Source organism: Mercenaria mercenaria, unplaced genomic scaffold, assembly GCF_021730395.1.
Source record: "Mercenaria mercenaria strain notata unplaced genomic scaffold, MADL_Memer_1 contig_2113, whole genome shotgun sequence".
Taxonomy (NCBI): Eukaryota; Metazoa; Mollusca; class Bivalvia; order Venerida; family Veneridae; genus Mercenaria; species Mercenaria mercenaria.
The window spans coordinates 1-65,269 of NW_026460151.1; the positions used below are offsets into that span (position 1 = coordinate 1).

The following is a 65,269-nucleotide window of genomic DNA, read 5'->3' on the forward strand; positions in this document are numbered from 1 at the left end:
CGTATCCACTCCACTGAAATAACTATTATTACTTGCTTCAATCACCCGTGTTATAATAACTAAAATGTAATCATTCATGAAAAATTTATAGTCCTATAAATTAGTACTGGTACTGATGATAAACCCGAGCAGAAAATGAGGTTTTTTACCTGTAACTTTTTTATTTCTGCAAATTGAAATCAATGGTCGGTATCAAAATAAAGCTTAACCTTTGCTGAAAACTTTACATAATTCAAATTTATATTTAGTAAGCAAACTAGCACGAAGTGAGGGCCTGAAAGGGGTATGTAAAAAGGGGACTTTATGAACGTTGACTGATGATAAATTCGAACCCTTTGTCATTTACAAAATTTTCTTGGTATTATTATATTGAAACTTTCCCCAAAAAGCTGCAACAGTCATTCCTGATCAAATAATGAAAAGTTAACAAATGTCAGGCCTTCATGTTTCGACAGTGAACATGCGCAAAAAAACACCCTCTTCCCCAGTAATTTTGGATAAATATTTTTTATACAAATTTATGCAAGTCATTTATTTATACAGAATATTTACCAATTTTGTTTTTGTTTACACCAGTTGGTGTTGTAAGTGGAAACTATTAGATGGTGTGTTCAATTTTATAAATAACTGATTGCAATCGAATATTTCCAAGGTGTTCGGCTTTATCATCTGTCCGGGTTTATCATCAGTACCAGTATATGCCTCTTTTTCGTAATGCCGAGCCTTCTCATTGATTTGAGCCTTTGGAAAATTTGCACTTGCAGCTATTTCCTGTTTCTAAATGTGGCAATTCATACGACAGTTAAACAAAAATAAAAAGAAAGGATTTGTTTCAATAATACCATATATAGCAAGTATTTTTAAAATGTACATGTATATAATAAATGACTGCAAGGCAGTAAAAAGGTTGAATAAAAAAAAACAAATTCACTTTTTGGACATACTTCCCAAGCTTTTTTGACCCTCAAGAGGGGTTTGCATGATTTCTAAGTGGGATACATGTACAGTACAATCGCGATCCTACAAAAAGCCAAGGGACCGGCCTTTTCTTTCGTAATATCGCATTTTCGTTCAAGCGTAGTATAGGAAATTTCATTAAACAGCACCTTAATATCTACAAGTCGTAACCGGAAGTATTTAAACATATGATTTTCGTATCGGAGTACATTTATACCAATGAACATCTGGGTTTACTACAAATCTTATTCGAATCTGGTATCTAGAATATTAAACGTACTTTTCTTTACTTTTTATTCACTGTACATAAAACATATAAAGAGTACACTGTTGTACGAGAACAAAAATCTCAATTGTATATTCTGATACCCTCAGCTACCCTTTACTGAATAGTTCTGAATAATAAAACGACAATATACAAACGATCAGGACTTATATAAATATTCTTTATGCAGTGATTGTTTGAGACGTATAGATATTGAAGCAAGTGTGACTGGTATGCCATCCGATCTAATAGTTATAGGAGAAAAAATTAACCACTAACTTGTGTCATAGTGTACAGTTATGTGTTTCGAAATTAATACTACGTTTTCACACATTAATTACTGTTTACGCCCAGCTAAATGATAGTGACACTTCCCACTCTAAAGTTTTTTTTTCACGCCGTTATGGAAGGTGTGAAAACTTAGACAATACAGGTATTCGTAAAATCGCAACTAAAACATGTTGAAAACAGTCTTTAAGGGCATAACAATACATTTGTAGGAGCGCATTTTTCGTTAAATTGCATTTTCGTAAAACCGCGACTTTGTAACATAGAAATAAGAAGAAAAGCAGCCGGGACCACAACAACTTTTCGTAGTATACCAGTATTTCGTTAAATTGCGATTCGTAGCATCGCAAATGCACTGTATTTGTAGTCTCAAGTGGGAGGTTTTTCACAGCAGAATGTTTTGCAGCTCATACTATAAAATTGATGTTTTTTTTACCTTACTTTGATTGTTTTTGACCTTAGTTTACCAGATAAATAGGATTTATAACCAAACACAACAGTTTTCAGGGTAAATAGCTACAATATGATTGACTATTTTATAAGTAATTGATTGCAAAATCATGTCAGTTCTTAATCAGGGTCGTTCACGGTTGATGCACCCATGTGTCGGCCTGTTGATCTAAGCTGCTATAATCGACGGTTCAATACATGGAACATGTCCCGCGGACATTGGCTAACCTGGCTGGTTTTGAAAGGGCAATCTATCACAACCATAACATCATAACAATGCCCCAAAGCTATTTTCATTACACATAACATTGGAAAGTATTCAAGTAGGGTTTTTTGAATGCTGATTGGGGTGATATGGTTTTGGCTTCCTAATTGGGATAATCCCGATTGAATCGGGAGGGTTGGGAAGCATGCTTGGGTTCCTTAACATTACTGACCAATCAGAATGGACTTATCAAATTACCTTAATCACAGGCATGCTGTTACCTAAATATTTTCAGTAATATCTCTGTACTTTTTGGCATTGATGTCTCTGAGCTGTGCTGACTAGTTCTAGCAGTCAACATGGCTTGTCCATGATGACATCACCTGTTTTTGTCTTAATTATTATCATGTAAGTTATGTACATAGTATTAAAACAACTTGTTTCAGAGTCCATGAATAAAAATTATTTACAGGGTGTGGAATATGTATTTGGTATTGTTGGAATCCCAGTCATTGAGGTGGCCATGGCCTGCCAGAAGGAGGGGATCAAATTTATTGCCATGAGGAATGAACAGGCTGTAAGTTTTAGAGAGTGTAATAACTAGTTTTCATATACTGTTATTGGACTTGTCTTGATATTTAACATTCAATTTGGTTTAAAGTAAGTTTTGGAGCGTTCACAGAATTGTTTTAGTTTGTGCATAATAGAGCTATTAAATTTTGAGATGGTTTTAGCAATAGTTAGATGATGTTATAACACAATAATGTGATTATTTGGGAAGGCATGGTCACTACACTCATAACCATACTTCTTTTTCTTTATGACATGTACATAATTATAACAAGTAAAAACAAGAAAATTTTCTCTGTGAAGACAATATTGCTCACATGTAGAAATTTAATCCTATATTACTCAAGTTGATCTTTTAAATATTGAGTGTTTTCTTTATAATTATAGGCATCTTATGCTGCATCTGCCATTGGTTACATGACAGGAAAGTAAGTATACTTCTTCTATATATATTCCTTCTTTATAAGCTGGCGAAGTAGAATTAGTATTTTATATTCCTGGGTGACTCATTTTCATGGATTATTTTAACGTGAATTCATGAAATTAAATTACAACAAACAAATAAAATTTTCATTCATTTTATCATGGGATGTTTAACCTGTAGCCTACTGGTGGTAAGTGATTCTACCTTTGTGACCAGTGCAGGCTGATCATGGTCTGCACTGTTTGCTATTCAGTCAGTAAATTTTCAGTGACACCCTTTTGAATAATAAATGGTACTGCCCAAATTGAATGACAGACCAGTCCATTTTAGAAATTTAGCTGGCTAAAGTTTAAATCCATAACTTTATTCCCCTGCAAAAGAGCTGTTTTAACTAAAGCAACAAAATTTCATGCTTGCAAAACTTAATGACTTCATAATATTCTTTTAAGGTGATAACAATAGAACAAAGGTATTTTGTAACAATTATTATTACGGAAGGTCGGTGGTTCTACTCAGGTGCCCGCTCGTGATGAAATAATGCACGAAGGGGCACCTGGGGTCTTCCTCCACCATCAAAGCTGGAAAGTCGCCATATCACCTATAATTGTGTCGGTGCGACGTTAAACCCAACAAAATAAATAAAATAAAAATAAAAAACAATTATTATTATTTTTTTTTTTTGCAGTATTATGGAAATGGATGAATTTGTTGCATATACACTATATTTAATTGCAGAGATGTTTCATGATGCTGCCTTAGTCTTGGGTTTTATCTGTGTTTATTTATAGTTCCAAATACTCATTTATGACCCTTGACTTCTAAGTCATACAATGAATGTAGACAAGATTAAGATGAGTCCATTGATCCTACATGAAATACTTAGTCTTACTACTTGCATGTTGTAAACATTACTCAGTAAACATACTGCTACAGCTGAATAAATACCTTTTTTTAATAGAATTACATGTATATTCTGGGAATTTATGTGTTTTTACTTTTGACACTTATCTTTTAATAGCAACCCCAGATAATCCAATAATCTTGTAGTCAATCAAGTAAAACCAGGTAAAATCGATAGGGTCATTAGATTTAACATATTATATTTCTTATTATTTCCCAAAATACCATAATAAAACTTACATATAATTATTCAGAAATGAATTATCTTTCAAATGGTATAATTCTTAATAAAATCTGAAAAAAATAAAGATGATCGATAATTAGTTAAAAATCAATTATTGGTAATTATCGATCAATCTTTAAAGTTTTAATGCTATTTCCATTTTTATCAGTTACAGCTTACTGTATCTAGTCTTACACAGTTGACGTTCAGAACTTTAAACTCACTTTTCTCAAAATTACAGTTGTCCTGAAAAATTTTCAAGTGTCAACAAAATTCAGTCATAATCTTTAAATTTTCACTCCGTTTCAGTCAGAGTCAACATAATATGACTGGTTGTGTTGATGTTGATTTGAAGTCCCATTAGTGAAACTTCTATGTTTTTACATCAATTTGTTAAGTAGGAAATATAGCTTACATAAATGCATGATCATGCATTCATAACAAACACAAAGCAAATAAAAGCTATGAAAAACTGAGTTTCAAATTACATTGTGCTCACAAAATATAGATAAGACGTATATGTCCTGTTTACATGTACATGTATATAAGGTTATATCAATACAAAAAGCAAAGAACACCTGCACCAAATATAACATTTAAGACAATTGGCCTCTTGGAATTTGCAATACCAAATTTCAGTTGTATTTTCATATTATGAAAATAAAGGACAAATAAGCCGCACCATGAGAAAACCAACATAGTGCATTTGCGACCAGCATGGATCCAGATCAGCCTATGCATCCGTGCAGTCTGGTCAGGATCCATACTGTTCACTTTCAAAGCCTGTTGCAATTAATAAAACCGTTAGCGAACTGCATGGATCCTGACCAGACTGCGTGGATGCGCAGGCTGGTCTGGATCCATGCAGGTCGCAAAAGCACTACATGTATGTTAGTTTTTTCATGGTGCGGCTCAGATTTACTCCGAGGGTTCTGTAAAAATTGTAGTATCTACTTGTACTACTGATTATATTAGTATGCCACTTAATTTTTTTGACATAGTTGGCAGCAAGTCAAGCCAGACTTAACCTTAACTTGCCAGCAAAGGCTTCAGATTGTCCAGTTTTAAAGTATCGTTCATTGCCATGTATAATGTCAACATTTCCATTTACATTGATGCTTAAAGTAGTTGTTGGCACCTAAAAGTTGAAGTTACCATACTACATAGCAGTTTGAGACTTAGATGTTTGACATGAAGGGCAAGTTGGGATACCTTTATTTCTAACATTGTGTTAACTGTACATTTCAGACCAGCAGGATGTCTGGTTGTGTCAGGTCCGGGCTTGGTTCATGCCCTGGCGGGAATGTCAAATGCCATGGAAAATTGCTGGTAAGTTAATAATATAAAACTGTAATGTCTTATTGAATATTCAGTTACACAAAACACAAATGCTGGTCCATATTTTAATGTCAATGCTGTGTTGATTGTAATTTAAAGTAGACAAATATATACCCAAGTCTGTACAGAACTTACAACTTATTTCAGGTAAAATGGTATGTAAGAAAGCATTTAATTTGATATACACAATGCTGAATGTTTTTCAAGTTTTAACCTATATGTCTACTCATAAAATGATTATTTACTTTTCTGGTTTCATTTGTCATTCTAATTTACCATTCTATGTACTTTTCATCCTGACATATTTGGGCCATGCCATGAGAAAACCAAGATAGTGGCTTTCTGACTAGTATGAATCCAGACCAGCCTGTGCATCAACACAGTCTAGTCAGGATCCATGCTGTTCACTTTCAAAGCCTATTGCAATTAGAGAAACCATTAGTGAACAGAAAGATTCCTGACCAGACTGTGTGGATGCGCAGGCTTGTCTGGATCCATGCTGGTCCCAAAGCTACTATGTTGGTTTTCTCATGGCGCGATTCACACATTTGCTCTCTTCCCAGGCCAATGATAGTGATAGGTGGGTCGTCAGAGCGTGATCAGGACAAAATGGGAGCGTTCCAGGAATATCCACAAGTAGAATGTTCTAGATTATACACAAAATTCACATGTCAGCCCAGTAGGATAGAGAGAATCCCATACTATGTTGAAAAGGTGATAATATATTTCTAAAACATACCTATTATCTGAACTTGCATTTTGAAATATCTTGAAACTAAAGTTGCAAAGACCATGATTGCAATTTGTCCAAAAAAAAAAACACCCAAGAAAACGAGACAATCTAGATTTTGACCAGTAAAAAGGTTTGTTTGGGTACTATTTTGAAAAAAAAAATGTGTTCATTTGAACCTTTCAGATGCTAAATTATGACCCATGAAGTTAAATAGGTCACGAAAGTAAGAAGTAGAAGAATTTGAATATACTGAATTATCTTTATTATATAATTGTACATGTGTTGCCTCATTCATGTATGATTTTATGTGTTTCAAATTTAATTTTCCGTCTTAGTTTTGAATTTTGTTTGATAAGAAAAAAAATTGGCAGTTTGTATAACACTCAAAAACATTGCCACCAAAATTTGGCAGTTTTTTTTTTTATATATATTAATGGAACACCATCATATTAAATCTTCTTGATTTCTTCTCATAAATAAAGTATGATTAAGTTCATGCAGCTAGGTATGTCAATTTGTAAGATTTTTTTGTCTGTAGGCATATAGAAGCAGTATATATGGCCGTCCAGGTCCAGTTTATATTGATATCCCAGGGAGCTTTGTCATGACCACAGTTCCTGAGAAAGATGTACGTTACGTTCCAAGATGTCCGCCACCACCAAAGGTCTGTGCTGCGACAGCCGATATCAAGAGAGCCATTGATCTCTTATCCTCGGCAAAGAGCCCACTAGTCATTGTTGGAAAAGGTAAACACCTTATTGAGGCAATCTATAGGAAGAAATGAGTGAAAAAATAAGTCCTGAGTAAAATTGAAAGAAGCAAATTGTATGTAATGATAATTATAACAATATTAAGAATGAATGAAAGTTAAAATGGCATAGTTTGCTATAACATGCGAGCAGTGAGATAATATGAGCATAATCAATGATAATGTCATCTAGGATCCATTTATCCAAAACAGAAGTTCTGTAATCAGAGAGACATTTTTTCTGTTCTTTATAATCTTCACATTGAAGAGAATAAATGCTACAGAGCTTTAAAATCATAATCATGCACAGACTGATTCAGTAATTTCTTGAGTTGGTAAAATTATTGATTATCAACTAAGAAACCAGACATGAAATGAAGTTAATCTAATATTGTGTCTTTTGTCTTTTTAAAGTGAATACATTTGCACCAGTGATTCTTTTGTATAAAATTCTGTCTTAATTTTGAAATGCTTTTAAATATTAAAGGTGCTGCTTATTCCCAATGTGAGAATGAATTGAGAACGTTGGTGGAGAACTGCAAACTGCCCTTCCTTCCCACACCAATGGGTAAAGGCACATTACCCGATGAACATCCACTTTGTGTAGCACCTGCTAGATCTAAGTAATTTTTTCTTGACATAAACTGGCATATACCCTCACGTGCCTGTGGACTAACTCTGTTGTACTCATGGGTAAAGGTTTTTTACCCAAGAATCATCCACTTTGTGTGGCACCAGCTAGATTGAAGTATGTTTCCATTGACAAGTGTTGTGTACCCTTTCAAGCCAGCAGACTAACCCTAAAGAACCTGTGGGTAAAGGTACTTTACTAAATGATAAAAATCAGTTGCATCAACCTGATGAAATTGAGTGATTCTGTGTGATTACTTAATATTAACCTTCCAGTAGGTTAGGATACATTACGCAGTGCACATCCATTATACATGTATATGGTACAAGTCAGATAAAAAAATGTGCTTCTGTGTCATGTATATGTAGAGAAAATTCATCATGCAGTAGCATGGTGGAAATACTCATAAGCAGTAAAATTTGATCACTATCTTTCATGACATCCTTACATGGTTGGAACCATGTCTGATGCACAATAAGCAGACATTTGAAAAGGATGACCAAAAGTGTTGGATAGTGAATGGATAGTAAATTGATAAACGTGAGACTTGAAATGTTTTTTACATAGAAACTTTAGGAGTTTAAATTTCTAACACACAAAGAGTTCACATTTATAATTTAGGGACTTCTGTCATGTTTAATTTAGTTGTAACAGTGACAGGTATTTATCATCATTTTGATGTCATAGTTAAAATCTGTTTACATTCCTTCATTTATCTTAATCCCTTTAATGCTGTTATCAACTGCCATGTTTATACATCCTCGTATTTGACTAGGTCGAATTCTAAATTTTGACACGGGGAAGCCCAGTCTTTAACTGTTCTAAATTTAGATATTGTAAGTCAGACAATCTAGATTTTGAACTGTTAAGAGGTTTGTTTGGGAACTTAAACAAATCTGTGTTAATTTGTATTGTCAGATTCTAAATTATGACCCATGAAGTTAGATAAGTCATGAAAGTAAGAAGTACATGAATTTGAATGTACTGAATTACCTTTATTAAGTATTTGTACATTTATTGCTTCATTCATGTATGATTTAATGCTTTTCTAATAATTTTACATTTTAGTTCTGAACATTTTGTCTGTGTAGTCCTTTGGCATTTCGTAAAGTAGTATGTGCTGAGCAGAAAAAGGTCAAAGTGAAGAATTATTTGAAACTACAAATGTATTAAAATAGTTTGTTGAAATGAATAAAATGTACTGAAAATAATTATACATTTTAATGACTGCTACAGTTGTGTATTTCTCATTTGTTTGACAAGTTGTATACTGCACTTTAATGTCTTTGAGGGAAAAAAATTATAATGTCTTAAGATATGATATCTTCAAAATCAAATAAGCCATTTTGGTATTCACTGTGTTCTTTAAAATTTGCAGTTCATAAAACCTTACATTTTCACACACGGCTGAGTATGTCACCCATGAAAATATTGCATCTGGTGTTCACTTGTGAAAGATATTTCAATCTTACACTGAAACAAACATATTTTTGTTCAATTTAATATCCTGTTTAAAATACTTTACTCTTCAGAGCATTGAAGGATGCTGATGTTATTTTATTGCTTGGAGCAAGACTCAACTGGATCCTTCATTTTGGAGCACCACCTAGATTTAGACCTGATGTGAAAATAATACAGGTAAGGTTGGCATATGAATTGAGAAGTAGCTTTATACTTACTCTCTCCTTGAGTATTAGTATGGTTAATACTTTAAACTATTTCCTGAGTCACACTTGATGATATCTAAGGAAATATATGTTAAGATTTTTGTATATATATATTTATAAAAAAAACAAATGGGTAATAAATGTTTGTTGTCCTTTGTTCCTTATAGTGTATTTAAAATGTTAGTTTTCAGAAAATGGATATTGTTAAGCATCTGATAGTTAAACTAAAGCGGAACTGAAAATTGTTTTGCAGCTTTGAAATGTCATGACATGTGCATTACTTTCTATAACTTCATTTAAGCACACCACTTTAAGACTGTAAGAAATAGTTCTTGAAAAAAGTCATGCATTTGAAGATGTGGATTGGGATATCAAGCTCTTGGATAACTGCTCTTGCAGATACTCAGCAGAGCCAAGTAACCATCTAAATAATAACCTTCAAGCTGGATATTCCCACCTGCAGTTACAACCATGCAGTGACAGATTATTAAGTGATTGTATAATTACTTTCTAATGTTGGCAATGTAAATTTTACATTATTGAGCAATATTTTTGACATCATAAAATGAGCCGTGCTATGGGAAAACCAACATAGTGGCTTTGCGACCAGCATGGATCCAGACCAGCCTGCGCATCCATACAGTCTGGTCAGGATCCATGCTGTTCGCTTTCAAAGCCTATTGCAATTAGAGAAACCGTTTGCGAACAGCATGGATCCTGACCAGACTGGGCGAATGCGCAGGCTGGTCTGGATCCATGCTGGTCGCAAACCCACTGTGTTGGTTTTCCCATGGTACGGCTCATTAATGTCTTAAAGTCTGTTGTTACATAATTTTGGGTGTGAGAGGGTGTTGTTGGAAGTCGGTGCTCTTATGATGAGTGGCTTATGAAACGGATCTTAAATTCAGTCTTCCTGAAAGTTCATTTTTAAGCCCTTCTTTCTTCAGAAAAAGTTGTCCATCTGGCTGGTGGAAAGACCAGGAACCTGTAATTACAGGGGAGGCAACTGACAGCTGGAAAATTTGCCCTATAACTTTATTTTATAAGGTGACTCACTGTAAAACCTAACTATGAGAATTCTATATATTGCAGGTTGACATATGTCCAGAGGAGATAGGTAACAATGTTCAGCCTGCTGTTGGTCTTGTAGGAGATTTAACATCAGTCCTTGCACAGGTAACTCTCGAGAGACACTTCATTTCATAACCTTGATTTGAATGTTAATCATTCTTGTCAGTTCTAGAATTTAGTTTTAAACTGACTTTTAACTGCATCAAAATAGTATTTATTAGAGCTAAGTATTTAGAAATTACTTGATGTAATTTTAGATGAATGAAGAGCTTGCTCGAAGACCTACAAAGTTTGTGTTCGACCCTGCTGCCCCTTGGTGGAAAGATCTGAATGAGAAACTGGAGAAGAACAGAATCAGTGTGCAGAAACAGTCTCAGGATAAAACTGTACCACTTAATTATTATGCTGCATTTGATGAGGTTTGTATAAATGAGCCTCGCCGGGTGAAAACCAACATAGTGACTTTGTGACCAGCATGGATACAGACCAGCCTGCGAATCCTCGCAGTCTGGGCAGGATCCATGCTGTTCAGTTTCAAAGCCTATTGCAATCAGAGAAACTGTTAACGAACAGCATGGATCCATGTGGGCCGCAAAGCCACTATCATAATGTTGGTTTTCTCATGGCACGGCTCAAATAAGTCTTTATACAGCAGTCTGAATTCTTTTATTTCTCACTATGCAGATATAAGTGCATCTTATATTTTTAGTTCATAACTATATAAGCTAAATAATAATATATGATTAATACCAGGAATAACCTACCAATCCCAGTCTTTTATGCCCCATAGTACTGATGCAACTGTCTGTTCATATGTCAGTTTGTTCATCTGTACAAACCAGATTTTACTATTTTGCAAACTATGAGAAAATTAACTCTTCTGCAGATATTAAACAAACTAATTCTGCTCAGTTTTGAACAGAAAAACTAATTCTGCTCAGTTTTGAACAGAAAAACTAATTCTGCTCATTTTTAAAAGAAAAGCAAACAAATTCTATACAGTTTTGAACAGATAAACAAATTAATTATGTTTAATTTTCAACAGGTTAACAAATTAATTCCTAAAGATGCAATAGTTATCAGTGAAGGAGCAAACACAATGGACATCAGCAGATCTTGTATACCAAATGCACTGCCAAGACACAGGTAATCTGTACATACTTAACAGAGTTTGAAAAACTGATTTTCTTGTCATTTAAATGAGCATTGCCTTTTTATTTGTGGATAGATAATGCAGTTTTGTTAGTTAGAAATGATATGGAAATCAAAGTATAAAGTTCAGATATTAAGAACAATCATTTAGAAAGTGACTACTGTCTTGGTTGTATTCAAATATAAGAACAATCATATATTATGTAAATATGCTGAAAATCTGTACAGCCAATACCAAATACACCATGGCACTAGCAGAACTAAACACAGTACTGCTGGAGTAGTGGAGCTGAGGACCATATGCCATTTTCACCCAAATGCCAAGAAATAAACTAACATGAACTGACTTGGCACTTACTGTTCCTTTCATTGTATTAAAACAAAATACCACAGTAGCATTTTGGGTAAAATAAATCTAAATCATATTGATAAATTATCTGTATAAAAATTGTATTGCAAAAGTATTTACTGAAATATGTCTTAAAAACAAAAACAGACTCATGAAATCTAATTCCACACAGTATCAGAAACTTTCCTTATGAGTAAGAGGCTTTGCACTGAAAAATGGAGGCATATATGCAATTTAGGTATAACAATATGGGGAAAATGATAATAATTTTTCTTTGTTAACTTCAGACTTGATGCTGGTACTTTTGGCACTATGGGTGTTGGTGTAGGATTTGCCATCGCAGCTGCAGTATACTGTAGAGACTATGCTCCAGACAAACGTGTTATCTGTATCCAAGGTGACAGTGCATTTGGGTTCTCTGGGTTCGAGGTAGAGACTGTCTGCAGGTATTTGTTTAGTATTTCAAATTTTTGCCCATATTGATTTTGAGGGTCACTAGGTCAATGTTCAAGGTCACATTAGCCAGGAACAGTTAAACATTTTTTTGATGATAACTTAAAAACGCTTGGGCCAACGGTCATGAAAGATGATAGAGAGTTTCATCATGACAAGCACATGACCCTTATTGATTTTAAGGTCAATAGGTCAAAGGTCAATGTTACAGTGACCCCGAATTTTTTAACCATTTCCAGACAATTTCTTGAGAAAGCTTGGGCCTAGGATCATGAAAGGGAGGTTGGTCATGACCAGTAGATAACCTTAACAAGATTTTGCGGTCAGTAGGCCAAAGGTCAAGGTCACATTGACCCAAAACATTTAAACCCTTTCTGGACGATACCTTCAGAATGCTTGGGTCTAGGATCTCGAAACTTTATAGGGAGACTATCAGATGACCCCTGTTGATTTTGAGGTCAATAGGTCAAAGTTCAAGTTCACATTGAGAACACTAGAATTTTTTTTTGCAGTTAGCATATAATTTCAGTTCCTTGTGCAATTTCTGAATGCATCAAGGGAGTGGGGGAGGAGGTGCATTTCGTGTTCAACAAGCTCTTGTTTCCTATGAAGCTGCTCATCAGAATTACACCAAACTTTGTCTGTAGCATCGTGGAATGGACCTTTTGTCGATTAATAATAATTTTATCCAACTCCTCGCTCTATTGTTATTCTGTTCATACCAAGGTCAAGTACTCACAAGCGGTATTACAAACAAAAAGCATGTGGTCTATTTTGTAAACTAGTTCAATTGTATTTGACAGCCCTGACTGGACAGTCTGTTTTCTGTAAACATTAATGATTGACAAATTTGAATCTATCCATGGTTCAGCTTGGCTGCTAAAAATAGAAGAAAAATCTGTCAAACAACTTCTTCTCATTTCAGGAACTACTAAAAGTTGATCGATAGATCTTCAGCAAATATGTATCATCCTTGTTTGAAATGCTCTGATATTTATGCTAATGATCCCATTTGGCCACTTTAAGGACAACAAGAGCTGAAAATATAAATAAAACTCAAAATAACTACTTATGAACCAAGAGATGTATCTTCACCTGTAGCTTCCTTGTATGGACCTCTCTCAATTTTATGCAGAAAGTTCCATTTTGCTCCCTTCTAAGCCTGTTAAAGTTAAATATAGAAAAAGTTCAAGCAAGTTCTCATGAAACATATGATTGATCTTCAGCAAACTTGGTCTGTAGCATCAATCAGGCCTCCTAGTGAAACCTTTAAAACCTTTAAAAACCTTTAATTTCAGAGCAAACCTTTAAAACCTTTAAATCTTCTGAAAAAACCTTTAAAACGACCAAATAGCCTGTAATTTTCACTCAAAAGCTATATTTTTGTTCAGACTGCTTGCCGTGCCAGTTTAAGCAAGTAATGGTTATGCAACTGTATTTCTTCCCCCTTTTAATATCAGACATGCCTATTTCTGATATCTGTGGTTTTAGAGTGTGGGTTTCCATATATAAATTAACTTTTTTTTAGTAAATACCTATATATATTATGTGTTTTCAACGAGAATTCCGACAAAAATAGCCTTTATTTACTCTTTATTTTTTAATATTTTACACTAAAAGGCCTTTATTTCAATAGATTGGAGCCTTTATAAAAACCTTTATTTTTGTTCAGGCCTGCTACGAGGCCTATCAATGGATCTCTCCAAAAGTTCAAATGGTTATGTTTGACCCCATTTGAGAATTGCTAGAGTGAAAAATGGAAGAAAAACTAAACGACTTCTTCTCATGAACATGTAAATGTATCTTTACCAAACTTGGTGTGTAGCATCTTTGTATGATCCTTAAGCAGTCTGTCAAATTTATATTAAGGATTTTGAAAGACCTTTAAACAACTTGTTTTAATGAATTAGATTATGGATTTTCACCAAACTTAGTATGTAGCTTTCTTGGATTAAGCTCTCTCATATTTGTTTAAATGGTTCTACATGGTCTCGTTTAGAGACTGCCAGAACTAAAAATAGAAAATACTAGATCTGTAGCATCCCAATATGAACTTCCTGAAAGTTTGTTCAAATGTTTGGGTTTATCCTATTTCAAGGGCTCAAAAAGCAAGAAATAGAAAAAAATCTTTAAATTATTTATTCCCATGAAGCAGATCTTCAAAAACAAAGTTGTTGCATCCAATGGGTCATGACATATATTTGAGGTCAAATGATCAAGTCCAGGTGAGTGATTTAGAGCCCCCTATAGCCGTCTTATTTTCTAATGTTTGTGGATGTTTGTTGTAGCTTCTGTAGAATTAGTAATGAACTGGGGCGTCAACCAATCCCTGAGAGGTCTGCAAATATTATGACAAAAAAAACAACAAAAAACAAAAAAAAATATGTAAAAAGGTTCAAGGAACCTCATGGCTCAGTATTTAAGTTGCTGACTTCAAATTACTAGTCCCTCATCAATGTGGGTTCAAGCCGCACTTGTTGAATTCTCTATGTGAGGAAGTGATGCAGTTGACTTATAGAAGGTTACTTGTTTTACCCAGGTTGGTTACGATGAAATAATGCAGGAAGGGGCATCTGGGATCTTCCTCTACTATCAATTTGTTCGTTTGTTTTGGGTTTAACACCGTTTTTCAACAGTATTTCAGTCATGTAACGGCGAGCAGTCAACCTAACCAGTGTTCCTGGATTCTGTACTAGTACAAAGCTGTTCTCTGCAAGTAACTGCCAACTTCCCCTACATGAATCAGAGTTGGAGGACTAATGATTTCAGACACAATGTCGTTAATCAAATAGTCCTGGAGAACATACACTCGCACGAGGATTTAGCTTGAAAACAGTACTGTAATAACATATATCTTTTTCAAAATACAATATGGCAAATGATTTTTACTTTCAGATATAGACTGCCCATTGTGTTTGTTGTTATAAACAATAATGGAATAACAAAGAGTTTCAATGAAGAGGTATTCAACAGTTTAGAAGAAACAGACAGACTTTTAAGGTATACATGTGTGAATACATTTTGAAATGTCCAAATAGATCATGTGTCCACATGATTACTGAGATAGTTATATCTGTATCCACAAGATCATCATATAGTTATGTCATTGTTCAGATTAGTTATGTTGGCATCCACATGAACATTTAAATAGTCCTCAAAACAGCAGATTTATGGTAGAATTTTCATCTTAAAAAGTTTGCTTAATGCTGCAAAGTAATCAGTTTTGACTGGCTGTTTGGCTGGAAATCTGCTAAACATATTGTTAGGTTGACTAATTGCCAGTATATAACTGAAATGATGTTGAACAAAAACTGACAAAAAAAAGAACAACAAATAAACAGAATTCCCAGATGTGAAAAAAAATAGTTATACAAATGTATACATTTAAACACATTAGAATATGGTTTGTTATTTAACATCTAAAACAGAAGTTGTAAGACAGAAAGTGTGAAATAATGTATGTGTGTAGTCACCCACAAACAAGATGGTATAGGGTTAAATTTGGATAAAATCATTTCAGCCATCCACCAACAGTTCTATCACCAAATGCAAGGTATGACAAAGTGCTGGCAGCATTTGGAGGCAATGGTTACTTCGTAGAGAAGCCGGAGGATATACAAAAAGCTCTGAGAGAATCCCTGGCTAACAAGAAGCAAGCTTCCATGTTGAATATCATGATCAATACAATGGCAGACAGACGTGTTCAGGTAATGGGAAATTTCCCTATCTGAAAATATGAGAATACAGAGTAATCTGAAAAAAAACTGTGTGACCCTTAATTGAAATGTTCCAGGCAATAAATTTAGAGGTCTCTGATGTAAAATCTAATTAGAAGTCAAAAGTTCAAGGCTGACTTGGACACAACTGTGTCCGGTTATAATACAACAGTTATGTTTGTCCACAAAATGCAATTTTCATTATGTTTCAAGATTTTTTTTTCACATGGAAGCTAAAATTTTCTTCATCATATATTTTAAGTGATATTCTCAACCTACATAATGAGCAAGCTTTATACATTCATATACTGATTTACTAGAAACATATAAATACTTCAAAGAGAAAATACTTTCCCTACAGAGTGATAGGATATGTTTTTAACTTTCAGGAGTTTTCATGGCTCGGATCCATTCAGCCTAGCAAAATGTGAGACCAGCATAATGTAAAACTTGCAAGATGTGAGAACAACATGTTGTGGGATCTGGCACTGTTCATACAGAGTTTATAGTTTATTTGAGTTCAAAATAATGTATTCAGACAAAAGTATCAAATCATGTTGAAAATGTGATAAAATGTATAGAATTGTCAGTTTAATAATGCATGTGGATGGCCTAAGTGCATTGTAAAAACTCTGGGCCCTTAAAAGGGCAAATATTTTTATCTCAACTATTAAAGAATAGGGAAGCTATCCTACTCGCCCCAGCGTCAGCGTTAGCTTTAGCATGAGCATCACACAAATGTTAAAGTTTGCGTACCACCCCAAATATTTTCAAAGTTCATTGAGATATTGCTTTCATATTTTGCATACATGTTTACCATCATGACCCCAGTCTGTAAAAAGGAGGAGGCTACTCTATCAAGCATTTTGACTGAATTATGGCCCCTTTTTGAATAGAATATGCTTATTGTAATGTTAAAGTTTGCGTACCACCCCAAATATTTTCAAAGTCCATTGAGGTATTGCTTTCATATTTTGCATACTTTTTTTACCATCATGACCCCAGTCTGTAAAAAGGAGGAGGTAACTATATCAGGCATTTTGACTGAATTATGGCCCCTTTTCGACTTAGAATATGCTTATTGTAATGTTATTTCAATGTTAAAGTTTACTCATAGCTTTTACTATCAAGCACTGAGAATAGTCGAGTGCGCTGTCAACTGACAGCTATTGTTTTCGTTATAAACTGGCTTTTAGTTGATTTAATGAATTAATGTTTACAGTGCTGCACAAAACGAATAACGTTTGCCAGCATTGTGGTGTTTAGTGTAGAGAGATGTATTTGAGAAAAATTGGATGAACTGTTTATTTTTTTGTAATGTATGATACTTATTTCATATTGCTGTACGATGTTGGCAATGACAGCAATGCAGATGTCTGCAAAAATGTGTGCATGAAATATTACTGTAAAGGCATATATTTTCACTAGGACAAAATTTCTTAAATTCAAAATCTTTAGTACATTTGTATGTTTGCAAGGTTTAATATTGGTGAAATTGTAAAAATGGTATCATAGTTGAATTTGAATTATACTAATGGTGAATGTTTATGTGAGGATGAATTTTTGCGAGATGTAGGGCCTTGCGAATAAAGTAAAAATTAAACCCTCACGAAAATTTCTGCTTTTACAGTATTTTATGTCGAATATCAATTACCATGAAGTAAAAGGTTTGATCACTTAGAATTTGAGATAATGAGTTTTAACTGTTATACATTTCATATTGTTTTACTTTTCAAGTACTTTTATAATTATATACAGAAAACATTCTGTATAATCTAGTAGATTTATGTTTTGGTAGCATGTTCTGTGCACTGGTATAACTGACAGTTTTTATACTTCAAGTGAGTACAATGACACAGAGCAACATTGTTCCAGGACGATCTGCAACACTGGGTACCTGCATCACTGGATATGTGTAGTTGTGTAGTTTGCTAGCTGTGATAATTATCGTGATAATTTTACATGATTATGTACATAATTATTTATACATGATTATTAAAATCTGACTATTAAATGATACATTTGTATGTACTCTTGTTTTAATTGGATGCTTTTTTCTCACACAGCTTTTGTACAGTCAGCCATGTTTAAACGAATCAAGGGGAGCAGTGGTCTAGTGGTTAAAGTGCCAGCCACTCAACCTGGGGGTTGTTGGTTCAAGACCTTCTGGGGTCATGACCATGCCTTCTCATATGACACCAGTTCTGGATTTTCCAGGAAGCGGACTTGAGAGTGGTTCATACAAGCTTGAAGCTTTCATTACAACCAAGCTAAAAATAAAAGTATACTGAAGGAATCAGTGGCACAGGAGTAACTTGACAGGTTCCTGGTTTAGAGGTCAGAGGTTAAGTTTCTATCAGAGATGGAATTTGACCTGCAAGTTCATTCTTTTTATTCTCTATCTAATAAGGGCAGTGATTAGAAATCTTACCATGCAGCTGAAATCATATTAATGTCAAAGGCACACATAAATGTTAAACAAGACAATTGTATGATTCCCTCCCTTAGTCTGACCTTGGATATTTGAAGACAAATTCTGTTCTCCTTACACCCTAATGTCATGAATATTTTCATTATTTTGCCAAGTTTACACGGGAATCATAGTATAAAATGAAGCCATAGCCAACATAAAAATCCACACCATACAAGACCCGTTTGACCTGTCCTTCCATGCATGGTGTATATGAATTTGTTCAGTTAAAATAGAAACCTTATAAATATTTAAAATAAAATATCTATTGACTTTGTTGATGTTAGACAGGTGAATACAAAAGGTTACCTTGAATATACTGAGGCCTAAAAAATGTTTGTTTCCGGTATCCCGACTTACCCTAAATTTTAGACCCGACCCCAAATGTTTTTATGGCTTTGGATAATTTTTTTTATACTTTTTAACAAAAAGTTGCAAAACTTCACTTTTTATGCTTTAAACATGGCCAGTGATGTTAGAAATCAACTTACTGATGCTCTAAAGGCATAAGCCCCTTATCTGTATTAATTTTTTGACACAAAAATAATTTCCGAAAAGTCCAGCTTAATAAAAAAATGCTGACATATCTACCCAATTGTTTAGCATGTTACCGGAAACAAACAATCTTTTTATTCAGGCCTTATCTGCCTCCCAGGCAGGAGGTGTTGCCTCCTCGCAGTGTTGCGATAAATAGGGACAAAGTTATGGCTTTGCCAAGAAAATACACTTTCTATGACTTTAATGATTCCCCATGCCCTTGGCACTGAAGACACGAGGAATCTGCTCAACACACTGCTAATGTTGCAACAAAAATGTAGCAAGGTGAGATAAAAATGGGGTAAGTTTGAAAAAAGTGATATGAAATATTCATTATACACATTTTTTATTCATCCTGAACTTGACCTTGGCCTCTGGATGAAAGATTTGGTGCACTCCATACCATAACAGTACTGACGTAGGCGGGCACCTTTGTAGAACCACCCGCCTTCCACAAGCCAGCTGGACGGCTTCCTCAGGTGTAAGTATTCTACATCACAAACTAGAGTTTGAACTCGCAGTGGTGATGGGCAAGTGATTCAAAGTCTGCGAATTTAATTTTACTCCTCATAACCTTGAAGTTATACACTGACGGATTCGGTGCAATACACCCCACAATGTTGTGACAGATTTAAACATTGCAGTTTGATCAATCTTTTTCGTAGAAGAGTTTTTTTTCGCTGATGTCTCTTTGAATATTAAAAAGATCATTGATCTCCAAAAGAAATAGGAACTTTTTGAATTTTCAAAATATCTTCGTATTTATCGTATAACAAAAAAAAAACAACTAAATTGAATATAGATAAAACAATAAAGAAAACGATTTTGATGATTTCGGCCATTTTTGACACCAGAGTTTTAACAAAGTCAGTTTTTGACTATTTCTGTGAATGGGTTTTTTTCATAACGCTTTCAGGATATTAGATAGCATAAGAGCTACATTCCAATGCTAAAATACTGTAAAATTTCATGTTTTTTTTTAAATACAAAAATGCTCTACTTTTACAACTGGATCTTGCAAACGAAAAACACTGTATTGGATCAAACAGTAGAAGTGGTATACTGGCTTATGTTAAGATAAAGATAACAAAGTTACGACCCGGACAAAAGGCAATGGATTTTATTTAGCTCGCTCGCTTTAGTTACTTTAACCACTTACGTACATACGTACAGTTCTTGCAAAGAAGGAATTTGTGTATGATGGAGTTTTACATATGGTTTCAAATTAATGTTAGATAAACCTAAATGGCGGAATTTTGCTTGGATTGGAATTTTAAAAAATGCAAATCAAGACAGAAATTTCAGACATAAATTTAAAATATATAAAATGTATATAGAAGGTGAGAAAGAAGCTATTGAAGAAGAAGAAGAAGAAGAAGAAGAAGAAGAAGAAGAGAGAGAGAGAGAGAGTTATATTGCATGTACATGTCAATGAGACTGGTCTATAATTTGAAGCTTGAAACTTTTCACCTTTTTTAAAGATTGGTGTTACGTAAGCCTCAGACCAATCCGAGGGAACAATACCACTATCAAGAGATTTATTAAACAATATTGTAAAGATAGGAGCTATTTCCGTTGCACATTCTTTTATAATTCTAAGTTTTATTTGGTCTGGACCTGCTGCTTTGTACGGGTTTAAATTTTCAAGTAATTTCTTAACACCATTTTCAGTTACTTTTATTCTGGGCATGCTAGCAAATGGGCTAGGACCAAGACTTGGTAAGCTTGGGCTGGGGTAATTTGTAAGTACTGAAGAAAACTGTTTATTAAAAATTTCTGACTTATCCTCGGCACTAGATTTTAAGACACCATTTTCTCTCAGAGGAGCAACACCACATGAGTCATTTTTGATAAAACCCCAGAAACGTTTAGTTGTGCCATGTTTATTTTCTTCTGGGCTACAAACAATATTATTCATGTAGTCCCAGTATGAATTACGTGTTTTCTTTTGGATAAGAGTTTTTTAAGCTTTTTAAGTTTAGAAAACAATGAGACATTTTTCTTTTACCTTGATACTAGCTCATCTAATTTTTGTTTAAAGCTATGCTACAATTCTCGAACACCCAAGTTTTGAGCGTGGTTTAGGGAAATAAAGTTAACTAAACCTTTTTTTTTTTTAAATTTCTGACCAATTTACTTTATCAAATAGTAAAATGTTGTGCTTAATTTTTAGATTATTTTTTGCTGATGATAAAAGGTCAACAAATAGTATGCAATGGTCACTAAAACCAGGAATGACCTTCACAGTTTCTGCCAAAGTGGGATTGGACAATAGTATGATATCAAGGTAATTACTAGAAGTGTCTGCAATTCTAGTTGGTTCATTTACTAATTGTGTGAAACTACAAAAATCCAGAAGTTTATACATTCTTCTGGATGATGGGCACCTGTATTTACAGTTTTGGACTCCCAATTAATATCACCTTGATTGAGGTCCTCATCAATAACAGTTGTGCTATTTATTTGGTCAGTAAGGCAAAGTGTACGTTCAAGTTCATCTATGCACTTGAAATCTTTGTCTTGCCTGTATGCACTACAAACAAGCAAGTCCTTTTTGCCTTTCAGTTTGATATTTGCCCATATAATTTCAGAATCAGACTTCAATTCTATTGGAGAGAACTTTTTAGAAACCAAAATAAAAACACCACCTCCTGTTCTATATTTTCTATCATTTCTATAAACATCATAATCAGGAGGGAAAACTTCTTACACTCTCCCATTTGCGTGTCATTGCAGGAGCACTCGCGTACTTTACTTTGTATACACGGTACAGTACGACCCTAGACAGAGTTTATTATTACTACATAGTTGCTTCCCTTGATCTCCCGCCATTTTTGATTTAGTAAACAAATAAAAATTACGAAAAATGAGTAAATCTAAAGATGCTCAAGGTAAATTCATTAAGACAGTCATAAGAAAAAGATATGATAATATTTATTTCAACTTATTTTAAAGTATAAATACAGTCGAGATGCGGGTTGCACACGCTGAGGCAATTTTTTTTTAACTTTTAACTTAGGCAGTGAACGGGAAGAAAATGCCACTGATATTATATCCTACCCTTAGGTATCAGGTCTAGGAAAGTGGAGTATTTACAGATTATCTGTAAATTTACAGATAATCTATAAATTTACAGATTTTTCAATCTGTAAATTTACAGATCAAGTGTTTGAAAACTGCTAAAACTATATTTAAACACAAAATCGCAGCTTGAAATTAATTGATTTACTTATGGTATGTATAAATAAAGGCCAATTGTAACTTTCAGTCATTTCTGTTGACTTTGATTTTTCTTAAAATGCCAAAAACTCAAAGTCAACAAAAATGGCTGAAACCCACAATTGACCTTAATTTATGCATGCTGTAAATAAACCAATTAATTCCAAGCTGCGGTTTTGAGGATAAATGTAATTTCATCAGTTTTCATGACTGAAAAATCTGTAAATTTATTGATTATCTGTAAATTTACAGATAATCTGTAAATACTCCACTTTCCTAGACCTGGGTATACTAAATATGAAATTAGGTGAAACCTAAAAGGCAGAGCTCCCTTGAAAAATCTCCAGTAAAGTAAAGGAGTGGTGTTATTGCAGTGGCTGCAAATAAAATGAAATATCTGCTGCTCCAGCTAGCTATAATAATAAATTTTATAGCAGGGCACATCGCCTGTTCCGTAATTCGTTCCGCCTGTTGCCCAGGCACCCTGCCAGTTTTACAAGCATTCATGAATGTCCTTTTTAGCTAGGGGTGTAACGATACATCGAACTATCGATGCATTGCGATACTAAGCGTCCCGATAGCATGCATCGATAGAAAAGTAACGATCCAATAACAGTCGCCGATAGTTCCTTCAACAATCGATTGTTTCGATAGTTTTGAAATTTTTGTAAATACAGAATTTATAATTTATAAACCAAGAAACAGAGCCAGCTTTCATTTGTGCCTCGGAAAATGTTTACGTCTCCATTACAATAATTACCCTCACGGAATTAAACTACCATAAAGGACTGAGAAGTCAGTCTGGGAGATAATTAATAAATTTAGTTTCTTAGAAACTTTGATTAAATATATTTAAATAACCTGTTAATTTTAGATGAGAAAATATACTATGGACATGAAGAAAGAAGGCTATATACTTGTATTATACAGCAAACTGTTCGGTAGGGCCCTTCATTTAGTGCTGGTACACATTAATCCAATCCGTTAATTTTCTTCTTTTTTGATGCTTTGGGTTACTAAACATATTGACATTTGCAACACAATGGCCGATTCGTTTGAGTATACCTTGCATAGGTTTATTGTTTTACTTATTTTTCCGAAGCCAAGGAAGGCAATAAATATTTAATGTTAGAATTATTTCTGTCCGTTTCAGTTATACAAACATCTCAATGTGTGTTAACAGCAATTATAAACAGTGCCGTCTCTTACACTGTGTAACAATGCCAGTTGGTAGCTTTACTGTATAAAATATGATGGCCGATAACTATTGCAATAGTATCGCAATAGTAACCTGCAATAGAATAGTATCGCAATAGTTTTTAAGCAATATCAATAGTATTGCAATAGTCAAAATTGGCCTCAATAGTCACCCCTATTTTTAGCCGACCTTCACTTTTTTGCCTCAGTGGCAGGGTTCTCCCCAGGAAAAAATTAAGGGATAGCTGGAAGCGCGTGGTAGCCAAACTGGTGTTTTGTGAGGGGCTTAAGAGGGTTGACTTTCTTATCAAGTTTCACATATACTTATAAGTGAAACATTTGTATCTTTATCTTTTAATTATAAGCAGTAATACAATACACAAGTGTTATAATCAAACTTTTTTATTAAAAACAAATTTGTCCTTATGCTGATCATATTACTACAGTAACTGTGTGTAGTAGTCACATACATTATATAATAAATTACTTTCATTACATCACTTTCATCTCATTGTCACAGTTCACAGTTATTTGCAAGGCACTAAAGTTTATATCGCACATCTTCTTGGCTTCTCCTTATGCCACAACTCTACAGAATGTTCAAATTAAAAGTCTTCCAATTTAGGTTCTTGAATGGCAATTATTAACAGACAGTTCAGTGTTGTGTTGATCAGTATTGACCTATGTGTTGTTTTTATTCTCTTCAGTGAAGAAAACCCTCTTACAGTCTAAAAGTAGAAAATGACCATGGCATTACTAGTAACAGAATGAAACAAACATCAACAGCAAAACCAGCAACATTTTGTTGTAGAGCTAATACAAGAATTAATCTATCTCTGACTGAAAGATACCATTCATTTTTTTTAATACTGTATTTTAAAAAAAAAAAAAAAAAAAAGTGTTGTGTTGTACCTGCGGTGGATGCAGGAACATTAAAAATATTATCTGCTTCATTTTAAATCTTGATACAACAATGCAATTACTTAATTATTTACTCAAAAACAAAATTGCTTCTTTGACTATAACAATTTAATTACTTTAATCATTTACTCACCTGAAAGTTCAAAGACATCTTCTTTAATAATCCTTTCCCGAGATTAACAGTTTGACAAAGTTAAACACCAACATTTCCAATTGTTTTCATCATATATTCCCTAAAACTCCTTAATCAATTCACAAAAATTGTTTCAAAGAAGTTTCAAACAAGACGCCGACAACTGTGTCCATAATCCAATCAATCAGTGATTTTTTTTTTACTTTTTTTGGCAACAGCCCATGCCTTTTCAATTGGGAATTTTTAGCGCGATAAACTTCAAAATTGGGAAAAATTAACAAACCTTAATAAAGAAATCATTTTGAAAAGTTTTATTTTAAGGTAAATTTATTTCATTCAAATATGCACTGAGGTTGAACAGACAGGACAGACAGGCTATTTTCTGATGTCACAGGATCTGATGGCTCAGATAGCTTAGGGTCACCATGAGCTTCTGTTGATTTCTGGGGGTCATTCTGTGGGGGACTCGGATTTCTTGGACAGATCACTTTGCTTTCCAGATGTTTGATTTGAATTTTTAACTCTTTAACTTTACCAAAAGATGTTCGAATGTCCGGAGTACCGTTGGCGTGTTTAAGTTTTATTTTCTTATTATAATATTTGGAATTATGCGACATTTTTCGATAATTTAGGTAAGTTTCTAACAATTTTCTTTCCGACTCATTTTGACGCATGAAAATGCGTTTAGCGACCGTGATGAAAGTCATACTAAATGCCGTACTATGCCGTGACCCGTTTTATGTAAACAACGCGCTTCGAGTTGGCAACAAAATTCTGCGAATAAACCATATTTAGAGTCAGAATTTTTATGATTATTTGCATCGTTTTAGTTCAACTTTCACAAGAAATCAATCTAATTGGGAAAATTCATCTTGATTTGGGGAATTTTTAAGTATTTTTTGGGAATTTTGACCATTTTTGTCACCTGGGAAGACGCCGAATTTCGGAGTCAAATCGGCGCAAAAAAAATCACTGTCAGTGTACAGTTATTACGTCATTTCTCACTTCTGTGGGTGCTGAGTGACACAGTATCGATATTTCTCCTAAAAATACCTGTCAGCTGTAGCTTCAGGCTAATTTTAGACATGCTTTATCAGTTATGTGTATTACATTATTGGTAAACTTTTAAAGGTAGCGGTCTGTGTTAAAGGGATAGCGGGGGGATCAAAGAGTAGCAGATTGTATGGTTCTGTCATTAAAGGAGAGCGGGTGCGCTATGCTTAATTGGCCTGGGGAGAACCCTGAGTGGTTATGATAAACTGCTTTATTGCTCCCTTTTTATGGAGTGATACACGCCGGCAGCATTGACACAATTAGCAAACAATTACGTGCTGTAATCGTGCACGAGGCAGACCGTGACATTTTGGACTGCTCCACTAGCATTAAAATCGCTGAAGCTAACAATATGCAAACCAGTCTGAAAATGATCTTCATTTTTGCGCCACCTGTTAAAGTGTACTTTCGTTTTCGGTCTCATAGACGTAAATGTCCGATTATACACAACTGAAATTCAAGTCCAGACAACAGACATTTAAATCTAATTAATAAAAATCGATCACAAACAAAGTTAGATAGGAAAATATTTTAAAATTTACTTTATCATTTTAAAAGTTTTTGAAATCGAAAGTAGATTGTCGTCTGCTGTGTAATATTGTTAATTTTTCATGGTAGCAATCCCAGCTTATCACTGATGAGCCTCCAGATTAACTGGAAAAATGCAGAAATCTGATACCAGTCATGGACATTTCTTTGAAATTATCCTCTGGTGCCCAAGAACCGTCCCTTTAATCATGCAGGGTTTTTTCTAGCTAAATTGGGAACATAGCCTATACCCCCAAAATTGGGAATTTTGACACGTAAATGTTCCAAATTGGGAAATATTTAGTCCCATAGGATATAGTAAAGATGTGTTTAAGCATTTTCTCATATACTTGTTTCACATTGTACAACCACTTTAATATACTTCCATTACAAAATTGTCCATAATTTCGTCAATATTTGTGCAATTTTGATGAAATTTTTTTCAGAATGTAGATTGGGAATTTTTGCACTCATTTTGGGAAAAATACATACTTTTTGGCATTGGGAATATAGCCGAATAACGGCTATAAAAACGGCCAAAAAAAACCCTGTATAAATGATTTCCAGCAAAAATGCATTTAAAATCTATAACACTTAAGGGGTAAAAATTCACAATTTTGAGAAAAACGACACAAATTTTCACAATTTGTCTGGTACTAGACCCATTCGCAATTAAAAAAAAAATCACTACCTTGGGGTAGGAAATAGCATGTACAGTGGCTTTTCCTCTTTGGTTTGGTGCCAGTGGGTTGATCATCAGACCTATAGATTATAGACCAAGAGTTCTGTAGCCAAACGGTATACTGGGCTGTTTAGAGGTCCGGTAATCAATAAATGAATACTGAAAATAGTATTTGCTAAATGTGTTTGTTAAACATTATTGTTACAGTCAGTTTTCTCATTTCTTTTATTCAGCTGGTGTTGCAGTACTTGATTATTTGAACAAGCAGAATCGACCATACAGTGCTATAGATATCTGCAATAACCTACATAAGGAGTTTGGTAAAACAGTTGAGTATATTCTGAAATATCACAGGTTGAGTTCTTACTCTGATGTATGTACAGGTAAGATGCAAGTTGTACTAAAAGGACAATTTTTGAATTAATTTTATAACAAGGATATTAACATCTTTAAAAAATAAATAAGGAATTAGTTGCTATAGAATCATTACAAACTTTATTCTTTATTTGCCCTTGTAGTTCTAAATTTAGAAATTAAGCCATCTGTTGTTGAAGTGGTTTTGCCTTTGCAGTCCATGCAGGCTGATCTTGGTCTGCACTGTTTGCTATTCAGTCTGTAAATTTTCAGTTAACACACCTTCAAGTAATAAATGGTATTGCCCAAATTAAATGATTAAAGTAAAGGCTGATACAGGTGGGCTGCTAAGAAAGGCTCATCTGTAACAAGGATTGAATTAGTACTGATGCAATATCATGATTACTAAATACCATTTCAGGCAATAGTGAAGGCATGTGAGAGTCTGGCAGAATCTGGCAAGATCAAGGAGAAGGTGTATGGAAAACAGAAAGTCTATGTGGCTGACCAGTCACAGTTTCCAGAGGTGTGTTTAGGCATGTCTAGTTTATTCTGTAGGAATGGCTTATCAGTTAAAAGGCATAGTATTGGACCAGTAACTTTGTACTTTATTGTTTGAACCTTTAGCCTGCTGGTGGCAGGAGGTTTTGCCTTTGCAACCAGTGCAGACCATGATCAGCCTGCACATCCATGCAGGCTGATCATGGTCTGCACTGTTTGCTAATCAGTCAGTAAATTTTCTGTGAAACATCCCTTTGAATAATAAGTGATGCTGCCCAAAGTGAACCATAGAAATTAAGCAGGATAAGGTATTGGTAGTAGACCCATATTGACAATTAGCATTTTATGTATGCTTACACATTCTCTGTTTAGAGTTTTGGCAGTCTGTGGTTTGTTGTGGAAAATCAGTTTTCAGTTTATGGCTGAAGCATGCCAAAATAGCATCCAAGAGAATATGTTATAATGCTGAAATGTTGATTGTCATAACAAGTAGGTTACTTTGCAGGATATATGTCAATATCCAGGTATTGGTTTTCAGGGCCTGATATTGATAGAACTTGATTTATGAAGAGTAAAAACACAAAAAAAATAATTAGAACTTACGTACTTGCCGAGAAATTGTCTGATACTTGTATATACAGGAAAATAAATAAAAAATATAAACACTGGAAATAGGTGGTGATCATGATAGCTGTAAACATTGAAATTTGTAACTTTAATGCGCTTGTAAGAAAGTATTTTCTCATATACCTGTGTCTAAGAAATAAAACAATGATAGCAGTAGTAAGCAGTACATGCACTACTATACTGCCTTTCAGGTAGATGATTCAGAGATCCGATCCATGGACAGTACTATAACAGAACTGACACAAAAGTTGCAGACAAATCTAGAGGAAGTTAGAAGACTGGAGTCGGGTACGCAGGGTGTTAAAAAGCTAGTGTGTTAAAAAGCTGACAGTTTGTTTGTTTTGGGTTCAATGCCATTTTTCAACAGTATTTCAGTTATGTAATGGCGGGCAGTTAACATAACCAACTTGTTCCTGGATTCTGTACCAGTACAAACCTGTTCTCCGCAAGTAACTGCCAACTTCCCCACATGAATCAGAGGTGGAGGACTAATGATTTCAGACACAATGTCATTTATCAAATAGTCATGGAGAACAAACGCCCCGCCCGAGGATCAAAAAGCTGACAGTCTTTTAAGGAAGTGCGGTAGAACCAGTCATTATGCATAGGGAAGAACTTATTGTCTTCACTGTTTCCCATCAGTCAGTAAATTTATAGTGAAAATCCCTTTGAATAGTAAATGGTACTGTCCAGATTGAATGATGGACCAGTCCATTTTAGAAATTTAGCAATCTTAAGGTTAAGTGTATTTTTGATGAAAAGCAGTAGAAATATTTTATTAGTGACTTACCACAACTGGTCTGTACTATCTGTTCCTTGGTATCGTTGATGAATAAAGATTCTTCCATTGAGGAATTAATTTAAGTTGTCATGAATCTGAATGTAGAACACTTGCAGGAATGCTTCTTTTTGACGGTTGAACCAGTAAGCACAGAAGCTCTGGTTCCCGGCTGATTTAGGATGAACACCACCAAAAACAACTACAGGATGATATTTGCCAAAAAAAATCAGAAATTCACACTAAGAAAAAACAACTTGCTATTTCTTATTCGTACTTTTATAGAAGTTAAATATTGATAACTTCACTTGTTAAGACTTGCTGTTACAAAGAAAAACAGCATGATTTTATAGGTATGTGTAAAGGATATCAAAATAAAATACTTCAAATTGCTTACTTGAAGGTTCTTATTTTCTTGCCTGTCTAGAGTTAAAGATGCTGAACAGTTGCTTGTCAACAGAAGAAGCACAGAGACAGTTAACTGAAGCTACCTCACAGGTAACCTGACAACATGGTTTTAATGTACATTGATATTTAATACAACACTGATATGATATACTTGCACTTTTGTTGCATGGATCCATGTATCCTAGGCTGTTATCAATGAAATCATGGACAATGTTGCAAGTTAAAAGCCATTTTGGTGAAACAATGATATATTATGCTAGCAATATTACAGGTATCCTTTTGCTTCAACATAATGGAGATTACAAATTATGTCCTTTTTTTAAAACCTGAGTTATTAGATTGGGGTAGATGTCGGTCAGGCGGGCGGGCGGCGGCGGCGGCGTCAAACTGGTGTTTCCGGTCAATAACTTTTGTTTCGGTAAAGATATTTGAATAAAACTTGGTATGTATGTAGCTTATATCAAGACAAAGGCTGGGATTGATTTTGGGGTTTCTTGGGTCAAGGTCAAGGTCACTGTTACTTTAAATAGAAAAAGGGTTTCCGGTCAATAACTTTTGTTTTGGTAAAGATATTTGAATAAAACTTGGTATGTATGTAGCTTATATCAAGACAAAGGCTGGGATTGATTTTGGGGTTTCTTGGGTCAAGGTCAAGGTCACTGTTACTTAAAATAGAAAAAGGGTTTCCGGTCAATAACTTAACTTAGGAATGAGCTATCATGACGAAACTTGGTGTATAGAAAACTTGTATAAAGTTGTAGCTTGGGATTGATTTTGGGGTTTCTGGGATCAAGGTCAAGGTCATTGTTACTAAAAATAGGGTTAGGGATTGATTTTGGGGTTTCTGGGGTCAAGGTCATTGTTACTAAAAATAGGGTTAGGGTTAGGTTAGGGTTAGGGTTAGCATATCTTCTACATGCATGGAGGGATTTTGATGAAAGTTGGCACAATTGTTCACCATCATGAGACGGAGTGTCATGCGCAAGAACCAGGTCCCTAGGTCTAAGGTCAAGGTCACAGAGGTCAAAGGATACAAGAATGAAAACTTTGTCCGGAGCATATCTTCTTCATGCATAGAGGGATTTTGATGTAACTTGGCACAATTATACACCATCATGAGACGAAGTGTCTTGCGCAGTTCCCTTCTTTAGAATTACTTCCCTTTGTTGTTACTATAAATAGCTTATATTGTAACTTTTTCATTACTAGACGTAGGGAAAAATCGAGACCACTTTTCTGTAGTACAACATGCATGTTACATCCAATTTTGAGGTGTATTTTGACCAATCTCTACCTGGTAAGGATTTCTGTGTGGACTTGAAAAAATTTTTTGTATTTTTTTTTTTTTTTTTTTTTTAAGATTAACTTCCCTTAGTTGTTACTATAAATAACTTATATTGTAACTTTTTTTATAATTGACCGTAGGGAAAAACCAAGACCACTTTTCTGTGGTACAACATAGTGGTTACTTTCTAATTTTAGGTGTATTTTAAGGTATCTCTACCTGGTAAGGAGTTTTTTTGTGGACTTAGAAAAACAAAAGAATTACAATGATTACTAAACAACCACAAAATTAAAATTACATCTGCAAATACAGGTGCTAGAGTAAAGAAATTTGCTGTGACGGGCGTATATTGTGACATTCTGGCACTCTTGTTTATTCTTATGAAAAGTGTTGAAAACCTGGTTTCGTGGCATTGCCGCGTTTCTTGTTTTCTCTTTCTTTCTTTTTTATGTCCTGGTTTTTAGTTTCAAACAGACCTTTTGTTGTCTGCCTTTCGTCAGCGTCTGCATCACAAAAGTTTTGCAGGAAAGCAGATTTCTCTAAAGCTCTTTAGACAAACTCTTTCAGACTCCACACATCTACAGATTTAAAGATAATCTCACTGGACAAGTTATATTACTCTGTCTAGCTTTTATCAACAGTATGCCCCTTTCAACTTGGAAATTTTGGTTTAAAGTTCTGCATGGAAGCAGGTTTCTTTGAAAGTCAGGGCTGTCACGAGTGGTCGACTTGAGTGAAATAGGTGCTTTGGAACTTCAAACTTTGCTCAAATCTAACCTCAAAGCGAAATACAAGTCGCCCGATTCTCCTTGACTCCCGCACTCGGCTAATTACTGCTACCCGGGCTGTTTACAATTGGCACAGTATCATAATGAGTGTTGAAATACACAAACACACGCCAATAGCATAATTTAAGATCCGCCTACTTCAGGTATTTGCGAGATTTTCACGAGAAGTGTGAAAGCAAATCAAATTATCCGATACATCGGAGTCGGTTGTGTTCAGCCAATTAGCGCTGCAGTTACAAATAGAATAGAATAGAATATTTATTTCCAATTATGGACCATCTCTGGTATAATAATCACAAATGTATGATGTAAACATAAGTCATAAAAGTGAAACATATGATTAATTTTGATTATACAAAACAAACTGTAAATACTAAATCTTTGACACTTCGCATTTAATTGTCAACATGTTCGAGTGCAAAAAACAATGTTTTATAATGAAACTGCTGATTAACCATGCAATTAATTGGAATATTGTACACAGGTATTTGTTATCTATGATAAATAACGACATGTAATATATTAACTACGTTAAATTGACTTCCATCGATGAATTGATTTGAATTATGTATTTCTAGTTTGTTACACAGTTTACTTTCAGTTTTATTCTAGTGAGATACTGTTCTCCAGTGTGGTGACTCGGTGTTAGTAATAAACACTTTCATCCTGCATTCATACAAAACAGTTATAACCAAATATCAGCGGGTTACATTTACAGCATCGGCTTGAAATTTGAAAACGACTTTTTTCAGAATTTTGTAATGAAACAGTAACCACTGGTTTAACTAAGAAAATTGTCAATCATTGTTATTTATCTAGAAACAAGAAAATTACAGCCACCTTTCGAATCACGCAACAGCCTTGCGGTAGGAAAAGTCTTCCCACTTCTCCCTAAGTCTCCCCACTTCTCCCTAAATCAGCTGGAGGGAGAAGTGACTGCTCCCAAAAAACTGGACCTAGCTAGACCCCTGAAAGTACTGGGTCTGATGCTTTCAAACATCACAAATATCTTTTGCTTCATGAGATGACCTCACAGGGCATGTTAATTAACTCTTGTTTTCTTTTGCCAAAATTAAGCTCCTGTGTATCTGGACTACTTGAAATTTTTCAAATGATAGAACTTTTGTTGTCACCGTTTCATTTGTGTCCACATCCGTGTCCATGTCACAAAAGCTTTGCATGTATGTAGGTTTCTCTAAAACTACCAGGCTAAATGCTTACAAACTTCAAACATGTCATCATAAGATAACCTCACAGAAGCAGTTGCTTAACTAGCTTATATTTTGATAAAATTATGCCCCCGTGTGGTTTATCAGATTTTGGTCAAAATTTCACTGGAAGTAACATTTGATTTTCCTATTCTGGTTGCCCAACCAAGTTAGTGTTCTGTTAGCATAATGTATAAATTAAATTAACATATTCTGCCCAAGGAATAATATGAATATAAACACTGTATTAAAAGTTTTCAAAGATTTTAATTGGCAGTGACATATCTTGCCAAACTTCATTAGAAATGCAAGCCTATTGAATTATTATTACCTTCCTTTGTCTATCTCAGTTGGGCAACCAAGATAGAATTCCAAAGCTTCACACTGTTTTAAAACATGGCTTTTGTTTCAGTTTGTTGAAATATCCCGATGTTTATCAAATGCATATATAATTATATTGAAATTAAAAGAAATTGTCTACCTTAGAGTTTTAAATATTCTATATAAAGGGAAGTAATTAAGAATTTTAATGAAAAGTAGTATAATTCACATTTCCAATTGGGATCCAATTCTATGTAGTTGGTTGTTTTGATCCTTAAATGGATCTTTAACAGAATGCATTAACACTGAAAAATGTCATAATATGTTGCTCAAATGTGACCCACCAATTTTAACATAGAAATCTTGTGAAAGTTTTGTATGTTAGTATGTTTCTCAATAACTACCTGACCAAATATTTTCAGATTCTCTATACATTATTGGCACCATGAAATGACATTATGTGGCAAATTTTGTAAATCTGGCTATTATTTTGATAAAATTATGCCACTTTTTCAGCTTAGAAGATTCTTTTGTTGTAAGGTAGTGTTAGGTTGAAGACCTTCAAATATTTGGAGGCACTTTCATTAGATAGTTGTTGTTAACTTTTAAAAGTTTTGACTTGGCTAGAACATTGACCTTTGAACTGCATATCTGAATTTCAAACGGCAATCTATGCAGATCTGTATATAACCTTACTTGGTGTTATTTGAAGTGTTTCATTAATGGTATATATTGCAGTGTGCCCACTATAAGAGTAAGCTGAAACAGCTGAAAGAAGGTGGAAATGTTGTGTCTCCTGAGGAGAAAGAAAAGGTAATTCACTTAAAAATGTTACTTTAGAATTAATGTTTACTTGATATGTACTGACCCTTTATAACTGTTTATATTTTTTCAAGTGATATGTTAGTTTGAGATTTATTCCTTTAATATATATGCAGTTTCTTTAAGTCTGGTTGTTACATTCTCACAAAATCTGCAAAGTGATGATACAACCTTTGTTCTGTTTGTTTATATGTCCCAAATATCTTGTGTTTCAAACTGCATTAAAAGTTTTAGTATAAACTTTCAATTGGTTCAAAATATCACTGACGGATACTGATGATATGTGGATGTGCATCAGGAAAGTATTTTTTAAGGACGACAAAATACCCTGATCACTTTTCACAGATACTATTCTGTGGTTCAATGGTTCCATTTGGAGGTGAAAAGGTTTAATGTCCCCAGTCTTATACTACTGACCTTTGACATGCATTTAGCTAAAATATATGTTTGAGTTCTTGAAACATTGTAAGACCCTATAAACTATTTAAACATTATTGAATTTAATTTTACTATTTTCCAAGTCTCTACAACAGATGATTTGTTTTTCCTGAGACCATCTTTTCTTCTATATGTTGCAGGTTTATGGAGATAGAAAAAAGTTTGTTCAGGCTTGGAGGAAAAGGAAGAGAATGGTATTTTTTTATCATTTTTTGGAAGTAAACTTATTGACTCATTTGCATTTGTCTATAGTCAGGGCTCATACTTTGATATGAAAATATGTTTTAGGGTGTATTTAAATCATGTACTAAATTATCAAAGCTGTTTTTCCTTGTTTGAAGTATTTGCTAAATATCTTGTCTGCTTATCTCAAATTTGCATTTAATGGGGGGACCTCAGGGAAATAATATGCAATGCATCATGCTGATTCCAACTTCCCCCAACATTTAAACATGCTTCGTGAGTGCAGACGAAATGAAATGTAGCATTTCTTGTAAAATACTTAAATTTAACTGTTGTAACTTGGCTGGGTTGTTGAAAATCAAGCGTCCATTTCATCGTTAACAGATAAGCAAGGTTAAAGACCGAAATAAAGCGTTTACGGGACTGTCCAGTTTGGTGGTCATCTGGATTTGGTGGTCACCAGCCAGTATGACCCTACCTTCCTGTAACTTGGTCTGTAGGCCTGATCAAAGGAGTTTTGTTAACACCCTAGAGACAACATTTTTAGTTTGAATCTCATGAAAATGGTCAGAATGTTTGAAACTCATGAAAATAGTCAGAATGTTTGTCTTGATGACGTCTAAGTCAACTTAGAATCTGGGTCATATGGGGTAAAAAACTAGGTCACCCAATCAAATCAAAGGAACTAGATGTTGACACATGCCTAAAATCAATGCTACTTGTGACACCAGAATGACTGTTTCAGAGACGAGTTAAGAAGAAAAATAGCCATATGCAGTTTGAAACAAAATTGTATTTGTAAATGGTTTATATTAAAATGTCACTAATTCTTCATTCTTTAAATTTTATGACATTTATTATTTGCTTTTCACATGTTTTTTCCAGACAAATGATGTATTGAATGCCATACTAGAAGGATATCCAAAACCAAAGAAACAGCTTTATGTAAGTCTACAGTTGAATTCTATTTAAACAGAATTTATTAAAATCATTATCAGTGTTTGATGTGTTGTTCCTCTTCCTGGTCTTTATTATTGATTAAATAGAATTTAGTCCACTTGTTCAGCCAAATTTCGCTAGCTATTCAGTAGATAGTTACTGTTTGAAGCTGGGTGGTTTTCAAGCTATGAGAAACATAGATGAGAGAAGTCTTGTCTTTTTCAAAAGCTAAAAAAACTAGACCCATTTCTTACTGGAACTGTAAGCTGTTGCACAATTTTACTTGTTTTCATTGTGAAGTCTTAATTTTGTGGACATCACCCGCCCGCTTAGCTCAGTAGGTAGAGCGTTGGTCTACGGATCGCGGGGTCGTGAGTTCAATCCTTGGGCGGGGCGTATGTTCTCCGTGACTATTTGATAAACGACATTGCGTCTGAAATCATTAGTCCCCCACCTCTGATTCATGTGGGGAAGTTGGCAGTTACTTGCAGAGAACAGGTTTGTATTGGTACAGAATACAGGAACACTGGTTAGGTTAACTGCCTGCCGTTACATGACTGAAATACTGTTGAAAAATGGCGTTTAACCCAAAACAAACAAACAAATTGTGGACATGGAATTCCATTGTTTTTTGTACAAAATGACTATTTCATGAGAATCTGAATTTTTAGCCTGAAGCCTTCTCCAGCAATTGATACTGCTTTTGCTATCCTTGAAGGCTCATCTTGGTCTGCATTGTTAGCTTTTCAGTTTGTAAATTTTCTTTGAACTCCCCTTCGAATAATAATGATCCTGTCCAAATTGAATGACAGACCAGTTCATTTTAGAAATTTAGCAGGGTAAAGGTTAAAGATTGAAAGAACATGACTTCTTTTGTATGTTCAAATTTAATTTTATGTATTGAAACAACTGCGAAATCTGTGGTAATTTGTTCTCTTCCCTTTTTAAAAACAATTAAAATCAGTTATATGTTACACCCAGTAATTTAATAGTACCTCTTTACAGCTGAGGCAGTTGTGATAAAAGTGAACATTAATCGACCTGGGGGTCTATCACTCTTGACCTGTATGTCCACTTAAACATGACATTCAAAAGTATGTACATGCATTGTTTTCTATTTTAACAGGAAGACATAGGGATAGAAACAGATGAAGATTATGATGTCAAGCCACCAGATTTATGAAGGGATTGTTAATTTCTTGTGACTGTTGAATTTTATTTGTTTAAAGCTTGTTTTATCAGGGACATTGTGAATATGATTAAATATTTAAACAAAATTTGTTTTCCATTAATGATTTCGTTGTATTTTATTGTATGCCAAAAAATGTACAGTCATGTCTTACTGTAATTGAAGCTAAACAGTGACTTCAGATAAGTTTGTTGTTTTGGCCAAAACGTTGCAAAGATAAAAATGTGGAAATGGAAATTTTACTGACTAATTATGTCTCCCCCGCCCCCCCCCCCCCACCCCGGGGGAGACATTGTTTTTGCCCTGTCCGTCCGTACGTCACACTTCATTTCCGAGCAATAACTTGAGAACCATTTGACCTAGAACCTTCAAACTTAAAAGGGTTGTAGGCCTGCTGGAGTAGACGACCCCTATTGTTTTTGGGGTCACTCCGTCAAAGGTCAAGGTCACAGGGGCCTGAACATTGAAAACCATTTCCGATCAATAACTAGTGAACCACTTGACCCAGAATGTTGAAACTTCATAGGATGATTGGTTATGAATAGTAGATGACCCCTATTGATTTTGGGGTCATTCTGTCAAAGGTCAAGGTAACAGGGGCCTGAACATTGAAAACCATTTCCGATCAATAACTAGTGAACCACTTGACCCAGAATGTTGAAACTTCATAGGATGATTGGTCATGAAGAGTAGATGACCCCTATTGATTTTGGGGTCACTCCGTCAAAAGTCAAGGTCACAGGGGCCTGAACATTGAAAACCATTTCCGATCAATAACTAGTGAACCACTTGACCCAGAATGTTGAAACATTATAGGATGATTGGCCATGAAGAGTAGATGACCCCTATTGATTTTGAGGTCACTCCATCAAGGGTCAAGGTCACAGGGGCCTGAACATGGAAAACCGTTTTTCCAGTCAATAACTTGAGAACCTCTCAACCCAGAATGTTGAAACTTCATAGGATGATTGGTCATGAAGAGTAGATGACCCCTATTGATTTTGGGGTCACTCCGTCAAAGGTCAAGGTCAAGGTCACAGGGGCCTGAACATTGAAAACCATTTCCGATCAATAACTAGAGAACCACTTGACCCAGAATGTTGAAACTTCATAGGATGATTGGTCATGAAGAGTAGATGACCCCTATCGATTTTGGGGTCATTCCATCGAAGGTCAAGGTCACAGGGGCCTGAACATTGAAAACCATTTCCGATCAATAACTAGAGAACCACTTGACCCAGAATGTTGAAACTTCATAGGATGATTGTACATGCAAAGTAGATGATTCCTGTCGATTTTGGGGGTCATTCCTTAAAGGTTAAGGTCACGGTCTTGAACATTGAAAACCATTTCCGGTCAGTAACTCGAGTACCACTTGACCCAGAATGTTGAAACTTTATAGTTTCTTTATACTTTATAGTACATGCAAAGTAGATGACTCCTATCGATTTTGGGGTCACTCTGTTAAATGTCAAGGTCACAGGGGCCTGAACATTGAAAACCATTTCTGGTCAGTAACTTGAGGACCACTTGACCCAGAATGTTGAAATTTAATAGAATGATTGGTCATGCAAAGTAGATGACCCCTAACAATTTTGGGGTCTCTCAGTTAAAGGTCAAGGTCACAGGGGTCTGAACATGGAAAACCGTTTCCAGTCAATAACTTGAGAAACTCTCGACCCAGAATGTTGAAACTTCATAGGAACCCTACCTCTCTTGTAAGAAAAAGATACTGCATATATTAATATTTATAAACAAAGCGCCTCCCAGTTATAATCAGTATTGATTGTTGGGCAGTAAAATGTAGATGTAGATGTTTATTTGTTCATCAGTCATATTACACACAGTACGCACGTGTGCGTAATGTAAAAAAATCCAGGTATGTTTGTTGCCAAAACAAGAGTTATCAAATTACAGCACCTTTAATGCAAGCAGGCGAGTATGATACCCCATTTAGTGTTCCCACACCCCCGACAGTGACTAATTTCACTGAATTAGGGGTTCATTCCGCATCACATATATGCTTAAACATAGTACTTACAAGTGCAAGTAATGTAAAGCACCTTTCGTTAGCAGAAAATGTTATTTAAAAAGAAAAAAAAAACAAGACAAAAATATATATAAACTGTCGCTGGGAAAGCTATGAGCCACCGCCTGGAGAGGTCGAAACAGTTTATGTCAATGTTAATATTTCTCATAATCTAACTCAAACCGGTACTTTCAGCGGTTCAAATTTTCGAAATACTGACCTATTAATGTCCGAAGTCCCCTAGGGTTATATGCAACAAAATGCGCCAGAATGCACCATTTTTATCTAAGTCTCAAAAAGTTCGCTGTGGAGGCCCCGAACCCCCACCAGCGGGAGGGGAAAATCCCCTCACCCACCCTTCCCCCATTCAGCTCGTTGTGCTTGTCATTTTTGAAGCTCTGGCTACGCCTATGATATATATTTTCATAACTGAAATTGTAGTGTTTCTTTTAGGGGGTTAGGTGACACGTGAGCGTCTATACTACTGAATACATCGGATACCTGCGAAATATTAGGATCCTCGATATACTTAACTATTAGCAAATAAAATTTGGAGTGTGCTATTCATATCTGAATCACATAATAAGAAGTAGAAGTATCAGTTTTAAGTATTACAAGATTAAAAAAGCCCACCTGCTTAGCTCAGTAGGGAGAACGTTGGTCTACGGATCGAGGGGTCGCGAGTTCGATCCCCGGGAGGGGCGTATGTTCTCCGTGACGATTTGATAAAATACATTGTGTCTGAAATCATTCGTCCTCCACCTCTGACAATTCATGTGGGGAAGTTCAAACTCTGATATTTCATGCGGGGAAGTTGGCAGTTAATTGCAGAGAACAGGTTTGTACTGGTATAGAATCCAGGAACACTGGTTATAATGTTAACTGCTAGCCGTTACATGACAGAAATACTGTTGAAAAACGGCAATAAAACCCAAAACAAACAAACAAAACAAGATTTAACAAAAAGTCGACAACTTAACGATTTTCTTCTTTTTTCCACATTTCCTTTGTAGGGATAACATGTGTTATAACATCTGCAGAATTCTGAGCGATTGGTTAGTGCCCGAGCCCGGTAGGGCGAGGGTACGGCAACTACCAACTTATCCCGATTCTGAAGATGTTATGACACGAAATGAACATGCGCTAACGCTATTTTAGCATACAACGCGTAAAATCTAATAAATGATAACATTGTCCTTTGAACAACGTCATTAAATTTCCATGAAATGCATGGTAGTTCAACTGTTGTTTTTTCACGTTGACGTAATTTGCATTTGAATTATCCATTTTGGGCCATACAGAACGCGCATATATAAAAAGGTATTTTAACAGCACATGAGCGCGAGAATCTCTGTTAACACATGTTTTCTCTATTGTTAAATCACCCCTAAAAAGTGACAAGAACGGCAGTTTTATGCTAGAATGTAGAACATGGGCTGCGCCCTCGTGATTTAATTCCTTCGCATCTCGGAACTCCAAACAATGATTTATTTATTATGGATGAGATATATTATTTCTTAATTATCACCTCTCAAATATCGACATTACATTGAAATTTGCAATAGTCTTAACATACTGAAGTATTGCTCAAGCATTATGGCAAATCAGCTGATAAAAATAAAAATTTATCTTTAAAGCAGCCCATCTTCTCATGACAGCTGGACAGTGGAAGGGTTGACGGTACTAGGTGGAAGTATTGATGTTGTTACGTATATTTTATAGTCTATGTACAACGAAATCAATGAATTTGTTCCAAGCGATATGCTGAGAGATTGCAGAAATAAGTTTAATATAAAAAGAATTATGAGTATACATCACAGCCAAGTCATAATATTTACATTTGCCCTATTCTTTTCCATTGAAAATTATGACGGTCATTTCGTATGAACAGCAAAAGGAAAGGTGCAAAAGTTACGTCTTCGCTGCTTAGTGATAACCGACCACTGTTTTGACGACGTCCGCATAAAGTCCTGGAGAACATTCCTTATATAAGCCGCGCCATGAGAAAACCAACATATTGCGTTTGCGACCAAAGCCTAATGCAATTAGAAACTGTTAGTGAACAGCATGGATCCTGACCAGACTGCGCGGATGCGCAGGCTGGTCTGGATCCATGCTGGTCGCAAATGCACTATGTTGGTTTTCTCATGGCGCGGCTCAATTATGACGTCGCAGTTGTTCTGTCTGGTGAACGCAATGGCCGGGAGCTAATTTTTATGTTAAATGCCTCAAAATACCTGCAATTTATAATATTTTCTTGTTTACAAATGGAAAAAACATATTATAATGTAAATTTATATAAGAAATGAAACTATTTTTTTTGGTGTTCATGCGAAATGAATGACAGAATAGAATCAGCAAACCCATGAATCACGTTGATCATTTCATTTCTTAATCAAAATCCTTCAAGGGGTTTAGGAGATACAGAGCGGACACAAAATGGAAGTCTCAAACTTTAAAGCTCGACTTGTGACTTTGACCTTGAGCCTACATGGCTGACTCATTGAGTTCTGGGGTGCGTTTCATAAAGAATCCTGAGTCTTATTCATAAGTGTAGGGTTAACGCACGTTTTTTTGTGTAACAACATCTGCAGAATCCCAAGGGATTGGTTGGTGCACGAGCCCGTAGGGCGAGTGCACCAACATAGCCCGAGGGATTCTGCAGATGTTGTTTCACGAAACAAACGTGCGTTATCGCTATTCTTGCATAAAACACAACTTAAGTGCTGGAAATATCGAAAAAACAAGACTACCCAGCTGACATTAGCCGATCGAAGTCGGCCGTTTCAGGTTGTTATGGACACATGTTTTATTTATGCATTTCCAGGGCATACAGAAACAGTGCGTATTTTATACATGTCGAACGGACATTCTTGTTGTGGTCATTTCTTTTATATTAAATATATGTAAAATAAGCATGACTTCCCCTTTTGCCGATATATCGGTAGGAACTTTAGCTTTAGAGGCTCGGAATTATGAGAAAAGGGCATAACCCTACACGGCATCGTGTCTTTACACAATTTGCAGGTGAGGTGCCGACAGAACACAATTCTGCTTGGTTTAAATTAATAGTCTGCCCCTTACGCTTTTTAAATGTAAATATTATCGTTTAATAGAAACTGGTATCAATACCTATATTCTTCATGTCGTTAAGAATGAAATCTCTAGGCCTATAACTAGAAAATTTTGCTTTGCACCCCACCCCATCGCGATCAAAGTTTGATAAACACAAAAATTTGAATTTTTCCAACATCGATATAATCAACTTAGATTGGATTTATAAACTCAAACATGGTTGGTGAGATCTACAAATAAATTGAAAAATATATAATAAATACCTTCTGTTCATCAAATGTTCATTAACTGTGGAAAAATCCTTCAAACTTTACGCTTCGTCATGTTTATGCTTTACATTACACACCATCACTGTATCAGTAGACTGCATAGATGTGTAAAGTAGACACAAACATTTTTTAAAAGTTTTAGTGTAAGATTTAAAGTTAGCATGTCAACTTTCTCGACTCAAATTAATTTGGAAAACGAAATTGTATTTTTGTAAATTGTTGTTTGCCTATCATTTTCAGGGATTAAATCGCGGCGTGTAAACTTACTTTGAGTCTAATACGCGTAATAATACAATAATAAGGAACGTCAATTCAGTCGCGTATCAAGAGAGGTAGCGCTTATTACAAGTTAAAGTAAAGTTAGGTTGAAAAATGATATTTTTAATAAATATGCAGATGAAAAGATTTCATAAATCTCGGACCTTTCGACTTCGGCCAAAATTGATTCGGGATCCATAATTTGCTTACGTTGGACCCACAACAGCATATTCAAAACGTTCACCAACAGCGCGTGCTCACGAGAATCTCCTTGTTTGTACACGTTTTTTCCCTGTTTGTGCATGCCCAAAATCGGCAAAAAACAAAGGTTTTATGCAAGAATGTATAGTTAAGACAGGAATAAGATTGCACTTATGTGCGTTTCAAGAAACATTCGTATCTCTCATACACAGGAATAGTTTTCACTTTTGACTTAGGACAGTTTCACCACAGTGACGTGACGTGCACCTGCTTGGAAACGTAAATAACAACAAAATTTAACCGCCGCATAATCATGAAACTTTGCGATTATCTAGCCTTCTTGTTTCTGACTTGCAACAAATCTTATTCTTGATTGTACAGAATTGATCCTAGTTTAATTGTTTTTACAAAAATAGTCGTGAAAAACACGCTTAATTTCTAAATACCGACTATAAATATGGCTTAAAAGTGTCATAGTTTTCGTCTACATGTTTAATCGATCGAACTTTATCCGCACATTCGATGAAGTTCGTGATTTATTCAAAAGTATAATTTATGCTAAAATTGATAAATTATTGTGAGTTTTTAATGCTTTTCTATTTGTTTGTGGAGATGTGGCGCAATTGTAGAATTATATAGCATTGTTTATTGTCTGATAAACAACTATAGATATATACATTTTGACTACTTATATATAATTTTAGACATATAGAATTTTTTAGCGCCAGATGTGTGGTTTAGACAACCCTTAGCAGTTATCAATGCCATCCCTACCTCTCTTGTAAGAAAAAGATACTGCATATATTAATATTTGTAGACAAAGCGCCTCCCAGTTATAATCAGTATCAATTGATTGTTGGGCAGTAAAATAGATAGTACATGTTTATTTGTTGATCAGTCATATTACGCACAGTACGCACGTGTGCGTAATGTAAAAAATTCCAGGTATGTTTGTTGCCAAAACAAGTTATTGAATTATAGCACCTTTAATGCAAGCAGGCGAGTATGATACCCCATTTAGCGTTCCCACACCCCAGACAGCGACTAATTTCACTGAATTAGGGGTTCATTCCGCATCGCATATATGCTTAAACATAGTACTTACAAGTGCAAGTAATGTAATTAAGGCACCTTTCGTTAGCAGAAAATGTTATTTAAAAAGAATAAAAAAAATAAAAACAAGAAAAAAATATATAAACTGTCGCTGGGAAAGCTATGAGTCACCGCCTGGAGAGGTCTAAACATTTTATGCCAATGTTAATATTTCTCATAATCTTACTCAAACTGGTACTTTCAGCGGTTCAAATTTTCGAAATATTGAAAAATGCGCCAGAATGCACTATTTTTATCTAAGTCTCAAAACGTTAGCTCAGTAGGGAGAGCGTTGGTCTACGGATCGCGAGTTCGATCCCCGGGCGGGACGTATGTTCTCCGTGACGATTTGATAAAATACATTGTGTCTGAAATCAATCGTCCTCCACCTCTGATAATTCATGTGGGGAAGTTCCACCTCTGATTATTCATGTGGGGAAGTTGGCAGTTAATTGCAGAGAACAGGATTGTACTGGTACAGAATCCAAGAACACTGGTTAGGTTAACTGCCCGCCGTTACATGACAGAAATACTGTTGAAAAATGGCAATAAAACCCAAAACAAACAAGCAAAACAAGATTTAAAAAAAGTCGACAACTTAACGATTTTCTTCTTTTTTCCACATTTCCTTTGTAGGGATAACATGTGTTATAACATCTGCAGAATTCCGAGGGATTGGTTAGTGCCCGAGCCCGGTAGGGCGAGGGCACGGTAACTACCAACGTATCCCGATTCTGAAGATGTTATGACACGAAATGAACATGCGCTAAAGCTATTCTAGCATACAACGCATAATTTGAACAATCTTGTTAGAGGTCCACTAGGTAATGCTACATACCAAATATCAAAGGCATAGGCCTTGAACTTTCAGACAAAAAGATTTTTTCCCCTATATAAGTCCTTGTTAAACTTTTGTCCCCCAGGACAAGGCCTCTTTTCACCCCAGGACATAATTTGAACAATTTTGGTAGAGGACCACAAGGCAATGCAACAAACCAAATATCAAAAGCCTAGGCCTTGCAGTTTCAGGCAAGAAGATTTTTAAAGTTTTTTCCTATATAAGTCTATGTAAAACTTGTGACCCCCCCCCCCCCCCCCCCCCAGGGCAGGGCCTCTTTTCACCCCAGGGGCATAATTTGAATAATTTTCATAGAGGTCCATTAGATGATGTCACATGCCAAATATCGAGGCTCTACGCCTTGCAGTTTTGGACAAGAAGATTTTTTATTTTTTTCCTTTCGGTTGCCATGGCAACCAGAGTTCTGTGTGGAATTCAATTCTTTTAACAAATTTTGAAGGGGACCACCCAAGAAATATCCAGGCCAAGTTTCATCAACTTCCACCAAATGGTTTCAGAGGAGATGTTGTTTAAAGGAAAGTGTGGACGGACGCCGGACGATGGACGGACGGCCAACGGACGGTGAGCGATCATAATAGCTCACCCTAAGCACTTTGCTCAGATGAGCCAGTGATTTTTCACAGGCACCTTTATTTTTTCCAAAAAAAAAATCACTGGAGCTAAAAAAACTTCACTTAATCATGATGCTGATGTGGATGCCAACAAATAGGTGATGTGTTCTTGAAATAGCTTAAAACTATCCAACCTTAAACATCTAGAATATGCACAACTACAACACAGGCTTACTACTATGAAGTTTCATTCATATCCTGGCTTTGTCAAATTTGATTAAAGAAACATTATGCGCATCTTACTACACATAGTGTGTTTTTGGTGAATGTTTAATAAAAGCAATTTACGGTGCATTTAAATGTGCTAAATTCACGACAATGCCGCATAAATATTTGGAGCTGATTCTTTAGAAATAAAGAAATAGAACTAATAAAATAATAGTTCTTTTTTTCAAACTTCTACGCAATTATCCACCTTACCTATAGGTAGAGATTTCTGAAAGTTATAGGGAAGCAAAACTGTGTGCAGTTTGACTTCTCTTAAAAAACACTGCCCAAGTCAAAATAAGAAAAGTCATATTTGGAATGTTATTACAAATGTATTTCATACTGGTAACAGGAAGAGTTTGGTATATTGGGTTAAAAGCTATAATTTCCTACATCCATTTTACATAAACATCTATTTCAGCTGGATTTTTACTTGAAAAATTGCGTATAATTTCACTTTAAACACTGAACCTTAAAGACTAACTCCTTAATGAACTAGAACTATCATTAACGGCGATAAATAGCCCCACACAAACCTTCTCAGTGGATGTACAGAGCACACTAAGTTAAAGTATTCTTGATGTCTAAGTGTTTAACTGTTCCTGGTCATTGTGACCTTGACCTATGACCTACTAACCTCAAAGTCGACCTTGACCTGTATTTTATGATGTTACACCTGTGTACCAAAATTTGTGATCCTATGCCTAAGCATTCTGAAGTAATCATCCGGAAACCATTTAACTGTTCCGGGTCATTTTCCCCTTGACCTTTGACCAACTGACCTCAAAGTTGAATTTCCCGGTATTTTGAAATGTTATACCAGTGTACCATACATTATTTAAATCTGTTAAGCCTTTCACGAGTTACTGTCTGGAAATCATGAAAATCAAGGGACTGACAGACCCACCGACAAGCTCACTCCTATATACACCCCCCCCACCCAAACTTCGTTTTGTGGTGGTAAAATGATGCCATAATTGTGTAACACATGTCCTCTGAAAGTGCTTGACAGAGTAATAAATAAATTCCACAACAGTGCTATAACTCCAGAAAGAAGAGGACAGTTGTTGACATAATGTTCTGATATAGATATAAAATTTCAAAGTCCGAAAGAAGGGCCATAACTCCGGAAAAATAATTGGACAATATGCACATGCACTTGAGGAGTTGAGTACACATAAATGTTTGAGAGACAGACAGTTCAAACACTATATGAATCCCAGTTTGTTGACAGCTGCTGCATAAAAATCCTGAATTGAAATGGATTTTATCCTAGGTGACCTTGACATATGACCGGAAATTATTAGAGGTCATCTTCTCAAGGAGACTGGGTAAATCAGTTTTGTTGATACTGATCTATAAAGGATTTGATGCTAGGTGACCTTGACCTTTCACCCAGTGACCCTAAATTGATAAAGGTTATCTACTAAAGGAGACCAATCAACCTATGAAATCTGAAGTATGCAGGCCAAACATGTAAAGATATTTGTATAAAATGGATTTGACCAAATGACCTTGACCTTTGACCTGCAAATGATCAGGAGACTAAACATTCAATAAAATATGAAGGCTCAAGGTCAAATAGTTATCTCAAGGTAATAATCAGAAATGGATTTAACCAATTAGGAACTTCGACCTTGACCTTTGACCCCAAAAATCAATAGGGGTCGTCAACTTAAGTAGACCAATCACACTGTGAAATATGACAGCTCAAAGAATAATATATATCAAGATATCGAGCAGAAACGGATTTCCTATATAAGGCCCTTGTGATCTTGACCTTTGGCCCAGTAAACTGAAACTCAATAGGGGTCATCTGCTGGTCATGATCAACCTCCCTATAAAGTTTCGTGATCCTAGACCCATGCATTCTCAAGTTATCATCTGGAAACCGTTTAACTATTCCGGGTCACCGTGACCTTGCCCATTGGCCGGATTTCAAAATCAATAGGGTCATTTGCTGCTCATGACGAACCTCCCTATCAACTTTCATGATCCTAGGCCCAAGCGTTCTTAGAGTTATCATCTGGAAACCGATTGGTCTGCAGACCGACAGACAGACCGACATCAGCAAAACAATATATCCCTCCTTTAAAGGGAGCATAATAAAGATACTGCTTGAAATAAGAACAGACTCAAAGAACCCACCAGTACTGTATAGATCTCTGCATTTTTCACAGACAAAAGTTATCCGTGCTAACCATTTTCATCAACTGGAGTATTCCATTTCCACTTGCTTTTTGCCATTGTCAGTTTGAAGATTTGTTTTGAATCACACATCAAATTTGATCCTACAATAGAAAAAAGTATAATTTCAATAATTACTACATCAATGAATTTAAAGATAACTATATACACACAGTAACAAGTGTCACTTCAAATTCATTATAATATATCAGAAAATATTAAATTCACCCAGTGGCTTACAGGTAGTAAGTATGACCTATCTTTATATCATTATATAATCATGTTTTTGGTTTTATTATTCATTATATATGGGTTTAACATCAGTTCGGATAGTGATTCAGTTATGTCAAGGCAGTCAGTGAATCGGCTGTTTTTCTGCATTATGTACCAGAAATAACTTAAGTTTCCTGAAGTAACTGACAACATACATGTAGCAGAGGTGGGGATAAACATGTACAATAATTACAAAAAGAATGTAAGTCTTTAACTGGGCATCCAGATTGACAGTCCTTGTGACAAGTGATTCTTACTTTTTTTACAATATTTTCTAGAAATAGACTTAAAAACATTTTTTTTTCTGGAGAAAAAACTGTTCACTAAAGAGTTATGGAATAGATAAGAGACACCATGTTAACCTTTGACTTTTAAGCGTGACCTTGACCTCGGAGCTAGGGGTCTGGGTCTTACACATGACACATTGTCTCATTACGGTAAACATTTATGCCAGGTTATTTCAAAATCCCTTCATGGATGGCCGAGTTATGAACTGGAAACGAAACAGACAATGTTAACCTTTGACTTTAAAGTGTGACCTTGACCTAGGAGGTAATGATCTCGGTCTTGCGCGTGACACGTCATCTCGTGATAGGAAACATTAAATTTTATGCCGAGGTAATTTTAAAATCATTCCATCGATGGCAGAGTTTTGGACCGGATAAGAAACAGACCATGTTAACCTTTAACCTCTTAGTGTGACCTTGACCTTAGAGCTAGGGGTCTGGATATTGAGCATGATATGTGAACGCATTATGGGGAACATTTAAGCTAAATAATTTCAAAATCCTTTTATGAATGGCAGAGTTATGAACCGGACACAAAACAGACCTTGTTAACCTTTGACTTCTAAGTGTTATCTTGACCTTGGAGGTAGGGGTCTGGGTCTAGGGCATGACACATTGTCTGATAACAGTAAACATTTTTGTCAAGTTATTTCAAATTCCTTCACGGGTGGCAGAGTTACAGTCCGGACAAGAATTTACACAGACGCAAGGACGGACAGTGCCATTTTAATATGCCCAACTTTGGCAGCATAATAACAAATCTTCTCAAATATTTAGAGAACCTTAAATATCAAGTATAACAAACCTTCATTTGGTAAACATCTGGTAAATACAAACCGGCATCATTTGTGATGGTAAACATCTGGAAAGTACATTCATCTGGCAGCTGCTGAAACGAATAGTTTATTAGTTAATAGTTATAGTAGTTTTTTACACTGTACTTAAACTTTTCAGATATTACTAAATAATAACTGAAAATGTACATGAAAAACTGATGTTTTAAAACCCATCTTACATTTCCACTGGCACATTAAAGAGAACCTAAGATCTCACAGGGATAATGATTGACCGTCATGTGATAAGCAATTCCTATTATTGACTATGTTTGCTACATTAGTTACAGACTTGAAGAAGAAAATTTTAATTCAATTAAATGTTTCAACACTTGCAAGTCCTTCACCCTTACCCTGCTAAATTTTTATATAAACTTGTCCATCTGTCAGTTTGGAAAGTACCATTAACTGTCAGGCGTGCTTACCAAAAATGCTGACTGAATGGGGAACAATGCAGATCTTGATCAAACTGCATAGATGTGCAAGCTGATCATGATCTACACTAGTCGCAAAGGCAGAATCAATTGTGTCCAGCATGATAAGGGTTTATAGAGAATATAAATGATACCGACCTCTTTTACTAACCCACACTGCATTAAAATCTAACATTTTTCAGATATTTATAGTCTAAAAATCTTTAATACAAACCTCCATTTTCTTTAATATCTGGACAACACCAGCACTCACAACACTTTTTCAAGATTTCATCAATTCACTTTACATCTGCAAAGAACTTCTATCTGGAGTCTGCTGAAAAATGAGAAAATATTTCAGTAATATATTTGCAGACTAGTTCTGTTATATGCATATATAATGAAAAAAATACTATATACTTACTTACATGTTTATAAATTTAGAAGAAACTTTAACATTATAAAAATATTTTCAGCTTCAGTCAATAACAAATTTTTAGAATGTTTACATGTACACAGGCACAAGAATAAGAAATGATCCAGCAAATAATTCAAAGATCTTTTTTATAAAACAACAACAACAGAATTTGAGCCACGCCATGACAAAACCAACACAGTGGGTTTGCGACCAGCATGGATCCTGACCAGCCTGCGCATCCGCGCAGTCTGGTCAGGATCCATGCTTGCTAACAGATTCTCTAATTGCAATAGGCTTTGAAAGCGAACAGCATGGATCCTGACCCATGCTCGCTAACGGATACTCTAATTGCAACAGGCTTTGAAAGCGAACAGCATGGATCTTGACCAGACTGCCCGGATCCAGAAATAATTAACTGAGGGGCACCAGTCTAGAACGAAAACGTCACCGCTGAGGCACATAGCGCCGAGTGTGGGTAGGTACGGGAGGGGAGCCTCTGCCCATGTTAGGGGGTCAGGATTTCTGCCCTGGAAATTTTTGAAATACAGGTATGAAATGGTGGCCAATGGTGCACTTACTGGTGGGGTAGTCCCCTTATTCTATGGAGGTCAGGGGGCTCTCCCCATGGAAATGTTTGAAATACAGGCTTGAAATGGTGGCCTCTGGTGCATTTTTAGGTCTAAATTTTTAGGTAATGGAGGAGTTACTCCCCTCTTGATGGTGGGGGAGGGGGACTCTCCCCCTGGGTGGCCTCTGGTGCGTTTCTGGGTCTAAATTTTGAGAAAATATTATTCCTTTTACAAAACAGTAGGGTGCATTTTTGATGAGTCACTTCTCAGCCAACTGGGGGATGGGGGGGGGGGGGGGGGGCACGGGCCCCCTTAGCCCGGCCCTGGATCTGGGCCTGCAATATTTAACTTATCTTCACAGGGGCTAACAAGTAAAAAAATTAACAAGAGCCATCTAATGTCAGAGCGCTCGACTACTGAAGGCCTTCCACTTAATGCTACCTTAAAATTACATTATATACAGTAACAGCTTCAGAAACATGTTTCTCAGCTGAAAAAAGTGCATAAAACTGTAAAAATATATGCCACAGTTATGAAACTTGTGAGGTATGTCATGATCCTATGATGTGAAAGATGTGTGGAGAATCGGAAAACAGTTGGTAAAAATTCATAAGACACAAGCTTACATGCAAAACTTTAACATTAATCTCTAAGTTAATTAAGGGGACGCATATTGCTACATTCACAGTTCATACAGAAATGCGGAAGGGGTGCATATTCAAGAAATCGATGGTGGGAAAATAAAAAACATATTCCTAAACTGATATAATACTGATGGACACCTGTAATATTCAGTACTTTGTGGATAAGGATGCGGTACTATGAATGTAATAGGAAAACAGAGGTTTTTGTGAAAGTACATTCAACACAAAATATTAAGCTTTTGTATAAGGAAAAAACAGTTTTCTTTTACAATAACAGTGTTCCAAATAATGTTGAAGGGATGAAATTTTCTTTCTAACACACCAGGTTTGCTTAAACATGTAAAAATTTAAGCCACGTCATTTCAGCTCGGGATGGACGCCATATTTCTCACTGATAAAAAATGTAAACAAAAAAATCAGAGTGGGATTAGCATTGCAAGTGCATAACATGACATTCTACACAATGAATACCTTAGAACAGATATCTAAGATGCTACACAGGTCAGGCGGGTTAAATGCATAATGTTGATCACTTGAAATTCATCTTGAAAAGGTGGTTAATTTTAGTTTATTTACATGGTTTTTAATTTTCCCACGACTTCTCGGCGATTCACTGCAAATGTATTACTGCGCCGGACGAAAGGTAACTCTAATAAACAACGGGAGACAACTTAGGTGTCAGCACGTGTAGATTTTTAAAAAAAAAAAACATGTCGATGATTATAATTTCTTATCAAATAATGAATCCTATTCAGATATTCGTCTTTAATATTAGAAAATTATTAATTTCTGTGGACATTTATCAAAAATTATTACTTACAGTGGACTATTTTGCGCATCAAACTGGTTTCCGCTTCAGTTGTGAGGCACTTCCGTTATACTTTTTGACAACAATAACAAAACACAAAATGAATCAATAAAGTCACTTATAAACCGATTGCTACTTAAATCAGTGTAAGTATAGTTGTTGTTACAACATATACATGTTCGTTACGTTATGAGATAAAGTTTATCTTGAACTGCATAATCCATTAATTACGTTTAGATGATATTGCATTTACAACTTATTTGACCCCGTTTATTTACGTGAATGACAGCATTCTCGTGCAACTCCTGCAAACACAGTTATGAGAAGTATGATGGAGAATTCAAGGACAAATTGTAAATGTCATTAAAGTGATGATAACAGTATATTCGTCCAGTTTTGATCATTGACATTCCTGCTGTGTATTAGTAAGTTTTGTGAACATGATTAGAATTCCATACCTTACCTTAGGGATTTTTAAGACAATACATTTTCAAAGTTTGTTGAATGTGTTTTGATATTTAAGTGCATTGTAGTTCATGAATACCAAGTTAAAAATTAATAATGGCAACATTTCTAGGCCCTTATTGTAAGCCACTAGACTTATGTAACGATAAATGTTTAATGTATTAAGAGGAATATACTCTTTAAGTTTTGGAATGTGGCATTCCTTGACAACCGTATCTTTTCTTATGCACTACTTTGTAAACAAACTAAATAATGTGTTTTAGCTTACATATGCGAAATGAAAAGCAAGACAGTGAACTTATTTCACATTCTTTCTTTAAATTAGAATCTGTAGGACATTGATAAATGTTTGGACAAGGTGAAGCACTATTATTTTCGCACAAAAAAAGTATTAATTGTTGACTTTGAATGTACACAATAAGTCTTATGTAATTCAACAATAACTTTCTTGTTTCGGTTTTTCTCATTTTTATTTTAGTGAGGAATCCTTTGTGTACTTATAACAGTTGAAACAGTATCCATTTCATGTACCAAAATCTTGTACTTTTTTGCAGTTAAATTTTATCATACCCCACCCACTTTTTTCTAATTTCAAAGTATGCGTCCCCTTAAAAAGCAGCTTAATTTTGACAAAAATAATATCTAGAGATATAACTTGCACCTGAGGTTATCTCATGATGCCAAAGACATGTTTAAAGTTTGAAAACATTTGGCCTAATGGTTTTAGAAATGTTTACATGCATACCTTTTGTGACACAGACACTGACAAAGAAGTGACAACAAATTGTAAAGCTGTACTATTTGAAAAAAAAAATCAAAAAGTCAAGCTAAAAATACAACTGAAAATTAAGATTTTAATGTCATGTTATGATGTAGAAAAAAACACTTACTGAATGACTTTTCTTTCAATAGTCAAAATTACAAAAAAAAAAAAACACTACAATTTAATAGTACAAATTCTGTAATCTCACTAGATGAAAACTGAATGAAAGAGTTTCATCTTCAATGTTAAATGACTATTGACACCATTACCACATATCTAAATGAATTGGGATTTATTTTGGAAATGATTCTAGGCAGTCAGCATGACAAAAAATTTATTTTCAGTTTTAATTCTAAATTTTGGACTTATTAGCCTTAGTAGTACACATGTTGAATAATATAGACCGGTTACAGTTTTGTAGTAGCAATTTATATTTAAGGAGTCATGTAACAACGAAAACTATTGCCCTTAGGCCTAAAGAGACGAGAGCAACACTTTTGACTTCATTGTCCAGCAAGCCATTGAGTTAGTTTCTTCAAGAAATATTACATGCGTCAGAAATAAATTTTCATAACTTTTTCACATTCTGGTTTTAGCCGTTCAAATAATGTTCAGAACAGTTGCGAAATAGTGCGTGTAGTTCAAGATGAATTTTATAAATTAAGAATGCATTTTGTTCAAATTGACATAATATACCTGGGACTTAAATGATGTTCCATCAAAGCATGCTCATTTTTTGTCCAGTGTGTGGACAGCCATTTCTTGCCCTGCCTTCTTTATCTGAAATATCCAAAGTTTATGATTAAGCTAAAAAATGAATAAATTATATGCTTTCTAGTACAGTCTGAATACTGTCCTAGAGACCAAAAGCAAAACCAATGGAAAATACTGTGGATAAAATCTCATACGTATAGGCAGCTGCTATATACATACATGCGACTGCTTGTGGCAATGTGATTGAATGCCAATCCAGAGGTCTAGGATTCAAATCCCTGTCTGGGCAATCATGGTAAATCTTACGAAAAACTTGTTCATGTACAGGGCATTTCTGGGGCTGCAATGACAGTATATATAGTTAAGGTTTGTGATTTTGAATCACATGTCCCTCACCGAAAATTATGACTTCATTTGGGGTGTTGATTTCTTCATGTGATGAAGTCATCCACCTGGCCAACAGAGGCTGAGGTCAGTAGTTCAACCTTAGTGCACGCCCTTACCTGAAATATTATGCCTGGAGTGGCACCTGAGAACTTTTTGAAGATTTTCAACCATCAAAAGATGAAAAAGTCGCCAGTTGTGGTGACTGAATGTGGATCCCGAACTAAAATATGGAAAGCATATGCATTTTTGATATCCTAAAATTGCGATAGCTCTATCAATCATTTGTCTTACTTCACCCAGAAAAGTTGAAAGATTTCACGTATAGGTCGGTTGGTACTTGTTAATGTTTGTGAAGGTATTCTGTGAAATAGAAGTAATGTGGTTAATAGAGAGGTTATGTTATATGCCTGTTTGCAGGAACCCAATAACAGCATAATAAGTGTGCCCCCACACATTTTTTAAAGTAAAGATGCCATTGTCCGTCGGTCTGTACGTCCGTTCGATTTTGTTTCGTGCATTTGTCAAATAGTATGCGACCTAGTCATCAAACCCCATAGGAATGATATTCATTATGTGAAGTTGGGCATCTGTTTTTTTTCTTAATTGGGATTTAACACAACCAGACCATAGTTGCGACCCATGAGTTAGTAAAATATGTCCGTCCGTCCGTCCAAATTTGTGTCGTGCATATCTCAAAAAGTATTTGACCAAGAGTCAACAAACCCCGGAGGATAGCTATATAGCATGACATTGTGATTTCGAATAAATAAGTGTTTGATCTAGGGTTTTGAAACATTACCGCAGTATTATTCTGCATATGCAGTAGTGCGTCTGTTAAAAATTTCACTCACCAAGAGCAGAGGTAATATGGCTCTTGGCTGATCAAAAATGCATAAAAGGGAATTAAAGTTTGTGTTGCACGTATCTTAAAACGTATTTGATATAGAGTAATGAAAAAATAAAAATAAAATAAGAATATCATTCAAAATGTGACGTTGTGCACACGAGGTGTAGTTCGGGATTTCTGTCGACCAGACCCTTGTTATGGCCCTTGATTTTCAAAAAGGGCATACAAGTGTGTGTCGCATGTATCTCAGAAACACTTATTTAGAGTCATAAATCTTTGGAGGAATATTGTACATCATATGAAGCTGCACACCTGGTGTTTTTGTATTCGCTCGATGTCCGGCGTCCGTCGTCTGTCGTCTGTCTGTCTGTCTGTCAACATTTAGTTTGTGTATGCGATAGAGGCTGTATTTTTCAACTTATCTTCATGAAATTTTGTCAGAATGATTACCTTGATAAAATCTAGGATAAGTTCGAAAATGGGTCATCTGGGGTCGAAAACTAGGTCACTAGGTCAAATCAAAGAAAAACCTTGTGTATGCGATAGAGGCTGTATTTTTCAATTGATCTTCATGAATTTTGGTCAGAATGATGATCTTGATAAAATCTAGACCAAGTTCGAAAATGGGCCATCTAGGGTCAAAAACTAGGTCAGTAGGTCAAATCAAAGAAAAACATTGTGTATGCGATAGAAGCTGTATTTTTCAATTGATCTTCATAAATTTTGGTCAGAATGATTGCCTTGATAAAATCTAGGTCAAGTTTGAATATGGGTCTTCTTGGGTCAAAAACTAGATCACTAGGTCATATCAAATAAAAAGCTTGTGTATGCACTAGGGACTGCATTTTACACCGAATCTTGATCAGAATGTTTGTCTGGATGAAATCTAGGTCAAGTTTGAACGTGGGTTATCTGGTATCAAAAACTATGTCACCCGGTCAAATTAAAGGAAAAACTTTGTGTATGCAATTGAGAGGGGGGGGGGGGGGGGGGGGGGTTCTGCTTTTTACACTGGATATTCATAAAGTTTGTTCAGAATGATAGCCTTGATGAAATCTAGCTCAGTGTCGAATACGGGTCATCTAGTGTCAAAAACTAGGTCATTAGTTCAAATCAAAATAAAACATTGTGTATGCGATAGAGGCTGTATTTTTCAACAGATCTTCATGACATTTTGTCAGAATGATAGCCTTGATGAAATCCAGGTCACTTTCGAAAATTGGTCATCTGGGATCAAAAACTAGGTCACTTGGTCAAATCAAGGAAAAACCTCGTGTATGCAATAGGGGCTGCATTTTGCACTGGATTTTCATAAAATTTAGTCAGAATGGTTGCCTTGATAAAATCTAGGTCAAGTTCGAATATGGGTAATCTGGGATCAAAAACTAGGTCACTAGGTCACATCAAAGAAAAACTTTGTGTATGCGATAGAGGCTGTATTTTTTTAATTGATCTTCATGAAATTTGGCCAGAATGATAGCCTTGATGGAATCTAGGTCAAGTTCGAATATGGATTATCTGGGATCAAAAACTAGGTCACTAGATCAAATCAAAGAAAATACTTGTTTACACTCAACACTTTTACTCCAATTTTAATGAAAATTGGTCAGAATATTTGTTTCCATGAAATCACTAAGTCAAACATGTTTACACTGTTATGGTGTGTTTCTCAGGTGAGCGACCTAGGTCCATCTTGGCCCTCTTGTGTTTTGAATTTCACTCAATCAGAACAAAGTTGAGGTCCTTGACTTAATGAAAAATGCACATTAACGTACACACAAGTGTAAATGTTAGCGTTGCATATATCTTTTCCGCACCTGTAACGTAATGGAACGTATTAGCGTTTGATGGCCCTTTCACGCTTCCATAGAATCAACATTTTATAACACGAAATTCATTTTGAAATTATTTCTTAAATGTCTAGGTCTGCAGCTCTCAAATACGGAAATATTTAACATCCGAGGCATATACTGACACATTCAGACAACATCAAAAAGGACCTTTTGAACGGTTTGACGAAGTTCCAAAAATTTCCATCACGCTCTTGCTCCGTTACTGACCCCTATGGGATTTGTGTTTATTCCGAGTTAAATTGTTTTTGTAGATGAAAAGCTGAGATGTGGTAGAAAACGAAAAAATGTCCACACGCATGCATTTAGACGGGGTGACCTCTGCTCGTGACCCCTGACTATCGACCAATGCAAATGCGACTTTCGTTTTATTTACTTCCAGAATGAGCTGACGATCGAGTGATGTCATTTTCTGTGATGTCCAAAATATACCTATGCCTGGCGAGATTGCATGATATGCTGGGTGTCTTAAGGGGACGCATACTTTGAAATTAGAAAAAAAGTGGGTGGGGTATGATAAAATTTAACTGCAAAAAAGTACAAGATTTTGGTACATGAAATGGATACTGTTTCAACTGTTATAAGTACACAAAGGATTCCTCACTAAAATAAAAATGAGAAAAACTGAAACAAGAAAGTTATTGTTGAATTACATAAGACTTATTGTGTACATTCAAAGTCAACAATTAATACTTTTTTGTGCGAAAATAATAGTGCTTCACCTTGACCAAACATTTATCAATGTCCTACAGATTCTAATTTAAAGAAAGAATGTGAAATAAGTTCACTGTCTTGCTTTTCATTTCGTATATGTAAGCTAAAACACATTATTTAGTTTGTTTACAAAGTAGTGCATAAGAAAAGATATGGTTGTCAAGGAATGCCACAATCCAAAACTTAAAGAGTATATTCCCCTTAATACATTAAACATTTCTCGTTACAGAAGTCTAGTGGCTTACAATAAGGGCCTAGAAATGTTGCCATTATTAATTTTTAACTTGGTATTCACGAACTACAATGCACTTAAATATCAAAACACATTCAACAAACTTTTAAAAATGTATTGTCTTAAAAATCCCTAAATTAAGGTATGGAATTTGGTTGAGAAATCCAATCAATGTGTATATGTGCAAAAGTAACATTCTAATCTTGTTCATAAAACTTACTAATACACAGCAGGAATGTCAATGATCAAAACTGGACGAATATACAGTTATCCTCACTTTAATGTCATTTATAATTTGTCCTTGAATTCTCCACCATACTTTTCATAACTGTGTTTGCACGAGTTGCACGAGAATGCTGTCATTCACGTAAACAAAAGGGGTCAAATAAGTTGTAAATGCAATATCATCTAAACGTAATTAATGGATTATGCAGTTCAAGATAAACTTTATCTCATAACGTAACGAACATGTATAATGTTGTAACAACAACTATACTTACACTGATTTAAGTAGCAATCGGTTTATAAGTGACTTTATTGATTCATTTTGTGTTTTGTTATTGTTGTCAAAAAGTATAACGGAAGTGCCTCACAACTGAAGCGGAAACCAGTTTGATGCGCAAAGTAGTCCACCGTGAGTAATATTTTTTGACAAATGTCCACAGAAATTAATAATTTTCTAATATTAAAGACGAATATCTGAATAGGATTCATTATTTGATAAGAAATTATAATCATCGACATGTTTTTTTTTTTAAAAAAATCGTACACGTGCTGACACCTAAGTTGTCTCCCGTTGTTTATTAGAGTTACCTTTCGTCCGGCGCAGTAATACATTTGCAGTGAATCGCCGAGAAGTCGTGGGAAAATTAAAAATCATGTAAATAAACTAAAATTAACCACCTTTTCGAGATGAATTTCAAGTGATCGACATTATGCATTTAACCCGCCTGACCTGTGTAGCATCTTAGATATCTGTTCTAAGGTATTCATTGTGTAGAATGTCATGTTATGCCCTTGCAATGCTAATCCCACTCTGATTTTTTTGTTTACATTTTTTATCAATGAGAAATATGGCGTCCATCCCGAGCTGAAATGACGTGGCTTAAATTTTTACATGTTTAAGCAAACCTGGTGTGTTAGAAAGAAAATTTCATCCCTTCAACATTATTTGGAACACTGTTATTGTAAAAAACCTGTTTTTTCCTTATACAAAAGCTTAATATTTTGTGTTGAATGTACTTTCACAAAGACCTCTGTTTTCCTATTACATTCATAGTACCGCATCCTTATCCACAAAGTACTGAATATTACAGGTGTCCATCAGTATTATATCAGTTTAGGAATATGTTTTTTATTTTCCCACCATCGATTTCTTGAATATGCACCCCTTCCGCATTTCTGTATGAACTGCGAATGTAGCAATATGCGTCCCCTTAAGGGTGTCTTAAAATATTTCGCCTAGAGTCATGTCACCATGTAGGAATGTTATATAGCATTTAAATTTATGCGCTGGCGTCTTGTTTATTTTACTTAAAAGATAAGAAATATGGCCCCTGACTTAGTCAAAAATAAACATTATGGGCATAAAAAATGTACTTGACTTAGAGTCATAAAACATTTGAGTATTATTATATAGCGGGTTAAGACGTGCACCAAGTGGTCCTTGGCGTAGTTAAACATGCTTATATAAATTATGTAAAAGTTATTTTGCATAAATCACAAAAACATGTTTCAACTAGAGTCGTGAAACCATGTACAGTGACAGGAAGTGGAGGCGCCTCTGTTCTATGGACACAAGTCTAGCTTGATATGAAAATATACTCAGCGGGAACTCACGGAGCGACAATCTACAGAACAATTTTTGTTGAGTGATGACTATTGAATATAACCTACGTTTGAGTGTTTATTTTAATTTCATGTCCGCTTTTGGATAATCAATGATTTAACCGCAGAGATATATTAAACAAAATATCAAGTTTCAATATATCATTTAGTTCAACTTTATCAATGTTGTATTCAGATTTAATCAAGATTTTAACTGTTCTGTATTTCTATATTTGTAATTATGTACAAAATCAAGAACAATGTAGACACTATTCCAAGCATGATCATATTTATAGGTAGAAAAGAGAAAAACAATTGGTAGTTTCCTAACATTATTTGTAACTTATGCACTCAAAAGCTACAAAGTCAATATTCCAAAATAGAAATTTCAGATCTTATTGGTCGTGCCCAGGTTAAAGATACATTGTTTTAAGATTACCTGCACTTGTATTGTGTCTCCAGATTCATTCAGGCGCCTCCGTGGCCGAGTGGTTAAGGTCGCTGACTTCAAATCACTTGCCCCTCATCGATGTGGGTTCGAGCCTCTCGGGGCGTTGAATTCTTCATGTGAGGAAGCCATCCAGCTGGCTTACGAAATGTCGGTATCCAGGTGCCCGCTCGTGATGAAATAATGCACGGAGGGGCACCTGGGGTCTTCCTCCACCATCAAAGCTGGAACGTCGCCATATGACCTATAATTGTGTCGGTGCCACGTTAAACCCAACCAGATTGATTCATTTTTAAGAAAAAAATCAGAGACAAAATAAATATGCACGGGCAAGTTTAGATCAAATGAATTTTGCACTATAAATTCATAATTATATATATAAATTGATAATAGATATTGTCAGTATTAAAAAAAAAAAGCATACATTTGGCTTTTCTAAGATTTACTTTTTGTTAAACTGTAAAATAAACACAAAGTCGTATTCGGCATGTGCTAAAACATTATTGTAATTGTTCGAGCGTAAATTCATGGTATTACAAAAAATAATAACCGGCAATGTCTTTTGTTACTTGTTTTGGGTTAAATCAACATATGTGGAAGAAGTCGGGTCCAGAGACTTCATTTAATAGGCCAGAAATCTCGCCGCTCGCAAAGTATTTTTATTTGGGCAAATTTGCAGATCTTCAAAATTTCAAATTTAAAAGTGCACATTGGTCAAACTCTTATGTCCATATGTACGCCAGATCACACCATTTGAGGTTTACAATATTTGCCCCTTCACCTCAAACACTGACAAAAAGAAAAGTACGCACCTTCTATATAAATTTCTTGATTCACATATGTTAATACCTGACATTATTTTTTCATTTTCGGAAAATTACCTTTACTAAATTACAAATCGATTGTAAAGTTTCGGTTGTGTTTTATAAAAAAATTTCAGTCAAACTGATCTGTTTTGTCAATGTCTTGCATTAAGTATTTATCAAAATAAGTACGTTACCTCATTTTCTGAAAATGCATATCGATTATACAATTGAACCCGCTTATCTTTTGTAAACTTCATTCAAATCGATATATTTTTGCCAATATCTTCGTTGTCTTGAGCCTATTCGTGTGACATGCAATGGCATGCATTTCAATAGAATTCATATAGATTCAATAGATACTGCTAAAATCTTGTTTGGTTAAAGGTACATACGCCAAACTACAGTATCTAGGGTAATTTAGAATGTTGTGCTTTACACGGAATGTTTCATCAACAAAGTGACAATTTTGAACAAAACAAAAAACTTTGCTAAAGGCTCGAAAACGTATTTTTACAATATTGGCTATTATCCTCATAGCATTATGGGCTTTATCTTCGAAACTTCTATGAACACTTGGGTCAGTATCTATCGACTACTACATATGCTTTTATATTTGTCAATGTGGGTTATTTGATCTAAAATAAAAACTTTTGAACATGTTCATATCATTGTTTATATAATAACTGAATAATACAAAATAATTTTCATTACCGAAAGTCCATTAAATGAGGTTGACAACGCTTTGAATCGCCAAACACATTCTCAAAAGCAAAATGTAGACATTGTTTGAGGCTCTCCATACTGAACAATATGTCCCATATTCAATTTCTTTAGTGCAAATGGTACAGCTTCTAAACCATGTTGAATCAGTTATAATACTTTAAACAATCAGAATGAGTAATAAGAAAATATTGACAAAAACAATGCCCATACAAAGTTTGACATTTCCTCCAGTTTGTAGCATTTTGGAATTATCACATCATTTCGTATTATCCGGATAACAAGGGTGTGTAATGTGTTGTCGTTGAGACTACCTGGTTTACCAATGAAAAACAACAGAAATTGTAAATATATGACTATGTTGCACAGATACTAGAGTTTAACCCGTCTCTTATCATAACATTAAAGTAATCTTGAGACAGAGTTATAAACTGTAAATTATACAAGTGTAAAATAAGGGTTTTAATGCCTTTGAAATACATTTTGTCAATATAAATGATGACGGGTAGAAGACTGTTTACCGAGATTGTAAGATAAATAAAACTTGAAATGATATGGGTGTACGAGGCACGTTCCAAAACTAATACAACTCTTTTAATACTTATTTTGTTAAAGACGATCTTGCAACAACTTAAAAGTACTCTTTTTTATACTGTAAATTTTAGACTCTTTTTACTTAATACACAATTTCAGACGCTCTATACACGATTTAATCTTCAATAAAAAACACTATTGAGGCACTGAAAAGCTGAACCAGGGCTTTCCTAGATGCAAATTTGCGTCCTGAAATACTTTTTCAGTCTAAGACATAAAAAAGTAGTGCTAGATCTGGTAAATAGGCTGGTTTTCAAACACGGTCATGACTTTTTTAGAAATCAATTTACGAGTCTGCTTTTTGTAATGCAAAAGGTGAATGTATTTTATTCCACTTGAAGGCCAACGTTTTTATTTATATAAGTTTTTTTAATACAATATGTCTGTAAAACTTCTACGGACTTATCCTTTGAAAGAGAAATTTAAAATGCAACACCCTGATTTGTGAAAAAAAAACAACAAACTTTTTTTTTTCACTGAAAGAGTGCTTTTGCAATTACAGAACGCTTGGATTTTCTAGTCGCCCCTAACATAAATGAGGAAAGCGTTTTTTTTAAAAATATTCTGGATTCATTTTCTTAGGTTAAAGTGCGATTGCGCTTTTGCACTTCGGTCAGTGTATGTATTATCCACTACGCACAAGTTTGGTAACTTTGAGCTTTTCTTTAAAATCTTATCTCCCACGACGAGATATATGTCTCCTTTATTATACCCATAAATATCACAGGCCCCCTACCTCCTTTCCATTATTGTCTTTCTGACTTGAAACGTTGTCTCCAACGAGGATCTATATGGCACCTTTATTGTTCCCATAAATATCACAGACCTCCTTAGAGAAAGATTTTGCGCTTAAGCCAAGTTTATTTAGCTATAAGTCCTGAGATCACTCACGTTTTTACGATTTAACAACGTGCAATCATGACCAGCTGTGTCAACAAAATGTGCAACACAGGTTACTAGTATGAATCACCGTGGATTGCGCTGCATTAGTTTCGGAAAAAAAACAACAACATTGCTTTACTGTTTAAATATTCAATTATTGCGACCATCAGTGAATGCGGTGACGAAAATACCTGACATGTAAAATCTGCCTTACATGCACCATGATTTTGAAATCCCAGGATGCTTCGTAATGTTGGTAATTAATCATCATTTGATAATCGATATGTTAGGTTGTTAGCTGCATAGTCATGTTTCAAAAATATAGAATATCAAAATATTTTTATGAAGAGCCAAAATAATCATGATAGTTAATAAGTTTTTGTGTATTTGTTGTGCAAATTTTAGAAAATCGAAAACTGTTTGTATGAGGAATAACATTGTATTTTGTATAGTAACACGCCAAAAACATAGTAACACGCCAAAAACATATACATGATACGAATAAACATATACTAGACACTTTCATGCAGAGTTCAGAGGTCATGTGGACAGGCAATAATGTTATTTACGTTACATCAGTTTACTGACAATTTTTCATAACATTTCAATGTATTTCTTGAGTTTTGTTTGTTTGTTTTTGGGTTTAACGACGTTTTTCAACAGTATTTCAGTCATATAACGGCGGGCAGTTAACCTAACCAGTGTTCCTGGATTCTGTACCAGTACAAACCTGTTCTCCGCAAGTAACTGCCAAATTCCCCACATGAATCAGAGGTGGAGGACTAATAATTTCAGACACAATGTCGTTTATCAAATAGTCACGGAGAACATACGCCCCGCCTGAGGACCGACGCTCTACCTACTGAGCTAAGCGGGCGGGCGTATTTCTTGAGTATCCTGGCAGATACTACATCATATCATTTGCTCCACGTATTAATATTGGTATTATACAAAGAGTACATTTGTTACCAGTATTGATTTAAGTGTTGAATGTATCCATAAGACTAAAATAAGGAGTACATGTATCGTAAATTACTGATTTTGAAATATGTAGTTCCCTTTCATATCTTTAACTTCTTTAATGTCAGCAGGTATATAAACGTATTTTTATAATATATAAACCTTGTGAAAATAAGATTGGGAATGGAAATCAATCAATATTAGACTCGGTTTGACTGAAATAAAACTGTCATTTCATTGCTTCGGCAAGTATTTTTTTCTACTGTACATGAATACTAGATTCAATATCGTGACACCTATTAAAATCAATTCAGTATATTATGTTTAAGAAAACATTTAGTAAAAACATGATATAGAAAGCGTGGCTATGATATCAACTAAAACTTGATATGTTGAACGACCATCTCAAACTATTTTTGTCCTATAGATAATTATCTTTATACAAAACTTAGTAGCAGGCATAAAACGTTGAAATAAATTATACTAAAAACACGTACCATTTTCATACAGATAAATGTAAAATGTACAATGCATGTGAGCACTAAAGGATATCTTTTGAACTATAAGTATCCGGAATCAAAACTGATATATTATTTGTTCTACACTTGAAAAAGGCTTTTTTTGAAAAGCCGAAAGCTCCCGGGTTTATAATTAAACTTTTGACACTGTTTAAACATATATTTTCTCATACTGTATAATTCTATTTGTACGTCTTGTATCCTTCTGGAACCCATTTCACACTTGTATATATAATATTTATTAAAGTTCAGTAAAGATATTTCAGTCATATGTGATTTAAGTTATTCAGGTATATTGACTTTTAAGAATTAAAATAATTGAACAGCACCATGAAAAAACCAGCATAGTGCGTTTGCGACCAGCATGGATCCAGACCAGCCTTCGCATCCGCACATTCTGGTCAGGATCCATGCTGTTCGCTAACGGTTTCTCTAATTGCCCAAAGAGCTATAAAAATACTTATGACCAGTTATGGGAGAAATCAACAAACATAGAATGTGGTTTAATGGTCATGAAATTATCTTGTTTATTTTTACAAAGAAAAACATATAACATGTTTATTGTATGAAAAAACAGGTTTCTGAAATTTTTTACCAAGGAAAATAAATTTATAAAAGTAAATAAAGTAAATAAAATGTGGAGGTTTCTTTAGAAATGGCCAATGGCCAAAATGGAAGCTTGGGATACCTCTCTCTAACTGAATTTGATTAAGTGTGGAGATGGGGTAGGTGGTGGGTAAAATCAGAAATTCCTTTGTGTTTAATGCAACCCACGCTCAAGAGAACTG

At 35.0% G+C, this 65,269-nt stretch overlaps 2 protein-coding genes across 2 annotated transcripts; both read left to right on the top strand.

Moving 5' to 3' along the window:
• Positions 1 to 2,637: 2,637 nt before the first annotated feature.
• Positions 2,638 to 18,167, top strand: LOC123531889 (2-hydroxyacyl-CoA lyase 1-like; the record flags this gene model as incomplete). The annotated part of the gene is made up of 14 exons (XM_053533208.1): positions 2,638 to 2,742; positions 3,123 to 3,163; positions 5,531 to 5,611; positions 6,184 to 6,334; positions 6,892 to 7,099; positions 7,589 to 7,724; positions 9,265 to 9,370; positions 10,492 to 10,575; positions 10,728 to 10,889; positions 11,516 to 11,616; positions 12,259 to 12,417; positions 15,320 to 15,424; positions 15,945 to 16,131; positions 16,530 to 18,167. Coding segments are annotated over 14 exons (1,668 nt in total), but the record flags the coding sequence as incomplete, so codon positions are not given.
• Positions 18,168 to 21,946: 3,779 nt separating this feature from the next.
• On the top strand, positions 21,947 to 36,811 carry LOC123531605 (homologous-pairing protein 2 homolog). The gene is made up of 9 exons (XM_053533207.1): positions 21,947 to 22,038; positions 27,114 to 27,208; positions 27,656 to 27,760; positions 28,554 to 28,650; positions 29,568 to 29,638; positions 33,889 to 33,963; positions 34,551 to 34,604; positions 35,479 to 35,538; positions 36,659 to 36,811. The coding sequence occupies exons 1-9, from the start codon at positions 22,014 to 22,016 to the stop codon at positions 36,713 to 36,715; spliced, it is 639 nt and encodes a 212-aa protein (XP_053389182.1). The 5' UTR covers positions 21,947 to 22,013; the 3' UTR covers positions 36,716 to 36,811.
• The last annotated feature ends 28,458 nt before the right edge of the window (positions 36,812 to 65,269 follow it).

What these genes read in the sequence shown, in the direction of transcription:
- LOC123531605 (XM_053533207.1), top strand. Translation starts at nt 22,014, where the DNA reads ATGAGTAAATCTAAAGATGCTCAAG. An exon ending in TAAATCTAAAGATGCTCAAG is followed by an intron (nt 22,039 to 27,113) that starts GTAAATTCATTA and finishes TCTTTTATTCAG; the next exon opens with CTGGTGTTGCAGTACTTGAT. An exon ending in TAACTGAAGCTACCTCACAG is followed by an intron (nt 29,639 to 33,888) that starts GTAACCTGACAA and finishes TATATATTGCAG; the next exon opens with TGTGCCCACTATAAGAGTAA.